This window comes from Astatotilapia calliptera, chromosome 7 (assembly GCF_900246225.1).
Source record: "Astatotilapia calliptera chromosome 7, fAstCal1.2, whole genome shotgun sequence".
NCBI lineage: Eukaryota > Metazoa > Chordata > Actinopteri > Cichliformes > Cichlidae > Astatotilapia > Astatotilapia calliptera.
The window spans coordinates 43,653,080-43,720,715 of record NC_039308.1 but is presented as its reverse complement, the minus strand read 5'-3'; the positions used below and the strand labels follow the sequence as shown (position 1 = coordinate 43,720,715).

Sequence of the window (67,636 nt, the reverse complement as noted above, 5' to 3'; positions counted from 1 at the left end):
TTTGAAGAACATAAAACAATATGAAACATACACTCCCACCTCATAATTATAGGAGTACCAGTGGGTGTACAAAAAGAAAAAAGAAAGGGTCCAATCTAATAATACGAGTAGCAAACCCTGGAGTACAAGATAACAGTTCCTGAGTGTACAAGAGAGATCTGGAGAGTTTCAAAGCCCACACCCCCGCACAGACACAGAAAAAACAAAACACACAAACCAAGAAAAAACAAAACAAAACAAAAAAACAAAAACAAAACACAAACATAATGAGTGGTCAGCTTAGTTGTAGAGATAAGTCAATTCTGTAAGAGAAAAGAAATATGTATAAAGTAGGTAAGTAAATGCCATCATAAGGCGCAGGCACAATAGAGTCCATATACTTAAACTTAAACATCTTACTTATACATAAGATAAAATAAAATATAATAAAGTCTGAGCTGGCTAATTGGGAGCGTTGCAAGACCGCAAAGTGTGAACATGGTCAAAAAAGGGTTGCCAGGTCTTAAAAAATCTGGCCATAGACCCACGCAGGGTGAATTTAATCTTTTCGAGTTTGCTAAAATGCCAAGTGTCTCTGATCCAGATTTCCCAGGATGGGGGAGAAGGGGACTTCCAAAATAACAATATTCTGCGTCTTGCCAATAAGGTGAGAAATGCTACCAGATTCGCTTGGGGCGTCGGCAAGGCAACTGTATCAGGAAGAACCCCAAACAAAGCAGTTAAGGGCACAGGTTGGAGGGTTAGCTGGATGATCTTTAATAAAGTCAGAAAAATATTAATCCAGTATTGTTTGAGGGATGGACATGACCAAAACATATGTATTAGAGAGGCAGGTGTTTGATGACAACGGTCGCAATCAGGGCTAAGGTTGGGGTATATTTGAGCTAGTCTGGCTTTAGTCCAGTGTACACGGTGCAAAATCTTACATTGAATCAGCCCGTGTTTGGCACATAATGAGGAGCCATGGACCCGGTAAAGAATTTTATCCCAAGAGTCATCCTGAATCACACACCCCAAATCCTGCTCCCATGCCATTTTAATAGCCGAGGTTGAGGAGTTGCCAAAGGAACATATTCTCCCATACAAACAAGAGATCAGGCCCTGTGATGAAGGGGGAGGCGATAGAAGGTTATCAAAGTCATGATAAGGAGGTCTAGATGGGAACTGAGAGGATTTCTCCTTAACAAAACTCCGGATTTGTAAGTAGCGAAAAAAGTGACTTTTTGGAAGGCCAAATTTCAATGAGAGCTGTTCAAAGGAGGCAAATGTATTCTGAATGTACAGATCAGAAAAAGACCTGATACCCAAAGACGCCCACAAATAAAAAGCACCATCAACTAATGAAGGCTGAAAAGAGGGATTTTTCAAAATGGGTGACTGAAGGGAAAAAAAGGTCAACTTAAAATAACGACGAAATTGATACCATATTTTCAAGGTAACTTTGACAATAGAGTTATTATAAGAACCTGCACTCGGAGGCTGCTTTTGGGCATAAATCAGGGCTGGTAAAGAGGATGAGGCACAAGAAGAAGTCTCCAAACTCAGCCAGGCCGGGGCATTATTCATGCCTTCCCCCTGTAGCCAGTACCTGAGAATACGAATATTACATGCCCAATAATAGAACATAAGGTTTGGTAAAGCCATCCCCCCCATCTTTTTCAGTCTTTGAAGATATGTCTTGCGTATTCTAGGGTTTTTTTTTGTTCCAAATGAACCCAGACAGAATCTTGTAGCTGTTTCTTTCTCCTCTCCTTACGAGGCATGTCTGGAATATTTTTTATATTGTTAGTAATAATTTTTAAAAATCTATACACATAAAACACACACACATGCACATGCAGTGCTTATTAAATGTTTAAACTGTAGAGATACAATAATTTTACTGCTGTAAAATCAGCATTTTATCTAATTTGAAATATAAACCTAATATCATCTGTTACCTAATATATTTTCTTTAAAAACAGTGGGGTTTTTTTTGAAAATCATAATTATAATAATCCATAATTATGTGGATATCCATATTAGATCGTTTTTAGTGAAATAAAAGTCCTCCAGAAAAGAAGGGAAAAGTCCTGTAACTTACTTTAAAACAAAACATGTTTCCTAAAACGGTGGACAGAGCTACAGACCCCCTTGTAACACCCCTACCCAGTTAGCTAGCAGTTAATGACCACCACTACTTGTGCAGTTCATAAAAGGACATGTATGTTTGTCACGCTGTTGCACAAACAGCACGTTCATTTATTTCAGTTCATTAGTTTTTATAGACTATAGTGTGCGCTGTACACCCTACTTACTGTTTTTGTTTCAGTCTGCACCTTCCAATTAATTTGCCTGCTTCTCCTCCACCACCTAGCCTGTAGAAAATGCGCATGTACTTTGCGAGCTCATTCCAGGTGTTGTGCCAAAAAGTGGTTGTCTGCCAAAAAGTGGTTTCCGGTATTTGCCAAAAACTGACTGCTTGTATTTAAACTGCTATAAATAACTTGTTGGTCTATAATATGTGAAACATATGTCAAATGTATCCCTCATGAATGATACCAAGTCATCTTGAGCAACAAACAACATTCCTGTAACAAGGTAGAAGCCGCAATCAGTTTTTGGCACTGACTTTTATGTATCCTTTATTCTTGTTGACTTTGAAAATGTCTCTTTTAAGAGTAATCTGGCCACGAGGACAGCTGAAATTGCAACAAATGCAAAAAAATAGTTCTGTAAACATATTTTAAGTACAATAACACAGTTACAGAAACAGGTAATTTTTTAAATTTTATATATAACCCCTTTGTAATACCTGTTCACCAAAGTCTATTTAGCAACATACGGAACGATATTACACATAAAAAAAACACACGGAAACTTTGGAAATCAGCTTTTGGCAGGCAATTAGTGATGGGTCGGTCGCGAACGAAACGGCTCTTAGAGCCCGATCTTTGACGTGAACGACGCGAGCCGGCTCCTTATCGCGAGCCGTGGGTTTTTTTCTTTTTCTTTCTCTCACCCTCTCTATCGCACTTTTTTCCGCTTCACTACGCACGCAAGCCTTGTGCTTTGCGCTGGGAGGAGGGGGAAGGGACGGTAGTTACACTCTCAGCACAGGAACAGAGCGGCAGGAAGAGAGAGAGAGAGAAAGAGAGCCAGGGACAACAACGTCACATTAGAAAGGTATAGTAATCATCCACAACTATAATCAGTTGCGGATGATAAAGGATTCAGAAAGTTTATTCATGCAGGTCCATATGACACAGAATATGCATGTTCTTTTTGTTTTCATATTATAATTTCTATTTAATTGTGTTGTGGTTTGCAGTGTTTTGTGTTGTTTCACTTTAAAATTGTTTAAAAGGAAAAAGCTGAAAATTTAAATAGTTAAAAGTTAAAATATAAATAGTTGGTTTTTGTATTATATGATTTATTTATTACATTTTATGTGGAGTGAATAAATAAAAGTATATTTACGGTACCCTAGAGACAAAGCATGTAAAAACTCCAAAACGCGTACAAAAGACAACAGAAGTGCTCCAGGATGCTAGGCGCAGTGTAGTGGCTACACAAGCCAGGAAGTACCAACGACCAGATTTGGTGTGTGGTAGTAACAGGTAAATGAACATTTTTTTTAAATTATTTGAATATATATGAGTGCTTGTGTATAAATACACAAACAATACACACATGCTTTTAGTTGTGTAATTTAAGTGATCTAGGTAGCTCTGTTTTGGAAGTTCAGTTAAAACTAGAAATGTGTTTTGGAGTTTGTACGTGTTTTGTCTCTAGGGGCCACCGCATATATTTATATATAAACATATATAAATAAAACCACTTTTTTTACATTAGTAATTCCTTTTGTGTATAATTTTATATTATTGTTAATAATAAATTAATTAAAACAACCTGAGGAGCTGGTTCGGAGCTGAAAGAGCCGGCTCTTTTTAGTGAGTCGAGCCGAAAGAGCCGGTTCTCTAAAAAGAGCCGGAAATCCCATCACTACAGGCAATCTGCTCGTAACGAACGCGCTCTGCCCTCAAGGGCGAGCATTGGTTAATGGTAGTCATGTGACTGATGCAAGCCAGAACCTTTTCTTTAGCAAAATTGAGATTAATAGTTACATTTTATTGTTGAGGGGCAAAGACAGGGCTCCATACACACATACACATAAAAAAAAACAAAAAAACCCTTCTCTCCTCCTGCCTGTGCAAACAAGCAGCATCGTCTCCATACATCTGCTGTTTCCTTGGTTACCTGTAATGGTGCACACACACACACACACACACACACACACACACACACACACACTGGTTGTATCCCAGTTCAGGGTCTGCAGCCTTCTTTTTTTTTTTTTTTTTTTTAAATACGCTTTATTGACAAAGCACAAAATACAGATATACAAATACAAAATAGCAAACACAATGTCAGGGGGTTCGTATAAAAAAGCAAAATAGACACAGTCTATTAAAGAATCACATGATATTGAACAGGGAACATAAGTTTATGGTTTTGACAGCTTTTACATTTTGAGAATGTTGTATGGTTTTAACATATTGTTTGGTTTCATTTAAAAAGCACTGAAAGGATGGTTTTGCGTTAGAAAATTTCAACTTATGTATATGAAATTTAGCCAATAATATCAATAAATTAATCAAATAAAATTTGTTTGCCCTGTGCATGTGGTACTTAAAGAAACCAAACAATATTTTCTCGTAACAAAAAGAGAACTCAGAAAAGATAAAGGAAACAACAAAAACACAAAATTCTTGCCAGAAAAGATTTGTGTATAAGCATGACCAAAATAAATGAGAAATATCTTCCTTCACACAATTACAAAATGTATAGTTAACATCAATGTCCTTTTTATAACGTACAAGAAAAGATCTGGTTGGGTAAAAACGATGAATTACTTTAAAAGATATTTCCTTTACTTTGTTATTTAATAGAAATTTTGACGGTAAGGTCCAAATCTTCTCCCATTCCAGGTCCTGGTATCAGTTATTCCAGTAGGCGACAGCCGTTGGGACACAAGTTCTGTCTTTTTGAAACGGAGTTCGTATTTCACGGTTGTTTTTCCTCTTTACAGAGGGGAAACACACCTGACCGACATAAGTAATAGCAGGATACAGTGGTATCAAATCATTAACAACAGGATTTCCAAACAACATTAAGACCCCAGCAGGGATAGCATCAAACACTATGGCATATTCCTTTGGTGGAACAGGAAGACCATATGTATTCAAAAATTCTGAGTAAGAGAGTAAACCTCCAACAGGATTTATAAGTTGTGCAACACGATGAATCCCATTATCAAACCAATTACTTAAAAACACAGACTTATGTTTGTATAAAATGTCTCTATTGTTCCAAATATAGTATCTATGTGGAGAAAAGTTGTGTTTATAAATCAATGACCAGGAAAGAAGCATTTGTTTATGAAAGTTGGATAGTTTTAAAGGGATTTTATTGATATTGTAATTACAAAGCAAAAGAAAGTGTCATGGTTCTGGGTCAGTTTCGACCCAGTATTTTGAATTTTGATTGATTAGTTTATTTTTGAGTGTTTGTTGTGGTTTTGGGCGCTATGAGTATTATTATTAAAATGATTATTATTATTAGAATTCTATGTTTCTGTTTATTCATGTTTAAGGATTTGTTCTCGGTTGTATCTCACGTTTAGTTTAGTTCAGGTTCCATGTGTCATTCTGTCTGTCTCAGTGTCAGGTCGGCGTCTTGGTGTAGTGTTCTCGTTTCCTGTTTTATTGTGAAGGTCTGCGTCTCATGTGAGTGTGTTCAGTTTTACCTCTGTCTCGTCTTGTTGATTATTCCCAGCTGTGTCCACCACCTGTGTGTAATTCCCCTGCGTTTCTCTGTGTGTATTTAAGTCGTGTCCTCTGTCATTGTAGTTGCTGGTCCGTCTGTGTATTCCACCCTGCTTCATCTGTGTGTTTCCCTGCTGTCAACCGCCAAGTGTTTCTGCTCGCTTTCATTCATGTTCGGGTTCGTGTTCTGTAGTCAGTTTGTCCCCAGTCTAGTTTAGTCCTTGTTCGGTTCGCCTTTTGTCCATTTTTATTTTGTGTTTAATAAACCACCATCACACCTTTACAAGTGCCTGCGTTTGGATCCTCCTTTATTTTCCACACGGCTCATCTCACTCGCCGTGACAGAAAGTTAAGACCACCAATTTTTGAGAAAATATAATTGGAAATTAAGTTCCAAATTGAGGTTGGGTTCCTGAAAAATTGTTTAATACAGTTTATTTTAAACACACTGCTTAATGAGGAGAAGTCAAGAAAGTTTACTCCACCATGTTGGTATGAGTTGGATAAAACTGATCTTTTAATATAATGAATTCTATTCTTCCATATGAAATTATAAATAAATCTGTCACTATCTTCCAGGGTTTCTTTATTTACATCAAGAGACAAAGCACAAGTTAGAGATAAACCCTCTGCTTTCATGAGTAAAACTCTCCCTTTAATGGATAAATCCTGCTGCAGCCAAGCATTAAGCTTTTGTTGTGTTTTGTCCAAAATTGGAGTGAAATTAAGGGAGCACCTGGTGGATTGATTTTTATTACAGTTTTTTACAGACGCTAGGACACATTTCTCAATACTTAGGTCACTTTTGCAAAACTCCTCACACAGTGAGCACAACAGAAGTCTATGTGGGCTAAACTGAGGATCAGTTATCATTGTTTTGGCACAAAATGCATTCAATGACTACATCTCTCAAATTTCATGAATTATCTTCTCACTCAGACACAACAACTGCCAAAAATCTTTGTACGTACAGGACATTTTGCATGTGCTTACATACTGTTTTCAAAACTGTTAAACTTATGGTCAAAACAATAACACAATGCAAAACTTAAAAAGACAGCAAAATGCAACAGCAATATTTTATTGAAACATATTTTAAATCTAAAAATGCAGTTTAACCAGCCACAGCTGATTCTCATTGTAGATGAACATCTACACAGGTGTTACTCCTTCAATTTTTCAACTCCTTCAATTCTGGCAGCCAGAAGATTCTTTCCTAGGTGTATTAGCCTAGATGACATAAGATGTGATGTGGATGAGAACCTGTGGCCAAATGGAGGAGACCGAGTAGATTAGCATTACTATTGTATGTGTATCAGTGGATGGTGTGTATACAAATTCTTGTATTTTGGGATTACTTAGTGCAAAAACAATAAAAATACATAAACAAATATTAACAAATTCTGCATGATGTCTGATTCATTCCAGTAACATATATTGAAATTATAAACAGAGATGTGTCCTTGGTTTACACAAGAAAACACTGTGTAATGCTACATGTTGTTGGTGTTTTTTAGGTCATTGTTTTGTGGGTGACAAAGTGTGTTTGTCGGCTGTCAACCTTTGCTAGTGTTCTGGAAGAATGAGTTTATTTGAGACCTGAATAAAGTGTTTTGGTAGTTGTAGTGCATTTTGAATGTGAAATGAACTGCTTTGCCAAGCTGACGGTCAGTTAGGAGAATTGTGTGAAGAGTTTTGCAAAAGTGACCTAAGTATTGTGACATGTGTCCTAGCGGCTGTAAAAAACTGTAATGACGATACCAAGGTAAGTGACAGACTCTTTCACTGGGATGCCAGCGATAGATAGACTGGTACAATTTCTAAGGGCAAGCAGTTCACATTCGCCAATGTTTAGGTGGAGTCCTGAAGCTAAAGAAAAGGCATTAATTGTGTTAATAGCCATCTGCACCTGTGAAGCATTTTTTAAAAAGAGAGTGGTATCATCAGCAAGTTGACTAATGAATATTTCTTCATCCGCAATTCTTATACCTTTCAGAGGACTGCGTTTAAGATAATCAGAGAGGAGTTGAGCAGATGAGAAATAAGTATGGGGAGATGGGGCAGCCTTGCCTGATACCATGGTTCAAGTTAAACCTAACTGATGTACCTGCTTGTAGTTTGATGGAGCAATTTACATTTTTGTACATTGTTTTAATTGCATTCTGAAAATAAGGGCCAAAGCCAAATTTGTCCAAAGCCTGAAAAATAAAACCATGTTCAATCGTATCAAACGCTTTGCAGAAATCTACAAATAAGATAAACCTATCAGCCCTACACAAATCTGCATAATCAATTAGGTCAAAAACAAGTCTAATGTTGTTGGATATCTGTTTGTTAGCCATAAAGCCAGACTGAGTTTCATCAATAATATCATTCAAAACAGCAATCTTTTGGCAAAGATCTGAGCTAGGATTTTATAATCATTATTAAGGAGGCAAATTGGCCTCCAATTGTCCATATAAGTGGGATCTTTCTTTGGCTTTGGGATTAGGGTTAACAGACCTTGTGATAAAGTGGGGGGAAGAGACTGATTTATAAGACTTTCAATGTATACATTAAGAAGAAATGGAGCCAGTTGATCTGCAAAAGTAATGTAAAATTCAGAGGTTAAGCCATCGGTTCCTGGGGATTTATTACGTTTAAGACGTGGAATAGCAGGTAGCACTTCACTAATAGATATCGGCCTATCACAGAAACTCATCTGATCTTCTTTAACTGTTTGCACATCAGGGATTTTTTCCATAAAGTTCAGAGCAGCACTCTCATCAAACTCTGACTTGTATAAATATATATAAAAATTGGAGCAACAGGTGGAGACTTTTCAGAGGTCATCAATTATAATACCGCCAATATTAAGTCTCCGAACAGAACTAAGTTTAGAACGAGGGTCTGCAGCCTTAAAGGCTGCATTTTAAGGCCGATTACGTCACAGCGACGCGACGAAGGCTGTCCCAATTCAAAGGCTGCTCGAAATGCGGCCTTCAAATGCGTCCTTCATTTCCCTGAATTTTAAGGATGTGGCGGTGTAGACTTCGTGGCCCAACATATCCCAGAATGTATAGCGCGGCAGTGGGAGTGGATAATTTTGCCGAAAAAAACGGCGGAAGAGGGGCGGACGAAGAGTAACTTAAGTACGGAATAATATGTCACTTATTTATATGCAAATGTTTAATAATGAAGAACATTAAAACATTACTGTTGGCCACATGTCGGCAAAGTTATGTGACATTAGTGAACTGGACATGTGTGTGCTTAATAAACTGGCAAATTACAGAAGGATTTTCCTATCCTCGGTCAGAAGGCACAGGTGACTTATATGATGAAAGAGAGGGTCCACAGCAATGAGAATTAGGGTTCCTTTAATCAGAGGTGGGACCAAGTCATTGTTTTGCAAGTCTCAATTAAGTCTCAAGTCTTTATCCTCAAGTCTCAAGTCAAGTCTCAAGTAATGTCAGGCAAGTCAGAGTCGAGTCTCAAGTCACTGGTGTAAAAGTCCAAGTCAAGTCACAAGTCTGAAATTTTGAATTTCAAGTCCTTTTGAGTCTTTAAAAAAAAACGAAAAAAAGCATGTTGCAGTTATGCTAAATGTAAATATTAGACCATGTAATTTTTAAACCTGTGTTTTTCTCAACACATGACAAAATAGTGAACTTAGAAAATATACACAAATTGTGAAATTGCACCTCTTTAAAATGCAGCTCAATTAAACCTAGCTCCAAGAATAATTTTCACCGACAGTTCTGAGATAAGCTGCATGTTGTTCTTGGATGCGGTTGTAGGACATACACATTAAAAAAAACTGCATCACCAACGTAGCCTGGACAACATTTGCTAGTTAGATGAAGTCAGCTATCTCATCGTAGCATATTTATATGCATATTTATAATTATACGCTTCTTGGAGTGAGTGCATACACTCATGAAGTTTAGTAACTTCCGGTCACTGCAACAAGCCCAGGTACAGTTTACCGACGGATGGGTACAGGACCTTGAAATGCACCGTGTAGAAAGTAAAGACCATCGTACGTATCACAAGTTTACCAGTCTCACAAATCGTCGTCATAAATACACATTCGTTAACAGTTTATTAATATAACCTTTGAGCTCAATGGTAATTAATTAGCAGTGGAAATAATTTCTGGCACGCGTTACAGAAATGTAGCAGTGACAATAATATTGTATGCTGTAATCGCATTGGACAATTAGTGATACAAAACAACTGTTTTACCCTGTGAATAAAAGTATATGTTTTTGTCAATGTACCATAATGACAGAAGCGAAACGCAATATTGTGTCAGGACAATTCACTATTTATGCACAATAAACAAAGGAGCATAGCGCGACAATTTCTGTTCAGCGCCAGACTTGCTTGTAACCTATATCACCAATTATGTTAAGAAAAATGACGCATTAACTACAACAGCAGACTGACCTTCGTGTAAATGCTTGGAGCAGACTAACCTGTGAGCTGGAGTGTTCTGGGACGTTATATTTGCTCTTTGAATGGCTGCAATCCAGGCCATCCGTCGCCTCTTTATTACTTCGGAAACATGGCTCGAACAATTTCTCTTTAACGACGTAATCCGATAACAACCGATCTCTTTACCCGTCGGCTTCCCGTGGCTGTCATGCGACCGGCTATTGCAGTTAATAATACAACGGCTTCTTGACATTTTTGTGTTTCTTTTTATCGCTGTATAACTGATTTTAATTGAAAGCCTGCGTGCGCTAGTACCGCTTGCCACGAGTTCCCAGAATCCTTTGCGGTTCTACCCGTGAATGACGTCACATTTTCAATCTCTATATAATATGCATGTTAAATTTTATATTTGGGGTAAAATATCAAGTCTTTTCAAGTAAACCGGTTCAAGTCCAATTCAAGTCCCAAGTCATTGGTGTAAAAGTCCAAGTCAAGTCACAAGTCTTAGAACATTTTTTCAAGTCAAGTCTAAAGTCATAAAATTAATGACTCGAGTCCAAGTCATGTGACTCGAGTCCACACCTCTGCCTTTAATCCAAAACATCTCCAGAAGTGAATTCGTGTGAGTATATGTATGTGTGTGTGTGGTTCTGTAAAATAACAGAAATTACAATTAGCAAACAATTAAAGTCAACTAAGTTGGTCTAAATAATACAGAAAGGGTTGAACAGAAATGACTAAACACCACCCCCTGGTGGACACAAATGTGCTGCTGCACAGGGATAGACTCCATCTTTACTTTGGGCAGCTCAGTTCACAAGGGTAGCGCCATTTTGGTCAAATCAGCGTGAATGTACAGTGTCTCGTGGCTACACAAACCGCTGGAAAACTCTATAAAGGCATCACACAATGTACATAGGCAAGTGTATGATAAGTTACAACCATAGAACAAACAAATACAAGGCACTTACTTATCATTCACGCACACACACGACACATGTTCAGTTCAACAGCCCAGCTCCACCAGCGCTATCACGGTGAACCAGCGCAAACACAAACAAAGGATGGGAGGAATGTACCATCTTAGCAGTGGTTAGAGGGGGTCCGTGGAACAGTCTATATGCACAAATCACAGGGGTTTTCTACAATTAGTGATGTTTGTACTTTCAGCGTTTACTTGGTTTTAAAGCCTCTACTTCAAAATATACGCCGTTCAATAGTTGGCCTTAATCTTACAGAGAATGTGACGATTTTATGGATAATTAAAGTCAGTTAACGTGTGTTTGAACGAGCTGACGGTTCACTCGTTAAGCTGAAAGAAAGATGCTTTAATCACAGCAGTCACACATGTGTCCACTGTACCATCTGGGAACTCTTCTTGTTTAGCACTCGTAATAAAACAAACACTAAATCCTCCTGTTTGTAGCAGTGTGTACACCTGAGACACCTGTCTGTCTGTCCTGCACTCTCTCTCTGTTTCTTTCTCTCTGATTGTGTAATAAAAGTATGAACATGTATTTATAAGTTACACTTGTGTTTGAATCCTGCAGCTTATCACACATTTGATTTCCACGTGTCCCAACTGCAAGTGTCCAGAGTGAGGACAGACTGAGGGATCCACTGCTGCACATCATCTGTGAGGCTTTGCACCCCTGATGATCCACCAGGACAAACTCAGCAGTGTGTGAGGAAGAGGAGGAGGAAGAGCCAGCAGCAGCTGACAGATGGAGAGAATAGACAGACTGTTCCCTGTTTGTGAAGGACTGCTAGGAAAGTTATAACTAATTGTCTGTCCTGAATCAGTCTTATTAGGTAATGTTAAAATAATTTGATCATTCCAGTGTTTTCAGTGTGGGAGAAAGTACTCAGGGCCTTCAAGTTACACACTATGAAAGGCAGCAACAAGTTTAATATTCAGAAACCTAAAGTATGTATCAGCAGCAGAATGGACCTAAAAATAAATGTTTGTTTCAGTTCTATGAAGCTTTGAGTATTTTGGATCAGTTGCACTGCTGTGTTTGTTGCATCATATTGCTGTAATTGTTTATATGCTTTATATATTCTGAGGTAAGTTGATCTATAGTGTTACATCATCACTCTTCCTGCTCAACAAATAACAAGGGCGGAGCCTTATACCACGTGATACAGAACCTGTGCCGTGTGATGCTAAAATTAGCAGGGAAAAAACAACGGAGAGCAAGTCAGGGATGACGAGAAAGTGACAGGAAAAAATCCGCCCCGGTCAACCACCCAAACATCAATAACGGAAACCTTATACAGCGCTTCCCTATACACGTCGAACTTCCGCAGGCACAAAGAAATTACGGAGGCTATCACTTATCACCTGACCAAAGATATGGCTCCCATCAACACTGTGCAAAACGAGGGATTTAGGAAAATGATCAACACCCTAGACAAACGCTACACAGTGCCGTCCCGCAACTATTTTTCTATTGTTGCACTACCTGCTCTATACACGCAGTGTCGAGCAACGGTGGAGACGGAATTTCAAGCAGTACAACATTTTGCGGCAACAACAAAACCTGAGACATTTGTTGTTTTTATGTTTATTTATTGTTTTTATGTTCAGTCTCAACTGTTACGAAGTTGATGTGCAGTTAATAAGTGCAATAAATATTTATACTGGAAATATACATGTTCTCACTTTCATTAGAATTTTGTTTATCAAAAGGTCTGACATGGTAAATGCAAATAACAGCATTCTCATCACTTATTTCTTCAATACAATATGCATGTCCTTCATTCATCACTTTGTGGAACTTCAACGCACTTCTGCTCTCCCCCATATTCCATCTTCACAAGCATATCCTGTGCGGAGATTGAATAAAAATTAGTTGACATTAATTAATGGCACAAATAATCCAGTAAACAATTGCAGCACAGTAAAAAAAAAAAAAAAAAGGAATCCTCTTTGAGCCATTACTTGTGTAAAGTATTTTCCCAAAAGACAAGGACACAGGCAACAGGTAATACTGAACTAAATGTAAAACCTCAACCTTTTTCATTTTTACCTAAACCGTGTGCACAAAACTCTGGAGGGATCTAAATGCTAACGTAGAACCCAGTCAGGACGTCAGCTACTGCTGTTTGCTCGTTTGTTTTTTTTTATGGGCGATCGTTTTCAGGCTTCAAGCAGCACCATTATACCAACATTTCACATTCTAGACATTGTTTTAGGTGTATTTGACCAAAAGTTTGACTGAAAATTCACATGCAAGCTTTTTTTCAAGGCTGTGGTATTTGCCCGCAAACAATACCTTTCAGCTAGCTAAAACAGAATATTATGCTATCAGCGAGCAACATGGCTAATGCCTTTCACACAGCTTTGTCTCAACTCCAAAGAGCCACAGAAGTAAAAGCTCATAATAATAATTGAAACAATCATTGAAAAAATGACTTACCAAGCATGGCAAACAACTCAAATATGTAGAGCAAAATGTTCTGAAACGGCTTCACTTCAGCTTCGATTGGAGCCTATGGTGCTGGGGGCGGAGTCTGTGAATTTACTCTATTGGTGTCATAGCCCCTGTGGGAGTTCAGAGTTAAGAGGTCAAGAGTTAATGTTTCCATTGTAACACCTCCAGATTTGACAGAGAAACACTCATTTTTAACACTCGATTTTAACTACTATCATTTTAGACCTCAGAGTTACATTAAAAGAATGTGACTCTGCTTAGAGTAAAATTAACTCTACTTTTGCAAGAAGACTATTAACACCAAAACATTTAACACTTTTGAATTTGCTGTGTACTGGAATTTATACTGTATACTGGAATTATTACACTGGAATTTATACTGTATACAATAAATATTTATACTGGAAAAGAAAATCGTGAGAGAATCGTGATCTCAATTCTAAGCCAAAAAATCGTGATTCTCATTTTATGCAAAATCGTGCAGCCCTACTATATGATACATCTATATATACACTGTCAAAGATACTTGAGTGTCTTTGAGTGAAGATTTAAGGTGACAGGAAATATAAATAAATGCAACTTGAATCTTTACTGAAGCTCAGTATTTGACACAGAGTTCAAACTCATTGCTGTAATAACTAATAATGATTAATATAATAACTATAATATTGACCATATTATAGTTACATTACCAAAGTGAGATGATTTTAGTCTCATGAACAACATTAGCTAATTGTTATTTACTAGCTAATCTTAAAATGACTGTTCAGCACAGAAATGAAGCCCAACAATTATGTTTACAGTCCTGTGGTCTCAGCCTCAGATACTTATCAAATCACACAAAGCGCTTGTAGAAACAAATGAACAAAATATATTCTCCTTCATTTCTGTCATACAAAGCTGTATGAAATGTTTCCAGCAGTTAGTATCATGGTTGCTAGGCAACCTGGGCAGCGCGACGGAGGCTAGACCGTCCCATTTCACAAGCCTACAAGCCTCGCACTTCCGGCCTTAGCGTTCTTTGAGTTCGCGGCCCTTGGGGACCGTTAAGGCTGCTTACTTTAAGGCTGCAGAACCTGAATTGGGATACAGCCGCTCTCTTCGCTCCGGTGCTGCTGTAATACCAACATGTGTGTGTATGTGTCTGTCTGTGTTTGTGAAAGTGTTTGTGTGTGTGCGCGCTCCCTTTCTTGTGGTGTTTGGGGTCTTCCTGCTGTCTGTGCTGTTCACTTAAAAAAAGGTTTAAGATGCAAATGTTAAAGAGTTCTGCACAGCTTCCAGGACATCACTGTTGTTACTGACACCGGTGGTCACTATGTGAACTTCAGGTGAGCTCACCTGTGCAGGTTTCCTTCAGTGTCTGATGGCAGCAGCCTGACTGCACAGCAGTGAGCTGTGTGGGGATAAACGAGAGAGCTCTCTAGCCTCCAATGCCACCTCCTCGGCCTCCTGAAGGGGCCCGCTCAGCAGGAGACCTGGCTCATTTCTTCTCTCTGAGATCCACCGAGCAGAGGTGTGAGCATTCTGAGGGAGCTGTGCGCTTTGATTTCACTGCAGGTTACAAGTTCAACTTAGATCAAAACATAAGAATGGTCACCAGTGTGGCCACAGTCTGGAACTTTACAGCTAATGACTTCATTATTTATCAGTCATCAGATTACACAGATATTTTTCTAACACTGTCTCTGGGGAAAAAAGTCAAGTTTTGAATTTAATTGTCTTGTGCACAGACTGCAGCTCAGCTTAAAAAAATAAGACATGAACATAAATATGACTTGTAATTAGAAAAATTCGCACAACTGGCAATGCCCCTAACAATAAACACATTAAACAAGTGAGTTATAAAAAGCTTCCAACCATACAGCTGTTATGAAGGAGGAAATTATCTATAACGTTTGTGTATCAGACTGTAAACCCTGCTGCCTCTGCTGGACAGCAGAAGAACTGCAGTGTTCTTCAGCCATAGAGACTGATGCCTGAGCAGTTAAAAGAGCAAATACTAATAACTCTAACCTGTAAAAAGCCTCTTCAATCAATCATTACCCCATCCAGTTCTGCCAGCCATCCACTCTCATTCCCTCTGGACCAATCCATCTGGGTGCAGATTGTGTTGTTACTGTTAGGTTAGTGTTAGTGTTGCTAGCGAGCAGCTCGCTTCCTCTTCCAAAATCCATTCTGTAAAAATCTGAAAACATCCACCTGGATTGTTATGTTGAGGAAAACCGCAGTTTTGAGAAATTCAGCATTTTCTTGAACTAATCCTGGAACAGGAAGAAGGTATGTGAGCTAGAATGAAACCTTTCCTGTTTTTAATTTGGGCAGTCAAGACCTTCAAGACTCTTCTCATGCTCTTCTGGTAGTAATATTGGGATTTATATGAAGCCCTTTAAGAAGAAGAAGCATATTGACAGCCATTCAGAGGTGCAGAAGGTCTTGAAGGGAGATTGGCAAAAAGTGTTCTATGTTTTCTATGGGCAGGATCCCACAAAAGTTTCTTGCCTGAGAAGGAAAGAACAACAAAGACACTTTTCAACTTTAAACTTAGTGTTTTTAATGAAAACATTCTGCACTACATTACCCAACAGCCCCACACAGACTACACCTTTCTCACTTAAATGGCATGAAGAAGCTGACAGAGGAAACTCATCCCCAGTTATATGAGAAAGAAGAGTTTGGTCCCACGTTTGGTCATTTGAACCAAAAACGAAATGAGTTTAAAACAGAAATGACTCCACAGAGAGAACAAACATGCACAGCCAGATAGGTTTTATTTTTTAAGAAGGAGATTAGAAACTGGGTCTTTTAACATTTGTTATCATTCGGATGTATGGAAAATTTATAGCTTCTAAAATTGCTCAAATGTTGATCAAATTGAAAACCCGTACTGGAAAGAATCCCAAAAACTGCATTATTTTCCACCTGCAAAAGACAGGAGGAGATTTTAGAGATATAAGAAATAAAAATTATGCTTTAACAAAAAGGAAGAAAGACAGGGATGGATAACTGTAAGTGTAATAGTAACTGTAACTATAACAGTACATCTGACATGAACAGTAGAATATTGTAAGAGTGTGTGAAGCTGCTACAAACTGAGTGTGAAACATTTCTTTTCATTCAGCACAGAATAAGGCTAAACAACATCTTTAAAAATGTTATTTAAGATGCAGTCACTGAAATTAGGACAAAATCGGCTCAAGTATATAAACGTTAACATTAGCACAGAGTCACTCACTCAGTGGATTTTATTAACAACTTCTGCAATTGTTAACCATATGACCATATAACCTGCAACCATATTGTTTTCCACTGCATGTAAGTTACTAATCTTCTCCTGTGAGCTGGAAAGCTGCAGTGTGAGTATTGTTATGAACAGTAATCGCAATAAAGAAAAGTGTACGCAGAAAAGCGCTGAGATGTGGTCGGGTCTGTTGCACATCGTTTACACTAACCTAACCCAACTCAACCAAACTCACTTCAACCCAACTCATCAATTCAACCTCGCCCAACCACACCCCACCTCACTGAACTCATCAACTGAACTCAACTGAACCTAACCTAACGTAACTCAACTAAACCCCAAACCATTAATACAAGGCATGTCTATACTAAGAGATTAAAATGACTTCTGTGTTGAAAGGGTCCTCTTATCCTAATTCTGAGTTATGTATTATTAATCTTGAGCCAGAGTAGCTCAAATGAACCACTATTAATTAAACATTAGGCCTTCACTTCATTCCCTGTAATGTAAACCAACATTCATTTAATTTCTGCCCCCCCTTTAGCAGAAGTGGGTGAAATGAGATGACTATTCAAGGACATCATCTCTGTCTGTGGCATCAAATACAGTTCTAAGAATAGAGAAAAAAGATTAAATTAATTTAGAGCTGTGCACAGCCTCAGTGATTATTTCTACATACTCTGAGCACAATATTTGAAATTTTGGTGATGTTTAAAATGAAAAGGATATATGTGACAGACAATAAGAGAGAACGGGACAGATCTACTTTAACTGCTTTAAAACAGCCTGCAACACTGGCATGCTGTGACAGAGCTCTGGTTTTATTTCTATGCTGTTCAAGATAGAAAAAGTCACATACCACATACCTATTTTGTTGCTATGATGCCAGGTCTCTCTTGGAAATGAGATTTTTAATCTCAATGAGATTTTTTACCTGGATAAATAAAGGATTAATAAAAATGCTGACACTTTACCTGGGACCTACTACTAACTTTTACAGCTTTTACTCAGCTACTTAAAATGGTCTCAAATGTTAACCCGATTGCTAGGTGATTTTATACAACTGTCAGTCACAGTCGTCATTTCATCTCATCAAATCAACACCTGTGTGCAACACTAAATAATTTGTGTCTGAAAGTAAACTGAAGAACTGCAAAAGAATTTTGGCAGTAAATGTTGGCAGAGATAGCCAGAGATCTCACATTGGCTTCGGTAATAGAACCATTTTTTAAACTTGATTTTGTTAGTTTCCTTCAGTTTTTAGTACATTTTTCAGCAGCAGTAACAGTCTGTGCTCCTGCTGAGCTCTTTGCACAAAAAAAAACTTCAAAGCAGTGTAACCTGGTTCCACCAACATCCCCTGCTTCATTGCAGAGTGGGAGGGGCCACTGGTTCTGTCTGTAGAAAAATTTGAAGAAAATATGGCGCTGCAGCTGCTGACACTCTGTTAGGTGAGCTGATTTCACTTCTTTCAACACCAAAGTCTTTGGTTGGACGATCTTTTGAACAGCTGGTCGGTCTATTGGTCAGTCCATCTGTTGGTTAGACCGTCTGTGGGTCAGCTTTTTGGTCTGTTGTTCGGTCTGTTGGGTGGATGGTCTGTCGGTCAGCTGGTCAGTGTGTTGGTCTGTTGGGTGGACAGTCTGTAGGTCAGCTTGTCGGTCTGTCGGGTGGACGGTCTGTGGATCAGCTGCTCCGTCCATTGGTTGGTCTGTTGGTTGTATGGTCTTTTGGTCAGCTGGTTTGTTAGTCTGTTGGTTGTATGGTCTTTTGGTCAGCTGGTTTGTTAGTCTGTTGGTTGTATGGTCTTTTGGTTAGCTGCTTGTTCTGTCAGTCAGTCTGTTGGTGGACAGACTGTCCAACCAACAGACTGACCAACAGAACCCACCACTGTGTCTATGACACTAGAATGTCGTTAGAATGTTGCCATTTTGACATGCTGTAGAATGGCTGGTTGCAGCACTCAAACAACATTCGAGAAAAGCTAAAACTAATAGCCCTAGTTATAGTAACTAAGGGGCGTGTCTTACTGAAAAGTCCCTGCTACCAGCTCTCCTGCCTCCTCTCTCTTCTGTCACTCAGTAGAGTTACTCTAAACAAGGATTCCTGCTCGTGTTCGGGACTCAAAGCAGCATCGTTCAGCCTCTTCATTCATTCCTGTCACCAAATGTTTGGTGACAGGTCAAATCAGCTGTTTATCTCTGGCAGTGAAGTGATGGAACCCAAGCCAAGATGAAGCAGCATTTGATTACACAGCCATCCCAGCCAGCTGTTAGCACACTGCCTCCAGCTGTGAACCGCTGATGAACCACCTGTCAGAAGACAGTTCTCATAATCCTTGATTTTAGGTGGCAGCTGGTAATGTCTTGGCAAGTATTGCTGAACCAATCTCAGGTCTTGGTGAGGGGATGCACATCGAGCCCATCCTGTTGAGTGACGTTGCTTTGGTCATGCCCTCACTGCCCACGGTGGATAGGGGGAAGCTCTCGTAGCTCTCTGTAGCCCGGTTGCCGCACTGGCAGCGTTGCAGTGTCAACTTCAGCTCCCTCTGGAAGTTGCTGTTGAGGAAGCCGTAAACGATGGGGTTAATGCAGGTAGAGGCCATCGCCGTCAGGTGACAGGCAGAGAAGACTGTGTCGTGCTGACAGTCTGGGAGGGCCTGGTGGTGCCAATCAAACAGAGTGTTGAAGACATTCAGTGGCAGCCAGCACAGAGCAAAGGCTATGACGATGGCTAGCAGCATTACGTTTATCCTCTGGGCTCCTCGAGTCCTCCTGCTGCGCTCCAGCATGTCCCTGCACAACACAGCATGACATCCATCATCAGACAATCCACCAGGAAATGTCACAGCAAACCTCAAGAAGCATTAACTCACAGCGTAACCACACACAGTGTCCACACAGAGCTCTAATCTGACACAATAACACGAACAGTTAAAGATGATGTGGATGAACCGAGTTATCACAGAGTGAGTGAACGGAAAGCTGTGTGACCTGCGACGTCTCAGGCGTAGAAAGATCCGGAGGTAGCAGAGGAGCACCAGCAGAAGGGGCAGGCAGTACTGGAAGATAAGCAGCGAAGTCGTGTAGGCTAGGCGATGCTTGTCTGACGGCCACAGCTCCATACAGATCAAATGATCCCTTAAACAAGACAGACATGGATAATGAAAACGGAAACACTTATTTAACTTTTAGAAGCACTGATTTAGGAAGTTGAAGATTTCATGTAACTTCTGCACTAAGCAATATCCCAAAACATCTGTGCCTCGATGTAATATCCCACTGAGCACAACTTTACTGAGGCTGGTGTCCAACCTCTGGTGACAGTTCTGAACATTACTTCACTCCTGACCCAGAAGTTTACCCAATTTCGCTGTGCAAGAAACTGCACAATGACAATAAAAAGCTCTAAGTCTAAGTCTATGTCTGACCCATTTGATGGCATTTTCACCTGCTTGGCATCCAGCGCTAATCTCAGAGGTATAAATATGTAACAGAATTTTCACTTAGAGATCAGAAACTAACAGATGAAACTGCCCAGAGGTTCATGAGAGGAAGGCTCTGAAAAAGAGGCTTTTTCAGTTTGTTGACTGAACCTCGTATGAACCGCTTGCTTCTCTGGAACATACATGTTTGGGAACGTACTGAGGATGTACAGGGGTTTACTGGTACTACATTAGTGGCTTTTTTTGAATTTTTACCTGCTTGCACACCAGAATCAATAAAACCAGGTCCCTTCATATCTAAATCATACTCTCTCTGACCTTAGAGCAAAGCTGTCTTTGTCTCAGTCCTGTTATCAGAGTCTGAAATCGGCAGGTCCACTCACCTTCTTGCATTAACGTTTTCAGGTTTTAGATGTGCTGATAAGCAGATACAGTGCTGTTCCCTGACTGTCTGAGCCAACAGAAATGCATCTTCAGTTTTCTTGTTAAATGAAGTAAATACAAACTCTTCAGTATCCAGATATGAACCCTGAAGTCTCAGACAGCGTCAGGCTCTGTGGATGAAACACTCTCTGCGTCTCTATCACCAGGCACCAGAGCGGAATTTAAAGAAACTCCAACAAATGCTGACATTCTTCTTCCACAAAATCAGAACTGTAAATAAACACCTCCTTCAGTGACTCTGATGGCCCTGAACCGGTTCTAAAGACTTCAGTTGGTACAGGAACCTCCGAGGATAAAAGGTCTTTCTTAAAGTGTTCATTAAGTATTTCTGACAGGCTAATGTCCAGACGGTCGGATTGAGACACATTCAGGTTCATTTATTGTGCTGCAGCAGACTTTATTCCCCTGATGAGTTCTGCTGCTGAACATCTTAGGGCTACGCTGCTTTTAGCTAAATGCAAAACAAGCCCAAGGCGTTTTGGGCTGTGTGACAAATACCGAACATTTCCAAAGAATAAAAATAAACTCTGGGCTTTGAGAAAATCAGTTATGTGTCCTCATAGCTCAGCTCAGCTTCAGTTTAAAATGAAACAGCATCTCTGGACTGAAGCTAAGAAACACCTGTATCCCAGATCTCACCTGAAGGGGTTGGCAGGGAGGCTGATGTTCTGGAATGGGTCATTGGTGAGGATGTTGAAGGAGAGGAAAGGCAGTGAAATGAAGCAGGCAACCAGCCATGTCAGCCCCACAGCCAGATAGGAGTGTCCCGCGGCGGGGGACCAGCCAGTGGGATGGAGGATCAGCTGATGGCGCTCCAAAGCGATCAACACCAGGGAGAAGACCGACACTGTCACCGACATGCACTGAACAAAGGGCGTCACCTGGACGGGCACGAAACACAGCAGAGGACAAACTGAAGGTGTGGTTATCGAGCTCGCGGTACACTGTGAGAGCGCGGCCCCATGGTCATGACCAGCTCCACCTTCACGCTGTGACATCACACTTTTATCCATTCATCCAAATGTATTCAGTTTCCCCTGTTACATCAGCTGACAGCTTCATGATGACCTCACAGTGAGCAAATGAAGGCAAGTTTTTTTTTCTCTTTTAAAATGTGAATGAACACACCTACAGGTGAGCAGGGCAGGCGGTACCTGGTCTGCAGGTAAAGTGCTGCTCGGCCTGCTGGGCACATGAAACACTGCCATGGATGGCTCTCACTTCCGTGTCAGCATTGTTCTTCATCTCTGCTCCATCAGATCTGGTGCTACTGAACTTCTAGATCTGTAACGTCAGCAGCTCTGAGTTGCTGCTGTTTGCTGTCTAATTTCAGATTTTTATTAAATGAGGTGACACAAACTTGTAATTAAAACCGATCTGTTATCTGTGAAGCCAGAGGCTGCTCAGGCTTTCAGGTGGTCGGTCACTCAGACTGAGAAGCATTACGTTCCTGTGTGGAGCAGACCACCACTTATCCCTCTGCTCCCATAGACATGCTTCCAGAGGAAGCACAAACACAGGCTTGTATCATCCTCTGGTCTCACCTGCGTACCTGACTCATCTGCATCACTAAGCAGTGGAAAGCTAACGGTCTTCATTTATCAACACAACTTTGGAGGATAAAAGGAGTATGCAATCCATGTTCAGGGTGGGCAGAGTCAGCACCTGGATTGCCCCACACTTGAGATTTAAAATCTCTTTTAAAAGCACGTCCTGTGTTCTGAACACTCATTAATTCAGTGTTCAGCAGTGCAGTCATAAGCTAGCAGCACTTACAGTAGTTAAAATAAAAGAAACAATCATAACTTAGAAACTCCATGTCAACAAAGAATGATTATCTTAGTAAAAGTAAGCATCTAGTGCCAGAAATGAAGCGGATAATATTCAGGTATTCAAGTCCTTTACAGCTGCCTGAAGAAGAGCAGCTCCTTCAGATACTCCTGCAGCTGACTCCAGGAGGAAGGAGCTGCAGGCTCGGTGTGAAACTGTGCTCAGGCTGACAACACAGCCCTGCAGACAGCTTCTCACTGTCGTCTCTTTATTGTTTTTGAAGGAAAAGGTGATGATTGCACACTGGTGAGTGCTGTTGTCCCAGCAGCGGTGAGCGTGCACGGCACACTGACCTTGCACAGGGCCTCCCCCAGCACCCAACGATCCATCAGCGTGTAGATGACGGTGACGGGCAGACAAACGATGCACATAAGGATGTCGGAGCACGACAGGTTGGCGATCAGGATGTTGGTGACGTTGCGCAACTCCTGTTGCCGGGCAATGATGAACACCAGACCTGCGTTGCCTAGCAACCCAATGGCAATGACAGCGCTGTATGCCACGATGAGGAATGTTGCCCCGCCTACTGAGGGAGGGCACTGAGAGGTGTCTGCCCAATCGGAGGCCTCCCAGACGTGGAGGACGCCGCTGTCGTTGGACATGGCAGGAAGGGAGAGGAGGAGGAAGTAGGGAGCGGGCAACCCAGCGGTGGCGACTCAACTTCCAACAATAAAGAGGATCAGAACACAATGAGGGGCGAGGAGGAAGAGGAGGAGGAGGAGGAGAACAGCACCCAGCTACGTGCTGTGAGGAGTTGGATGATGGAATCAAATATGGCGTCCTGTGTTTCTTTCCCCGGGGATCAGCTCTGCAGCAGCGTTTTCTGCAAAGAACACAAAACAGCAGCGAGTAATAAGATGGAGATGAGGAGCTCTCAGCGCACAGGCAGAGGAGGAGAAAGGTGAAGAGGAGGAGTGAATGAATACATCAGCACATGCTGCTATCTCATGCTGAGCTGCACTCCATCGTCCAGAGACACTCGTTAGCGTACACTGCCAGCGTGGGTGTAATGGCACATTATGCAGCCCAGCTCACTGGGACACACTCGGCAGAAAAACCACTCTCCAACTATCTGACTGTCGGCGTTTGCTAAAACGTTGCAGCGTGAGGGCTGCACTTCAAACAGGAAGCCTAAAAACACTCCTCACAGCCCGACAGTCGCTCCATGTGCACAAGTAGCAGAAAAAAAACAAATCCTAGCTCAGCTCTCCAACAGTCAGACCTTCCAAATCATCAGACTGTAGTTTGCTCTCACCATAACTCATGCAACGATTTAATTTAATTCAGTTTTATTTGTATGGCATCGAATCACAAGAAGAACCCTCCGGCAAAACCAGTCTCAGGGACGGGCAGCCATGTGCACTGACCGACCAATAACAGCATAACTAAGGAAAGGACTCAGGGTCACCTGATACAGCCCTAACTATATGCTTTAGTAAAAAAGAAACTTTAAAGCCTAATTTTAAAAGTAGAGATAGTGTCTGTCTCCTGAATCCAAACTAGAAGCTGGTTCTACAGTAGAGGGGATGGAAAGCTGAAGGCTCTGCCTCCCATTCTACTTTTAAATACTCTAGAAACAACAACTAACAGTCTGCGAGTGAAGTGCTCTAATGGGGTGATACAGTACTATAAGGTCTTTAAGATAAGATGGGGCCTAATTATTTATTGATTATTCTTGTATGAAAAGAGCAGGATTTTAAATTCAATTCTGGATTTAACAGGGAGCCAATGAAGGGAAGTCAGTATAGGAGAAATCTGCTCTCTCTTTCTAGTCCCTGTCAGTACTCTTGCTGCAGCATTTTGGATTAACTGAAGGATTTCCAGGGAGTTGTTTGGACATCCTGATAATAACGAATCATAGTAGTCTAGCCTAGAAGTACTAAATGCATGAACTACTTTTTCAGTGTCAATCTGAGACAGGATATTTCTAATTTCAGAGATACTGATCAGATGACAGAAAACAATGATGATCCGCTCTGTTCTGCAGCTCCACAAAGCCCCTCTCATTCCGGAGCAGCTCGAGAGCACCCCCTGTGGAGCAGGGAGTCTAGAAAGGTTCTGATGCTAACAACTATAAGCTGAGATCAGCTGCTGATACACTGTAGCCCTCTGTGGTTTTAAAGAATATCAGAGTTTGAACTGTCATGTATGATATATGTAATGTTCTTACACATGTGCACAAACTATACACACACCCACACTCAGTATCATTTTAACGACCCGTGTTCTCACTTATCTGCGACGTGCTGACTTAACGGTTTAATTAAGATACAGCTTTTAGACCATCAGCTGCTGCAGGCAGCGCGCATCCTCTGATCACATGCACATCGACACCATCAGCTGTCTGCCTCGCCCACTCTTTCATTTCGCCCTCCACTGACAGCCTTCATCAGCCCTGAGGGACTGAACTGCCACCAAATGAGACACACTCACAGGTGTTTGTGCACAGCCACGCTCTGACTCACTCGCAGCAGCCACCCGCTTGTCATGGCAGCCATCACACAGCTCCATATCTGCTGCTCCCTCGCTCCTGCACAAGAACACTCAGAGATCCACACTGTTTTTAAAATATGCACACGTAAAGCTCCAACACAGGACAGCAGCTTGACAGATGTTGACGAGACAACACCAGTAACATCTGGAAACAATGTGTTTCCTCTGCGGTGCAGAAAAACATCACAAAACATGGCATGTTTACTACATCATCGCCTGACAACAAATCTTCTGTCTCCAGGCAGGTGTTCGGTCATTCTGTCTAATGGCCAGCAGGGGGCGACTCGTCTGGCTGCAAAATGTAGTTGGTCATATAGAAAAAGCCCAACAGAGACCCAAGAGCTGAAAACATCCAAAAGGTGCAACCCAGATCAATCAGTTCCTCTGACATCTGCTGGATGTCAGTTCGGCAAAGACAGTGCCCACAGGTCTCTGCGGATTTCATGCAGGAGGTTATCAGAAAACCCGACAAGGTTACTGTTAATGTTCCAACAATGAATTTTGCAATGTCTCAACTTGACTCCGCCCACTGTCTGCTCAGCTGGTATGCTACTACATGTGTCCAAAACCAGCTACAGCTGTGGTTTGACAGAAATAGAGAAAATCTTTATTTTATGTCATTTTTTTTACTTTTACTGAAGAAAATTGTGTTGTTTCATCTCCGTGTGATGTATCTGGGTGAACATTACAGCCATGTGCTGAGCCAATTATGCTAAGTTTAGCTAGTAAAATAGTTTGCTAGTGTAGCTCTTGAAATGTCTCATTTCATTTTGATGGTATAAATGTAAAATGATTTCCATTATTGATATTTTACTATATATACTTCATTTTTTGAAAAAAAAAAAAATCCTCAGAGGTGAAATTTAACTCAGTTGTCTCAAATATTATATTTCAGTTAAAATTCAAGGTATATATATATATATATATTTCTATTTCATATCATTTATAACTTGTGACTGTCTAACAGACAAATATTAATATACAGTGACCACTGGCTGAAATCTTTAGTTATATTAAAGGGCAATATCCCAAAAAAATCCCAAAAATTAACTACAAAGATTTGATCCTTGTACATTTCACATAAAATGGAAATCAGACTGATGCAGTAAATATTCTTTTATTGATGAGAAAACTGGGCAATATAATTTATTTAAGATGTTGAAGATATCAGAGCATTAAAGAGGCCGATATTTGGGTAAAAAGAGTCTCAAGGAATAGAGATGACACAGAAACAACATCGTTATAAAATATTGTATTTTACATACATACTTTATGAATGTACAGCTTTTCACAGCTCTTTGAACCTCTTACTTGCATACTTTTCCCACTGAAACCAGTACAATCCCATTGTGATGAAAACAATATTTTGACTAAATACATTCTGGATAAATCAGATCATTATCAAAGTTGTCTATGGTTACTTTTATTTTCTCTTCTTTCCCTGTCAGATCCTGTCCTGCAGGATAAACATCAGTCAGTGGTTCCCTATATGCAGCTGTTATAGTTTGTGTTGCAAATACACGAAGCAAATATCTGAAAACTGTTTTAAATATTTTCAGCCATCCTTCATGTACAGAGAACAGCTGCCTGTTCTCCCCCTGTTCTCCTCTTCATCTCTCAGCTTCTGCTGGCTCCTTTTTCTCCTCCTCTTCCTCACACACTGCTGAACCTGTGCTGGTGTTTCATCAGGGATGAAGAGCCTCTGTCCCTTCTCAGTCTCTCCTTACTCTGGACGCTTGCAGAAGAAAATCAGCCATGGCAGTTAACAACAAAAGCAGGAGAAGTTTATCAAATATCTGTTAACTTGCAAGATGAAAACAAAGTTTTCTAATAGAATCACATGGACATATTTTATGTATTTAAATCACACAATCATTTAAAATCCTTCATGCATTGGTGCATGAAGGAGTGTTTCCGCAGGTCCTTCCTCCCTGCAGCTGTCAGACTGTACAATCAAAACTGCTCCCAACAATCATAGATGTTTACATCTGCGCTGTAACTGCAATAATTTAATCAACCGATTCGCACCACAACCTGGGTTTGCTTCTTATCTGTAGTTAATTTTATTTAATTTAATAACTGTACACTACTCCGTTTATAGTAACCATTGTCCTTGATGTAAATATGTAAGAAAGAAAATTGTGTATGTTTCTGTTCTGTGTCCTGTTTGTTTGTATATGTGTCTTTCTGGCTGCTGTTACAATCAAATTTCCCGGTGTGGGACAATTAAAGAGAAATTTAAGAGGGAAAAAAAAGAGAAAGGAGAAACAGGACATATGATCCTGCAGAAATGTTGGGCTTTATAACAAAAGTGACATGCTCAAATTGTATGATATAAGCATGACAAACAGCACAGACACAGGAGGAGGACTTCTCCATTTATTGCCTGTCTTATTTATTAGTGGTTTATACAGGATGAGAGCTCATTTAACCATAAACTTCAGCACAGCATGGTTGAGTCTGCTTCCTTACCACAGCTCACGGGCCAGACTTTTGGTTGGTTTGTCCTAAAACAACCGAATGTTAGCTACATTGAATTTTTTAAGACTTTTCATTATGCTAAATTTGTTCCGCTGGATATTTTTAATGAGATAAAAAATTTTTTTAAAAAAACAGTACTTACTTTTAAAAGTTTATTTCTGGATTGCTTCACTTCAACCACCTGCCGTTTTTCTCAAAAGATTTTCTTCAACCCTTATTCGCAATGAATCCTGGGATATGGTGGGCCACGAACGATACACCCGGCCCATGCTTCAAATCTGGGGAAAAGGAGGACGCATTTCTGGGCCACATTTGGAGCAACCTTCGAATTTGGACAGCCTTTGTCACCATGTAATTGGCCTACAAATGTGACCTCCGAAGGATGTGGCCCCTGAATTTCGACACAGCCTAAGACTGGGGTGGCCAACTCCAGGCCTCGAGAGCCGGTGTCCTGCAGGTTTTAGATATCACCCTGGGTCAATACACCTGAATCAAATGATTAGTTCATTACCAGGCCTCTGGAGAACTTCAAGACATGTTGAGGAGGTAATTTAGCCATTTAAATCAGCTGTGTTGGATCAAGGACCCATCTAAAACCTGCAGGACACCAGCTCTTGAGGCCCGGAGTTGGCCACCCCGGGCCTAAGGCTTCAGGTCACAGAGTCCAGAATCCAGTGGCATTGTGGTGGCTGCATCCATGTTTCCCACACAGTCTGTCATGGATGTGAAAAAATGGCCACCTCTCTCTGAGCCTGGTTCTGTCTGACTTTTCTTCCTGTTAAAAGGGAGGGTTTTTTAGATGTGGGTGGGGAGAATCATGTGACTGCTGGAGTTTCTCTGTATTATTGTAGTATCTTTACCTCACAGTATTAATATTGTGATTTATATAAATATATATAAATGTAAATGAACTAAGTATAAATGAAACTGAATTGAAGTTAATTGCAGAACAGCTTGCTGGACTCTGTTTTCACAGTAAGAGTCCAGCAGTTTTTCAGTGCAAAAGCAGAGCTTAATGGCTCCAACTCTGAAAGGAAAAAGGGATTCAAAATAAAAGACTGCATCTTTCAGCTCTGGTTCAAATTTCCTACAGCAACTGAAATTAGATTTTTCAGGCTTTATGATAAATTTCTGCCTCATTTCTACCCATAAATGAAAGCGTGTTGATTTGAGTGCCAACTTAAAACAAGTCCTCCAACACACTCGTCAGATGGCTGAACAATGTCTGAACTTCCTTCCTCCCACATCTTCCCATCTGTGACTGACAGCTCACTTTCTGCAGCCGACAGGCTGACGTTCACCCACTGCTTTGAACTCCTCTATGAAACACTGTTAATGGGAACAGTGTGAGAGGCGGCTCTGTCGTATCCCACAGCACAGATTCAGAGCAGATTCTGCAGTAAAATTTCAACCTGATCACCATCTCCATCACACATGCCTTCATGTGACTATGAAGAGCTGGTCCATGGAGATAAAAGAAGCCTGGTGGCTCTGGTTCTTCTGTCCACACACAGGATCAAACATGTTGGGTAACTCAGTCCAGAAAAAGGCACAAGTGGGTTCATCTGGCTGCTGTTAGTACTTCAGCTACTTCAGCTGGACTCCTGCAGGCGTGAAGCTGATGGGGCTCAAGTTTAGGACAGCCTGAGACGCTCATAGTGTGCACTTTTTAAAGCATGATGGAAGATCGGGGTGACATCATCGTGGTGAATTTAAGAAGGAGAACCAGAATTCCACTCGGGCCATGCATGTGCTGTTTCTGAGCGCATGCCTGAACCTTCGGTGAAGTTATGAAGTGCATGACCAGAATCTGTGAAGACGTGGAGGTGCTGCTACTCCGCCTGCAGTTGCCCATTTACCCCCGATGACCTTGCTGATCTTTGATATTTCATTTCTTCTTCCTTTTCTCTTTCCTCAGAACACATTACCTAAGCCGACCTGACCGAGCGGCAGCTGCGCAGAGAATCAGAGCACTCAGACTCTGAGTTTACTGAATGTGCACAGTGTAATCTGTGGGCTGCAGAGGAAAGCTGTGCAACAGGGTTGTTCCATCAGACACTAATCACAGTCAGCTGCTCTTTGTTTAATCAATGATGCATTATGTCCCCTTCACACTGTGAACATGTTCAGCCTCACAGACCCTTCAGGTACACTTGCATAGGTCCACATTTTGGGCTTTTTGCTGCATGTTTGAGCTTCATCAGTCCAGCAGATCTCCACATGAAACTCTGGGTTAAAAAACACATTAAAGCTTTGTGAGAAACTGAACCCAGATCAGTTTTACTACCACTGCAGGCGTCACAGTCTGAAGACTTAATCTGTTTGTTATAGGAGTGATGATCTCCATAAAAACAGCTGAAATTTGTTCATCAATTCCAAACGTTTCACGAACTAAAGAAGTGGTGAGAATCAAAAACGCTGGAAAAAATATCAACGTTTTTTTAGGGCTGACATTCTGTAAAATATTCAAAATGTGCATGACAGGTTTGGGTGACTGAGATTATTTATCTTCATGTTCTATGTCACTGGTTAGTACAGCTTACAGCCACGCCATGACCATAGTTCAACCAGAAGGTGCTGAGTTATCAGTTAATGCTTAGCTATCAGATAGACACCAGCTAATCAGTAACATCCAATGAGGATCCTAGAATTTCTTTGAGATGGTCTGTTAGTACAGTAACCTCACAGCAGCGATATTATTAGTCACATGATGTCTAAAAGCACAATCATGGTCCAAAGGTCCAGTTCAGGTGAAGCTAGCAGACAGCTTGCAGCTACAGCACCTGTGTCATCATCCACCTGTCAGTCAGAGAGGCCACACTCCTCGTAATGCAAACAGGTGAGTTACAAAAATATCTTCCTTAAACGAATATAATGAAGGTTTAAATTATCTACAGAGACCAAACAGGTTTGTTTTAACATGGAAGTCTATGAGGACGGTCTCACTGCTGCCTCTGCTGGACGTCAGAGGAACTGCAGGTTCTGTTTGGTTTGTTGCTCTCATCATGGGAAAAAAATACCGGAACAGTTGCAGAAGCTGCAGCTCACTGTGTGTCGATGTGAGAGGGAACGTCTTGCAGGAAGGAGGTCACCTGCAGCACAGCGTCGAGCCCGTCATGTTTGTGGTCTGTGCAGCAGAGGGGGAGCACGCACACATTAAACCAACAACTTGAATGTGTTTGAGCTTCGAATGTTCAGCACTGAGACGTTCGTGTTGGCTGGGAGCTCTCGGCGCTCTGCGGCTGCTTTCTGCTGGAAGAGTGTGTTCTGGCTGCACGGATATAAATAACTTGTGTTTCTCTGAGTGTGGAAGTGGAACAGCCACGCAGCAGAGCCATGAAATCTGAGCTGGATTAAGCTATGAAGGTTTCCTTTGTGCGGAGGCGGGTGAGGACAGCCATCACAGAGGTCACATCCTGATGTTTGATATCAGTTCGATGTGGCAGATGATTCCAGAGGGCTGACGCTTTCGTCTTAGCGCCAGCTTCGTGCCATCGAGTTTGCATGTATGCAGACGGTGGTGCCTGCGGGCCGGCGAGCTGTCTGTCTCCGCCACGTCGCAGAGCTCAGATTGTTGGCATGACCGGGCGGTCAGTGGGGGTGAAATGATCCTTCAGGTTTAATGTCTGTTAGGATTGAAAGTGTCTTTAAAGCTAAGGGGAAAAACTTCTCATAATGAATATGAAGCTGGGAAGGGAAGGGCGGGATGCAATTCAAGGACACACAAAGAGGAGGAAATCTCTGCTCATGTGCTCACCACACTATTACAGATGGCGTACTCACACTTACTGGTTATTCTTACATGTTTGATGAAGTCACAGATGGAAGTACAGTGAGGGCTAAAAGTATTGGAACAGTAAACCGATTACACGGAGACCCGCAGACTTTCTTATTTGAAAAGTGTCAGTCAGGTTTCAGAGCTCATCACAGCACAGAAACACCTTTAGTGAAGGTTACAAATGATCTTCTTATGGCCTCTGACAGTGGACTCATCCCTGTGCTTGTCCTGCTAGACCTCAGTGCAGTGTTCAATACTGTTGACCATAATATTCTATTAGAATGATTAGAGCACGCTGTAGGTGCTAGGACCAATTCTGTTTACATTATACATGCTTCCCTTAGGCAGTATCATCAGAAGGTCTAGCACACATACATACACTGCTATGCTTATGACACCCAACTTTATCTATCCATGAAGCCAGATAACACACACCAATTAGTTAAACTGCAGGAAAGTTTTAAAGACCTGGATGACCTCTAATTTTCTGCTTCTAAATTGAGATAAAACTGAGGTTATTGGACTCGGCCCTGAAAATCTTAGAAATATGGTATCTAAACAAACTCTTACTTTAGATGGCATTACCTTGGCCTCCAATAACACCATGAGAAACCCTGGAGTCATTTTTGACCAGTTCATGCATTTATTACTTCTACTGTAATTCCCTGCTACTAGGATGTCCTAAAAACTCTCTGAAAAGCCTTCAGTTGATACAGACCTTCCCAAAGTGTGGGGCCCGCCCCCTAGGGGGGTGCAGAGCCATTGCAGGGGGGGGGGGGGGGGGGGGGGGGGGCAGCATGAAAAGGGAAAAAAAAAACAAACAAAAGAAACCCAACAACTCTTGGACACTGCTAGAGCGGGGCGCCTACACAAATGCAAAGCAGGAGATGAAGCATCGCTGAATATGTTTCCAAACCAACTTCATTCTAAGCCAAAGACTAGAAAATATGGTGAAGCAAATCTTACCTTTGCTTTCACCTGCACAAGTGCCGAGGTAGGTCTCCCCTGCAGAATTGGTTTTCCCTTCATCGGGAGCAGCGCTGGGCTCTTCAAATCACGGACAAACAGTATCCCACAGTTGTTTATGTTTTTAAACCCATTTTGCACAGAGAGGCATTTTTTTGAAAAATGTATTGATAGCAATGTTGAATATTATTACACAGGAAAAAAAACAACTACATGTAAAATAATCACACCGTGATGCCTCTGCCTTTCTAAATAGAGGGACAGTAACTGCGTGTTTATATGCAAGTGTGTAAAACCTGAAGATAGAGACAAAATACTGTTAATCTGACTATCTGCCATTCTGCAATTCCTCTCATGTAAGCAATGACGTGGCGCACAGCTGACGTGAAAAAAGGCACATACCTTTGACGTTGCATGACGAACTTTGTATTCCTCGTCCACACGTAAACGCAAAAAATGAGTTTTAAAAAAAATCTTAGTTTTCGGTGATTCGAAACGCCGTTTACATGTGGACGAAACAGCTGCGTTTTCAAAAATACCCATGTAGGTGTGGACGTAGCGCGAAAGAGTTAGTTTTAGATTACGCTTAAAAGGCAGGTGACCCTGAATCCTTCCTTTAGTTATGCTGCAGTAGGTTTAGGTTGCTGGGGGATTCCCATAATGCATTGAGTATTTCTTCTTAGGTCACCTTTCTCACTCACTATGCATTAATAGACCTCTCTGCATTGAATCATTAGTTGTTATTAATCTCTGTCTCTCTTCCACAGAATGTATTTATCTTGTCTTCCTTCTTTCACCCCAACCGGTCGCAGCAGTTGGCTGCCCCTTCCTGAGCCTGGTTCTACCGGAGGTTTCTTCTTTTTGAAGGGGAGTTTTTCCTTCCCACTGTAGCCAAAGTGCTTGCTCATAGGGCGTCATGATTGTTGGGTTTTTCTCTGTATGTATTATTGTAGGGTCTACCTTACAATATAAAGTACCTTGAGGCAGCTGTTGCTGTGATTTGGTGCTATATAAATAAAACTGAATTGAGCTGAATTGAGAGCTCTGCAGCACCAAATGGATGAATGGATGGACAGACAAGTGGAGGTTCCACATACCGGTGATGAGTAGGTGAACATGTCCTGCAGCCCGCGGGTCGTGCTCATGGCTGAGAATCAGCACGGCACTCTGTTGGTAATCCCCCCCAACAGAAGATTTCTAGTCAAGCCCAATTCCATCAGAGCCAACACCCGTTGGTCCAGCCCCTCTAATGCTTTTATAACAGAACAATTCAGGAACAGGGATGCTAAAAGACACAAAGACAGCCCACTGCTTTCTCATTCACTGCTGTAATTACGTCTTGGTTTAGGCTGAGGGGTGGCGAGGGTGACCATTACACCCCTAAAGGCAGCAGGAAGGAGCTAATCTGCTCACTTCCTCCAGCAGCTGTGAGATAAATACAATTAGCATGATGATGAAAATGATTCCAGAGATGTTCTCATCCCGAACGAACGATCCTACTCTCAACAGCTCAGCGTGCACACAGTAAGAGTGATCACTGAACAGAATCAACTTTTAGGGATTTACTTACCTGGATAATGCATCAAGACGTGATGATTCATCTTAATCACTTAGAAATTAAAAATAAATCAAAGCAGGCGCCCCCTGTTGGATAGCAGACACACCTCTATCATGCTGAAATCCACGCAGGTGTTCAGACTTTGAAGACCGTTTTTATTTTCTTCAGCTTCTCATTTTGGGACGACGGCGTGATTAACAAGCCCGATGGCATCCTGGTTACCGAGGGACGAGGGGCAGGATGATTAATGGTGTTTCCATCAAGTGCCATGTTCCACTGACTCACAGCATGTGGCTCAGCTCTCACAGACACCTCACGGTGAGGTGATCTACATCAGGTGTTATCCCGGAGGCATAAATCCTCAGAAACCAAAGACAGATCCTCCAGAGCCGGACAGAACACCCATGGGGGATCTCATCACTAAAACCATTAGTGAGTGAATCAGGAGTGCGAGGCATGTTTCACGTGTTTTTCACTGAAGATGTCTGTAAACACAATTGTGTTTTATTGAGGCGATGTTGATGCCACCACATCATCGTTCAGCGACATTTCACTGATGTAAAGATGGCCGGCTGAGAAACGATCAGTTTTACTTACAAGAGAACGAGAAGATCCCCCAGCTGTGACAGCACCCCAACAGACCGACCATGACAACGAAGTCATGGAAGCTCACCTGTCACCAGTCACATGGCAGGATAACAGGAAGTCTGCTTTTCTGAAAATGTAACTAGAAGACATTTTCACTTCCTGGATTTCACTTCCTGGTTGATACTTCCTGGTTTTTTGGTGAGTTTGGTTTCTTTAGTGTTTTGAGCTTCTCGTTAGAGTTGTTTTTTTCTGTGATATTTCCTCTGAATCATGTTTCACAGCTGTCTTTTGTTGAGGACATGCAGTTGTAGTTTGGACTTTATCCTCTGGACTTTCAAATAAGCCAATGATAAGCCTCCAGTGTTCAGGTCCTCTCTACACCACATTTGAACCTGACCTCCAAAATAAAAGCAGAACAGACAAATCACCACAGCACATTCAGCTGAGAACCACAAATTTCCGTAGACCTCAGACAGCTGCAGGTCTGAGGAGCTCGGGGGGCTCAGATGTTCCTGAGCAGCCCTGAGTGACTCAGCAGTGAGCAGACTGTGGCTTCTAACAGATTTCATGCCTGTTTTCTTTGTGTCATCGGTGAGTGGCCGTGGGCCGGCGTAAAACACCAGTCCAGCGGGCCAAGCTGACGCTGATGTCAGCTGACAGGAGGATGTAACGCTCAGAGCACTCGCTGACGCTCAGGCTGCCCTGACTCTATCGCTGTGTGCAGAACAGATTCTTTCAATTTATTTCTGGAGAATTCACTTCTGTGATAAACTCACTGCATCACTGTAATGTCACATCCTTCCCTGTAGGAAAACTGTTAAAATCATTTACATAGTCTGTCTTTCGTTTTGCTTTTCGATCCAAATCAAATCATTTGGTCAGCTCCAAACTCTTCATAGGGACAGGAGCTCCGAGACAGGAACAGGAAGTCGTGGAGATCAAGTGCAAACGCTCATTGCTGAGCTTCATGAGCTCAGGTGAAGCCAGGCGTCACACCGCGTCCTGGATGTTTGTTTCCGCTTTGTCAGTCTGATGCCATGTTTAAGGTCTTCCTTCATTCATAATCACTGCTGTGCTGCAGTTCAAAGGTCAAATAGAGTCTGTTGCAGCGACCGAGCAGCTGAAGTTCCTAACATGGTGAATGCTCGCCAAGAAGACGGATGCAGCTCAATGGGACAAACAGGCGATCCACAGCTGTAAGGATAATGCTGCAAAAACTGCAACGCAACACACACACACACCTTACTGTTCATGTTTTGCAGGACCAGGACTGAAATTCAAACATGAACCTTTTTACTTAAACAGTCCAAAGAAGAGAAATCTGAAAACACAGAAACTGAACTCAAAGAGCACATGCGGATGATCGACAGGAGGACAGGACTATTCATACACACCAAGGGCCGATCGGTGGACGGGCAAACAGGAAATGAATGAGCCACTGCTGAACAATAAGTAAAAGTTCAACCTAGACATAGCAGACAAAAACTACCAAAGTAAAATGTGAAAAACCAAGGAAACTAAAGTACTCACAGACTCTGAACAGATGATCAGAAACTGAAATCATAAAACCCAAAGACCATCACTACTGAGTGCTCAGTAACATCCACATAAAACCCTAGAATTTAAATCTGACATGGAGCTCCACCTTCTTGAACGCTCTGTTAGTACAGTAACCTCACAGCAGTCATATTATTGGTCCCATGATGTCATTAATATTACTCTAAAATTCTCCAACAACAGAAACACAGTCCAGAGATCCTGTTAGCAGACAGCTAGCAGCTACAGCCGCCTGTGTCACCATCCACCTGTCAGTGAAAGAGGCCACGCCCCTAATGTTGTAGACTTGAATACAGTGTACAATACTGTGGTAGAGTGGATTACAAGTCCTCATTCACAGCAAGGAGTTTAACGGCAGTCAGTCCGTTGTTCTCCACCCGTCCATCCGCTCGGCAGCCTCCCTCTGTCTGAGCCTCGCAGCTTCATCAGTCCAGCAGATCTCCACATCAAACTTTCAGGCCTGAAACACTCGGTTCAGCTCTGATAGAAACTGAACCCAGATCAGTTAACCCTTTAAGACCTACCATAGAACCAAGTCTGCCAGAGCTTATATTATATTTTTACATGCTGTGGAGCCATTTTTGGGAGCATTTCGAGTTGCTATACATCAATACAACCATTATAGCCCAAATTTTAATAATATGCATGCATTAAGTGCATAGAAATTACCTAAATTGCAAGAAAGTGCAATAAACTACAAAAAAATTGAAAATCGTTTTTGTTTTTTTAACATATATTTCTAGTTAGAGAAATATAAGAGGCTTATCCCTCAAAACTGTAAATACAAAAAAGTTGCACAAAATAGTTTCCCACCACAGGAAATTTATTTTGAGTGTCTTCATATTTTTATTTTTGAAATACACCAATTTTTATACACTGCAGGAAAAACGAAAATAAATATTATAATGCAAATTTGCAAAAAAGCAGCATATGCATCAAAATAAACTATTTCCAGCAGTGCAATATGAGTCCTGAGCATCCCAGAAAAGACACAGAAAGTCATAAAGTCAAACATAACTTTTTAAAAAACACCAGTATAGGCTCATAAGGCCCTGATGGTAAAAAACTACATTTCCGCGAAAATGATGTCACTTCGGGTTTTGGGCAGGTAATGGAGCACATGCGATAGCTCACGCTGACGTCTATTCTAATGTAGGAAGTGTTACGAACAGCTGATTGGATCGGCAAAGCGCGTTTCTGGAATATTATGTTTTTGTTGCTGCAAGTGCTTTTTATGCAGTTTTTGCAAAGCTATATGTGGAAGGAAACTGTGACCTAGATGTAAGTACAACTCCTCCGGTTTCATATGCAAAAAAAAAAAATTATTGCGCTAGCTCACGTGGTTGCAGTGCTACAAGGATTTAAAAGTAGTTGCGCAAAACGGAGCGTGTCCGCGCTGACCGGTTTTAAAGGGTTAAATACTCAGTTTGAGGACTGAACCTGGTCTCTGAACAAATGTGTTATCATCTGTCCGAGTCGGAACGACCTGCAGCACTTTGACCCGTTTCTGATCACTCACAGCGTGCATTCTGGGTAAACCTTCAGGGTCAGATCAGCAGGTGGGACAGGTGTCAGCTCTGGTGGGAGCAGGTCAAAAGTCATTTAAAGTCCAGGATCACCTTCCAGCTGTGATTATTATGGACTCTACAGTGGTGCTGTTCTGCTACTGATGCTACAAACTTAGAAAAGTGCAGAAAGACGTCAACGAGTCCAAGCCAGCCGGAGCTTCACGCTCCCCGTCCCTCTTGGAGTCTGCTGCCCTGACAGGCAGGACTTTACCAATCGCTTCCAGCCTGAAGACAGAAGCCTGACACCACCCTCCAGCTTCACCCACCTGAACCAAGGGTGTTTCGAACCTCGGCTTCATGTAAATAAGAAGTGTGACTGTTTTTAAACTGAAGAGTGTGGAAGAAAAGCAGAGTGAGGTAGGCGGTCATAGGCTCATAGGAGGTCACATGACTGTCAGGGTTTTCTCTGTGTTCTCTGTATGATTGCAGTCTTTACAGTGCAAAGTGCCCTGTGGGGAGCGCTGTTGTAATTTGGCGTTGTATAAATAAAACTGAATGAAGTGTGCAGAACAAACGTGTGGATCAGTCTGGTCGCTGTTTCATTTCCTCACACAGGTCCAGCGTTCTCTCGAAATCAAACCGTGACATTGAACTGATGATTAAAATGATGCTGATTATGTTAACAAGATGTGGGAAGCACTCCACAGACCTCAATGCCTTTAATGTGGAAGCACAAATGCGTTCGGCACACAAACACATAAAATTAAATGTCATCATTAAGAGACAAAAAAGAGAAAGAAGCCTATCAACGTGTCGCATATTTACAAGTATAATAAATAAATAATTATTGTTTGAGCCATTTAATATCCTCTCCAACTGACTATTATGACAAGGATGCTGATGCCAGTAAATATTAAATACATTTTTAAATCTTATAAAATACACACCAAAGAACAAAGGCAGAAATGAAGTGCAGGCACTGAATGTATGAAATGGGACTGAAGCGATGTTGTTTTACCTTCCCTTTAACCTTCTATTTTAATAATTTATTCATTATGAAAAATGTCTGTTTTGTACTGTAGTCACTGTTTGCTCACTATTAATTAATTAATTAGTTTGTTTGTCTGTTTCCTCCTTCAGTGAGTGAACTACAGGGATGTCACTACATAAACTTTATTCTTCATTTGTGTCACATTTTACAGTGGATGTTATGGTTATTTTCAGTGTGGTTTCTGGTGCCTGTAAAAGCATTTTAACCATTTTAATCAGTAATTTGTTGACGTCATGATTTTTGGGGGCACTTTCGGTCTTCCATATTTTAACTTTTGAGATGAATTTCTGTCCGTGCACGTGAGCCTTTATGTCTCACGCTTTGATCGGAAGGTGAACACACAGCACATCTCTGAGATCACTTCTCTGGGTGCACGCGCGAAATGCTAACACGTTCACATGACTCACATTTAAATGGACGCAGCTGCAGTCCTGCACAGAGACACAAAGCGTCAAAGATCCTCACCTGAGCTGAGCTTACACCTGGAGCGCGGTTCCCGTCAGTCCTGCCTCTGTGCTCGGCGCAGGGGCTGCTGCTGCCTGCGGTACACAGCTGAAAGAAGCTGCCGCCGTGTTTGGGAGGAGAAGAGCGGGAGAAGTGGAGCAGTCACCCATCTGCGGAGAGGCGCCTGTGAGCTCCGCACGGAGAGGCGGCCGCTCGGAGAGTGAGCAGGAGGAGCTCCAACCAGTGCGGAGTCAGAGGGAGGGAGGGAGCAGTGACAACAGAGCAGCTTTACCCAGGGTCGTAAACACGTTTAAGGAGGCCTGAGTCTGAGGGGGCCCTCAGCATCCAAACACCAGGACCAGATGCTGAGGGGGAAGCCGAACATTCACGGCATCCATGCAGTCATTTCATGGATTAATCCCACATTTTACTACCCTGACAAATACACAAACTTTATTCTGAAAAACTGGAACACATGATCTGAAGGCGTGTTTCCTTTACCCACCCCGTCAGTAAAACACTCACTCCACACACCGCAGTCAGTTTCAACCCATCTACAGTGCTGGGGATGTTAAGTAATCCATCACCTTTCCTAAAGTAATGCACCATATTACTTAATTACTTGGCAGGGAAGTAATTAGTTACACTTCTGCAATAGCTTACTTTCTCATTACCGTTGGGATTAAATAATTTGCAGTGCCTCCCTTTTTATTAATAAGTGTTATAAAGTTATATAGTGTAGTATTAAGTGGACACAGCCCTGAAAAATAAAGGCATGAGACCATGTGTCCTTGGGGAGTAGAAAGCTGTAGACTCTCACTCACGCTTGCCTGGGAAAAGTAGATACGAGGGGACCATCTCTAGTGGAAAGTTACGGAGACACTGTTGTTTAGACTAGAATGAGAGAGCGTCTGTAATAAAACTGTTAGGGGTACACCACCATTTTGAGATCCGCGGCAACGTGTCATGCAGGACGCATCTCCCGTCTAGAAGTAATATAAAAGAGAAATAAAGGGTTAAATGGTCTACTGAGCAATGTTTTGTCTTCCATCAGATGCCTCTGAGGAATCAAAAGAACTCAGTGAAGTGTTGATATTTACATTACTCCATAAAATGACCTGAAACACTGTCTCATAATTACAATATAAACTTGAGGCACACAAAGCTTAGCATTGGCATGCTAGCACACGGGGTGGCTGTAGGTCAGGAGGTAGAGAAGGCTATCTATTAATTGGAGGGTCGGTAGTTTGAGCCCTGGCAGGGGCGGATCTAGTGAAAATTTCCTAGGGTAGCATGGAAATCAAATGGTGTGGCAAAATCAAAGCCATGTTTTTACTCATGCTAGTGTTACATCCTGTAATATGCATATAAAATATTATAGTCTATAACTTTATTTTCTTTAGCCCAGATAATTAAACATTTTAGTTACATAAAACATGTGAATTTTGATTTTATGTAGCCAGTAAAATAAATAAGTATAAAATCCAGAAAGCAACGTGGGGTTGAAACTTAAGTTTAAACTTAAGCTAATTTAACTTAAGTGTAAATCTCCAAAAGTTGATTCTGTTCATCTGGATGTAGCGTTTTGTGGGAGAAACGTTTCCTCACTCATCCAAGTGACTTCTTCAGTCTCAGCTGACTGCAGGTTTGCCCAATCTTATAAACCGCACATTTGCATAATGACTGAAACCAGCACCACTGAAGGAACAATGGGCTGGGAGGTCAGTTTCTTCATCATGATTATGCAAATTCTCATGACCATTGATCACCAACCACTGATCAATGGGCATGAGTACCATTCACAGAGAGTTGGGGAATGGCTGTGAGATGGCGAAAGATGTATCCTTAGGCCCCCTCCTCGATTCAGAAATGGTCTTTCCCCTTCCACGTACATAGCTTCCTTGACTCTGCGCTCAAACCAGCATTCCTCCCTGTCCAGGATGTGCACATCCTCATCATTGACAGAGTATCCACTGGCCTGTAGGTGTGAATAGACTGCAGAGCCCTGGCCTGACGGGGTAGCTCTTCTGAAACTTAAGTGTAAACTTAAGTTAACGCAGTTAGCTCGTTAACGCATTAGCGCCATGCAGCCAGTCACACGGGGCGATCTGTGTTAACTCGCTAACGGAGATTTGCCACATTAATGTGGTTAACGTCATTTTAATGAGATTAACTCTGACAGCACTAGTTTATAAGTAACATAGCCAACCCCAAAATGTTTCTTATGATTCAACTGTGTAATTCAACTTATTTGTTTAGACGGACAAGCTAAATTATTTTATTTTCAACTATAAAGCCAACCTAAGCTTTAACAGTTTAACAGGCCACTATTCTGGTTTATGGTTTTGGACTTTCACAATAAAACCCGTCTAAACACAACAAAACAAAAACTATTATTATAATAATAATAATAATAATAATAAAATTAACCAGAAATGTTCATTAAATCAAAGAAAGGCTAGATTTGACATTAATAGATGTCACAGATGTTTAAAAGCAACCACAAAGCATTAAAATAAATACAGAGGTTAAGAATATACAGTTCATATGTTATAGGAGTTCATATGGATTGAAAACAAGCCCCCACCTTTAACGACTGCACCTTCCGAAAAAGTCACGTCTGGGCTCATTTTTCTATTTCAAATAATCAACAGAAAATTTCACGGAGAGATTTTTGTATTAGACTTTTAAAACTGTGGTGTTAATTTTTAAGTAACATGAGCTAAGAGGCAGCAGCATGCACCCATTGGTAGTGATGTGTCCTGTGTGTCGAAGCTTCGAATCGCGCGTCGGGTAATCGCGGGGGCGTTTTTCTGAAGCGCGTATCGAGGCTTGCGTTGATTACGTATGCAGTGACGTTCGAGGCCTCGCGGGCAGTCCGTATCACGTGACTGATTCGGGAACTGGTTCACCGGTTCGCGCCAGATTCGAAATAAAATGGGCAGCAAAACACAGCTGATTCCCTCATCACATCGTGTTGTGGAATTGGATTACGTACATTACGTACAGCTGTCAGGTAATTGGTCAGTTGAAGTTTTAAGGTTCACAGGCTCAACATTTCCTGTATCTATTTCATATTAAAGGTCCTGTCAATTATTGGCAAGGCTTTTATTGTGAAACATTTGCAGGAAGTGGTGGTCAGATTATCTTTGGCTGGGTCTGCAACGGTTTCACTTGCAGAAGAAGCTCAGATACGGAAATGAGGCTCAAGTCATAAATTATCATTGATTCTTGTTGCTGTGGTTACATCGCTGTGGAAACAACAACACAGGAAGCCTGAGTGAAGATTAAGCATCTTTTTTTTTTTTAAACAGTCAGTCTTTAAAACCCGTCAGACAACCATGGCTGTTTTAAGCACAGTGCATTCTGGGTAACTCCTGGTGGTCCTGGTCCCATCCTCTGGACCTCTGATATACCTGTTATATCTGACATACCTGTTGTACCTGTCTGCTAAACTATAAAGTATCTGTACTTTGTTACTTCCCACCTTTTAATGGCTTCTCATGGTGGGTTCATCATATTTTACAGCGTCTGTGATCAAATATGAATCAAAGAATCAAAGATTTTTCAAACAATGATTTCATTTCTGTAAATAAGTCAGTTAAAAAGGAAACAATGAAGATGTGAAACAAACTAAATGTTTTATTTCTTTATTCAGATTACTCCGTGCACTGAGGCAGCTTTGGTGTTTTCCTCATGCTTTGCACGGATGGTGGAGTCAGGAGCATCTCTGAGCTCTGCAGTCTGTGAGTGCTCCCACTGAGAGCTGCAGATTAATGAAAGAGAAGAAGAATAGGACCTCCCACTGATGTCTGTGTGAAGATCAGGAGGAATTTCTCTGTGAAAATAAAAAGGATGTTTTTCTGCAGAGAGCATAGAGAGAAAACCAGGCTCCACCTCCACGAGGGGAGAAAGACTCTAAACTGATGGAGCATTGCACAGAGAGTGTCAGAGAGCAGGAGAAATGCAGGACAGGTAAGGGTTAGGGTTAGACACACAGATCGTCCAGCACGCTAACAGGTGCAGAGACTGAGCAACTGTATGAGAACCCTGCTTCACAGGCTAAATATCCAGTCATTTGTGTTGCTACTCATCTCTCTGATATGGTTTTGCATAATCCCCCCACCCCCATTGTTTCCTGTCTTTGTTTCCCTCGCCTGCCCTCAATGGATTGCAGGTGTTAAACGAAGTGGCGGTGGATTTCCCACCTGAGTCCTGGCCTAGAGGCAGCAGCTGTCCAGTACATTCATTAAATACAAAGAATAAGAAGCACAGTGGCTAACGCATGTGGGCATTTCCGGCGACTGCAGGTACACCATCAGTGTTTTCATAAAAAGCCTGTTATTCTTGGCTCATGTAAACCCAAATCAGGTACCAGCGTGAGAAACTCGACTCACAGCGACACCAGACAGGACTGCTGCTTGGCTTCGCTCTGACTGGCTCAGAGGCCTTTACTGTTATAAAGAGTTTGAAAGTCTCTGGAAAAAAACGAGCAGGGGTCAGAGTGTTCCTCCGCTTCTCCAGGGCACTAATGAGTCGTTGTTTGACTTCTGACCTTCAGCATCAATCAGCATCCAAATCTTGAACCAAAAACAAGGACAGAGTCCAAACTGTGCACCACAATTACTTTCACATTGCTCAGCCTGCCCTTCTTCTTGTTCCTCCACCCTAAATCTTTCCTCTGCTGAGAGGAACGATTCATTTTTCTTCTGTCCACACCATTTTGACTGGATATCATCCATCAGCTCCATGAAAGCTGCCCTTTTTTCTGTGGTGTTGCTCAGTAATCCAAACTGAAGTTCAGTCAAACTCAGACTTCTGTGCTTGAGGGTCCTTAAACTTCCCTGTGGTCACATCCACCCTACTTCACCTCCTCCCCCTCTGTTTTGCACCTGAAAGCTCTTCAGACATGTGATCGGGGCCCGGAGCAGTGGTTCTGTGGTCCATTCTGTGATATTCTTCATGCCAGAACACACACGTTCTGGTGAATTGTTTAAAGGACAGCACTTCATTTTAAAGGAGTGGTAGGAAAATCAAACTGAGTCATCAAAGATTCATCACAGCTATGACAAACAAAGCAGTAAGTAATGTGAGGTGTGTGATAATTAAACTGGAGCCAAGCGGCCAGGGGTCTGCAGTGAGCTGGGATCTGTGTGGCTGTTGGAATGATGTCAGCTGGGCGGACGATCTGATTTCCTCGTGTCAGCATTGTTCCCACATCATCATAATTAATGTTGTTCCAGGTTCAACATTGCAAGTGACCAATCACCTTCTTGTGACGTCATTCCTTTGCGACTTCGAAATACCCGCCTTCGATTATTTCGAAATACAAGTGAAGAAGCGAAAAACCGCCGCCTGTCCGCCGAATTTGAAGTCAATTCGCCTGTCCGCCGAATTTGAAGTCAATTTAGGATACTTTCCTTTAATAAACGGTAAGCATTATACATATGTTCCTCACTTGGCTTGCTGTTTGTTTGCTAGCGATAGGCTACTTGACAACAGCATTAGCTAACCAGTGTTCTCTAGACCAGCGTTCCCCAACTTTTTGGGTGTTTCGTGGCCCGGGGGTTGGGTCAGGCAAAATTGCAGTAGCTTCCCTGATCATTTTACAAACATAAGTGAAGAGAATCTGGACTAAAAGGCCTAGACTTATGGTTGTGTGCTAAATCTATGAATCAAACTATCACCTGGAAACATAATTAACTGGTCCATAGCTGTGAAACTGGACATGAGTTCTTGATTCTATGGAGATTAACAGTAATCCAGAAATTTACAAATTTGTCCTGGTACATCGCGTAAATGTTGTCCCAGGGACATCGCGTAGATGTTGTCCCTGGGACATCATGTAGAATTTGCCCTGGGACATTGTGTAATTGTTGTCCCTGGGACATCGTGTAATTGTTGTCCCTGGGACATCGTGTAAATGTTGTCCCAGGGACATCGCGTAAATGTTGTCCCTGGGACATCATGTAGAATTTGCCCTGGGACATTGTGTAATTGTTGTCCCTGGGACATCGTGTAATTGTTGTCCCTGGGACATCGTGTAAATGTTGTCCCAGGGACATCGTGTAGATGTTGTCCCTGGGACATCGTGTAGATGTTGTCCCTGGGACATCGTGTGATAGCTTGTATGGAATGAAAATTATTGATTGTTATTAACTTGTGAAAAAGAAGTGTAACAAATCCACATGTTATGTTCTTACACCCTTACAGAAACTGTGACTCCTTCACAATGTCAGGTAAATGTCAACTCATGTTGAATAATCAACCAATCAAGCCTTTTATTATCACATGCAATGTTACACGTACAACTGCAATGAAAATTTCACCCCCTTCTGACCATACATATATTGCTTAAACATCACATTGGGAAGACAGGTCGGAAACAGTTAGGAAGGTCAGAAAACAATTTAATTAATAGATGAGGAGGAGAAAAAAGAACTACAACCAGACAAAGCTCCTAGAAGACTGAAATGGATGATGGTTGCAGCATGCAAAAAGAAAATGATATCTGTTGACTACAGCATATGCTTTCTCACAGATTACCTTGTGGGAGTAGCTGGACCAAACTCTATTGGTATTTCAAGTTTGAAATCCCTGTTTGACCAGACTAACATTTCAGATGAGGTACCTCTTGACATAAAAATCCTTTTATGTTGTCATAAAACTAATGTTAAATTCTGCTTTAAATACACTTTATTGTACAATTTACTTAATGAATCGTATTCCTTAGTTCTGTTTTTATTTATATGTATTTATTTATTTGTTTTATAAGGTAATAGATGGCCTAATCTATTTGCAGTGTGAGGTATGTTGAAAAGCTTGTTTGATCATAATGACATAGCATGTTTACGTTTTTTGTAATGTATTTGAAAACATAGGTGTATTTATGTTATTTTTATAGAATTTCCCTCACATTTATCCAATACCAAGCCAAATCACTGGAAAAATTTTGGATGGGTCCACAAGAGCACAAAGTGCATACTTTTTGAAGGTATGACTTGGACTGTGGTAACTATGTTCTTATCACAAAGGGTTTATAAGTTGCCACTATAAACAAACAGCATTTTCCAAAATTGAAGCCTTGTCAGAAGAACCTGAAAAATACCTTTCTGAAACCTTTTCTGTGTAAAGACTTGTTCAAAAGCAATGCACACAGATTAAAACATTTCTGTCTTGGCCAACTGATAAAGAACACCAAAAATTGAGTGGTGCGTGTTGAGTCTGTGGTCTTGATTTGTTTTGTACACACTATAGAAATTAATTAATGTAAACCAAAAATGACACTTTCTATATGTTTGTGTATCTGCAGAATTAATTACAAGTCTCACCTGACAAGCTTTTGCAGTTTTGCAGTGTCATTCTTGACAGAAAAACATACTTGTCACATTATTTTTATTTCCAGAAAAACATCTTTCAGATGTATGAGAAATTGATTGGAGCCTGTCTGGAAAACGGCAGCCACTGGACCTTGTTTGTAAGTTGCACAGATTTTGCACTCTCTCTAGTGCATGATACTTTTCAGTGTCCCTCATTAGGAAAGCTCAAGGCCCAAGCCTACCATATCCATCTTTTTACAAAACAGTTTTGTGACATACCCAAGAGGACCATAGTCTATATGAATTCATTTGGCGAGTCGGAGGTCAGAAAAAGTGCGGTGTTGAAAAACTGGAGGTAATTAATTAACATATTTAACATAACATATTTAATTTAATTGAAATCATTACCGAACGTGGTTATTGATTTCTCTATATGCTTTTTATTTGTAATAACTGCGATCTCTCAGCTCATTTGCTTCAGCAAGAGGCTGCGCTGGAGAGTGGACCTTGTCACATGTGAGCCACCCACATCAACAGGATGGGAACTCATGTGGAGTGCATGTCATAATGGTACTGAAAACTATAGCTTTAACCTATATAAGTAATGTTTACATTTTTGCCTATTCAGTTTTTAAAGCCTTAGAGGCAGGATGGTAAAATCTCAATTTTTTTTGTAGATTGAACCATTTCAGCAGTAATGCTTTGCTTTGGTTGCTCTGTTTTTTTTTTTTCTCGGGGGGGGGGGGGGGGGGGGTTAAAAACAAACAAACATTTCTTTGTTAATCTAATTCTTTTTGTTCTTTTTTTTTTTTTTTTCTTCTTCGTCAATTATTAGTTTGCCCAATCTCTCATTGACGGTAAAACACAAGTGGAGGAGTACAACACTGAAATCACAAAGCTCAGGTCCCGACTTTGCCACTACTTATTTTCCTCAATAGGTAAAGATAAAATTAGCTGCCTTCTTTTTCTCTAACATTGGAAAATGTAACTTGTACTTAAACAAATTATATTTTGCAGATCGAACTAGGAAGTGCAGTCAGTGCTGGTGTGTGATTGCAGCCAAAGACCGGGTACACTATGACATGTCCTTAGCCATATAGATTGTTTATTTAATGGACTTTGTTCATTTGTTTTTTGTTTGTTTATTTCTTCTTCTTTTTTTTTTTTTAATTCACAGGTGCAGTGCCAGAAATGTGGTGCATACAAGCACATGCGTTGTTCAAAGTCTGTTTGTGGCATCTGTATCTTCTGTGAGAGTAAGTCACAATATAACTAAACAATGTCCAAAAATGTTTAAAGTGAAATTTTTTTTCGTAATTTTGCCTTTGCACACCAGGACTGTGTAATTAAAGTGGACGTTTCAAGATCCAGTTTTTACACAAAACTATTTTAGACATAACTGTGTCGTATTGTGGGGATTTCTCTTCACAATAAAATTGATATAGTGCTGTTCATATCATTCTTCTTTATGTAACAGCACAGTGCAGCACAGCAGAGGGAAAGGAGTTGTGCAGCATAGTGGGTGGCTATACAGGAGGAGCAATAGAAGTAGCCAGTGAAGAATGTCATCAGGGAAAGCATCAGGCAGCGAATGACAAAGGAAAAGTTCCTAAGGGAGAGAACATCTGCAGCAAATCGACAAGTAACAGTGAGATAGGAAGACTGACAGTCAGAGATGAAGGTACACAGACTGAAGACAACGAAAAAGAAGCAGAAGTATACGGCACAAGTCTGAGTACAGATAATGCTGCTGCTGATGATGTTGACAGGATCGATGCAGATGCAGAATTCCAAACTGATTCAGAAGGAACTAGTACAGTTTACAGAGTGCATGGTCGCTTATCTGTACCAAGCTCAAAAAAGAAAACCTACACAATAACAGAAGACGAGATCAAGCGCAGAATCAATGCAGAGAACATGTCAGTTCATGTTTTCAGAGGTTTGATTGGGGTAGGTATACATTTCGTGATTTTGATGTCACCTGAAATAAATCCGGGTTACTCGTATCAATGAAGTGACAATGTGGCTGGAAATTGTGCATTTGCTGCAACATATACACAATTACACCATGTAAACAAAAGCATTTAACTTTGTGCGCGTGTGTGTGTCTCTCTCTGCTCTTTTGGTGTTTGCACTTTTTCTTTTTTAGGGCCGTAAAGCCAAACTGACCGCAATGATTCTTGACAGGCCTAAGAAGGCCAAAACTAAAGTAACAGTGTTTAGTGTTCTGAGTGAAGAGGAGGCTGGGGAGCTAGCCCTCGGGTTTGCCGGAAGATTGGCCTGCGATGTCACAACAGACATGGTCTGTAAAGGCATCGACCATTCAAGTGCTGATAGGACAAAGTAAGTTAGTAAAACAATATGAAAGTTGTATCTTTTTTGGTATTATTTGTCATTTCCCCGTATTTGGGTTATTGGTGTAACATTGTTAATCTTACTTTCTAATAACAGACAGACTCTTCTCAAAATCCAACACAACCTTAAACATGAGCTGACTGATTCCTCAACCTTCAGTTTGCTGACACACACCTTTGGCCCCGCTGCACTGGATTCTGTCATTTCATTCCTGTGTGAAAAACTTGATCTTGTCTCTTAAATAATGAAACCTTTTGTGACTTTTGTTTGTTCTGTAAATCAGAATCTTGAAAATTGTTCATTGTTGTTCTAAGTTTGTGTTAACTATTTGGCAAAAATGATTGGTTCCTAATCCAAACAGCATAATGACTGTTCTAACACATATCTTAAAAATGCTACAAAGAAAGAAAATTATCACATATGTTTCAATATGAATGTAATTGTGTCACACTCGGTTTGTAGTAGCTTTCCTGTTTTATTTTGAGTTTTGGTATGTTTACACTGTTATTTTTATTTCCCGTGTGTTCGTCTTCCCTTATTAGTTTTACTGTATTTAATTAGTCTGATTTAATAACTTATAATTATTTACTTTCCAGTGTGTATATATGCTCCTCGTTTGGATTATTGTATTATTGTTTGTTTGAGTTCTGCCTGTCTTTTCTATTAAAGATTTGGACTTTTGGACTATTAGTGGACCTCGTAGGTTTTTATTCTGTTCAATTGGTAATTGACTGGGTTTAATTTAGTGGCCTGGAAAACAGGCCGGAGGGGTCTGGTCATTTTAACCCCCTAAGACCCGAAATCTTCCATGGCATGCATTTTTAATTTCTCTTTGATATTTGGGCCGATTGGAACCCGATGAATGTAAAAAAGAAAGAATTACCAGGTTTTGTTTTTTTTACCTAATTTTTGTTTCTGAGAAAAATGAGAGCCACATATGAGGACATTAATTTGAAATTTCGATAGAACAGTTGCAGTATAATGTCCTCATAACTGTATATCAGGCACTTGTTGATCAAGATTTAGTATTTTGGTCTAAAATGTGATGTCCACATGTGTGGACGCCAGGCTGGAGTAAAGTGTTAGAGCTATTTATACCTATGTAAACTTTTATACACTGGTTTTTACCTGTCTTGTTTCAGAAAGGTTTAAAAGGGTAATGTCCACAGTTTATTTGTTTATTTATTTGTTTGAATTCAACATATTTTATTAAAGTAATTGAGCTTGAACACAGAAAAAACTGAATCAAATAATCATAAAATCAAATCACTTGCACTATACTGAAGTCTAATCTACTCTGAGCTAATGCCGGTTTCCAACACTAATGATCGGGTGAAGGAGAGAGATGAGGGTGTGCACGGCCACTGGTGCTCTTATCCCTGTTCTTTGTGATACAATCCAACAGGAAAGCAGTCAAACCCTTGGACATTAGCCAAGTTAACGTTCACAAATATATACACACAGAGGAACTCTGAGCCCCAATGTCAGCATTAGCACAAACATGCCACTTCATACCAAATCTCAGTGTGAGGTCAGGTGTTAGTCTCATTCCATTATTCTGGCTATATTTTCTTACTCATTACTATTAAACTTATACTTAAGACTAACTATTAACAAAATCACACCCCAATAACTCTGTTATTACACTTTGTATTTAATCATAAAAAGGCTGGATGTTGAAACCTTTTACTTCTATTTTGTATGAGCCAGGATTCTCAACAACTGATACTCTATGTCCAAAAAGTGACAGGTATCGTTTTATGGAGCAAAAAACTTAAGAGCGCATATTTTATAAATAATACCAACAATTACAAATGCAGACCTTTAATAGTAATAAGTAATCCTTTATTTATAATGCATAGCAATATAAAAATAGTAACATATGAAAATATTACAATGGGCACAGATGAATTTGTATCAAAAACAGCAACCAAGCCAAAGTAATGAATAACACACATAAATAACAACTGCTTGAGAGAGCAAACAATTTCTTTTCATCTGTTCCTTGGCAGAAAGTTAAGACAGCTATTCAGCTTTAGGTTTCAATAAACAGAAGTAATGGATGCAGTCCCTTTGAAATGTCACACAAAAGTCTACTTGTGCATATACTTAGCTTTAACTCTTCTCTTTTTTGTTTTGTATTCCAAAAGGTTTTCATTTTCTCCAGAGGATGTCTCTCTTTCAGTGGTTATCGACTGTTCACATTCATTTTAAGACTGTTGGAATGTCGATGCTGGCCGAACGTTTCTTGCTAGAATACAATGGCCTAATTTTGCGTGCATTATCTGTCGTCTTTATTTCGTACTGGCATATACTTTTGCCTACTTGTTTTGTTTTTAAGACATTTGTATGCAGTTCATCTATCATTGCAGTAATACCCTCTGGAATGAATGCCCACTGTTTAACTGTGTCTAAAACAGCATTTAGTTTTCCAACTGCATCTTCTGTGCATTTTTTGTCTGTGCTTTCAACTACAGGAGTGTCATTCAAAGTTGATAGAGGACTTTTCAGAGAGTTTTTCATTTGTTTAAAATGGCTACAAGCCACCTTCAGGCAAGCACATGTGTTATAGTGAGAGAACGTACAACAAGTGCACTGAAGTGTTTCAGCCGATGCAAAAAAACACAGATTTCCAAACAAACTTGGCATTTTTATCACTTTCAAGTCCTCACAGTGTACAAAGTAATGCCTTTCTTTCACTGCAATTCTTGCCAAGGTAGAAATGTCTGTTTCCATGTTTGGATAGATGTCATTGTCAGCCTCTGCTAATTTTGCAAGTAACACTAGATGCTTGCAAAGAAGTCCTCGTAAGCCATATGTACAGTTTCAGTAGGACTCAACAGGGCAGACATCATACACCATGTCTTCTCTTGACTCAGATGGGACTTGATATGCATTAACTCCATGGCTGTTCTGGACTGTAATTTTAAGAGCCCAACCACTTTCCATCAGTCTTGAAGCAGAGTCTGAAACTTGAGACAAGGTGTCAGCAAACCTGTTTTTCATGCGGCCCACATCTTGCAGGGTTTTTATGACTGAGAAGTAATCGTCGGCCTTCCCTAGGAGCACTTCAATCAGATCATCCAGACGCCTATTCTTGTAGCCAGATAAAAACTGGTATTTCAGGCGGTGGAAAAATCTGAAAAACAGTTATTTGAAATGATTAGTAACTGTAATTGAAGGAATTTAAAGTTTTAATCAAGACTGTATTATTTTTTTAAAAATTGGAATACCTATTGCACACGTCTTTTATAAAGGAATGCTCTGTGCCGGTTTAGCTGATTTAGGCAAATCCACCTACTCTGTTTTTTGTTGTGATAACATAAAAAACGCTGCTAGAATTTAAAGGATTTGCCTAAAACCTGTTCTGGCAATGACATGACGAACCTACTCAGTTTAGCCTCTTGGATTAAAGCATAATATCTTTTTTTCAGCAATACAATTGAATGAGGTCAAAATAATAAATCATACCTTTCAATCACATTGTTTGTTTCAGAACGAGCGTGACTGAAGCGACGGCCGTAGTCACACCACATGTGGCCAATGCCTTCCCAGTGCTTCTGAAAATACTGGCACACCAAAGGGTATTGCTTAAATGTCTGGCAGAACTCTGCTGATGTGGCTTTAAAGTCGTCCTCCTAAGAGAATTGGATGCAACAGAATATATTTCAATCCATTTAACAGACCTATTGAAATCTTTAATATTATGTATTGAAGCCCTTTTCCTTTTATTGAATAACATTAAAAATTTTAAGTTATTAATAATATGTCGTGTTTTTGTATTAAGAAGCAATTATTTCTTCCCTTACAATGGCTAAGAAGGAACACTAAACCTATAAGCATATTTGGTTTCAGCATCTGTCTGTGAAAGAATCCCACTCACAAGTTCTACTGCACAGTGGGTGACACAATGATGTTCTGCACAGCTTAAGTACTTGTTTTGATAAGCAAGATAAGAAGCCAGTTTTAGAAATTGTTTCAAAAATCTATTTTGTATCTCTCTGTAACTTTTTTTAGCAACTGAAAGTTATTATGCTCTTAGTGTAATCAAGAAATCAAAATGTGAAATAGACAAATTACACTTACAGATGTGCAAGCTTTCAGCTTACAAAAGAAAGAAATGATTTCATTTCTCTTTTGGGTGTTAGAAAGCCCATGGACCCCGGACTCTGATTTTGAAAGCCATCGATTAACAGCCTGTGAATGTAAGAGAAAAAAAGTTAATCTGGAGAGAGAGACAGAGGAGCAGCTGTACAAAAAGCATAAAAGAAAGCTGACGTCCAAAAATAACTTTGTCACTCACTGGACAAGAGGACCTGTGCATTACAGAAATCAACCAGGCAAACATATTTTTAAATGTCAAAAAGAGCTTTGGGAAGCAGCCACCAGAAGATGAGTGCACTGTGGTCTTAAATGGATGGACATAGTCACTCAACATTTTATCCCTTTATATTCATTAACCTGAGTAGGTGAATATCACAATGAAGCAAATCATAACAACAGGACCCTGTTGTAAAAATGTGTTTCAGGTGCATCTTAGACAACGTGAAAAGAAAACAATGTGGTTTACCTGCAAGACATGGTACCAGCATAGAAGGATAGCTGACTCTGGAAAAACCTTCTGCAAAGCATTTATTTCCGCAAAGTCTTTGTCAACCATAAATGCTCTACAGAAAAAAAGAAAACACTAAATGAGATTAAACAGTATGAAAATGTTTTTGCTATCTCAAAGCACCACTTCAATGCCAAATTAAACATTTCAACTCACAAGTAGATATATAAAATACTGCATACAGCCTATAGGAATAACTTTAACAACTGGAAAGGAACGTTTTTTGCAGCCCATGCTGCAGCTATAGCATTAGATTCTGGCATGTTATAACTTTTTTGAAAAGGAATTATTTCAAAATTAATAGCTGTCAATGTATTATTTACCTCGGGGAAGTTGGGAAATGCTCACAAACTATTCCAAGAACAGTTTCCAGGGTTTTCTGACTTTCGTTGCTGACAATAGCATAGGCCACAGGGACTCCATGCCCATGATCATCTCTTACAACAAGTGTGAATAAGGGAAATGAATACTGGTTAACGCAGTGCGTGGTGTCAACAAATACTAACTGTTTTGCATAGTTCTCCATGTTTGATTTCATTACAGGTGTCTGCAAAACAATCATTAGTTCTTGGTCAGATGTGTATGGTTGATAGAAGAGAACATGTTCTTGATGTTTTCCATTAAGTAAGGTATGTACACATTGACTGTCTCCACAGTTAAAGTGCTTCTTCCTCATCATGCAGGTTCTAACACTGTCAATGTCACGTGGTGTGACAAAATGCTCTCTGTTGTGAAGATCTCTGTGTCCATGTTCTTTGGCCCATTTATGACATTCGGTTAGTATGATGGCTGGCTTAATTCCAAGGGAAAGCAGTTCCTCAATCTTCCTCCTCAAATCACTGGAAATATTGTTGAAATGTGCGTCTTTTGGGTCCGAAGGATCATGCCCATCATGCTTATCATATGTACGCTGCACGATGACTGTGTGGTCTTTCCAACATTTGAGTACTTTAAATGAAACATAGGCCTTACAGCCCACTGCTCTGTAGCTGTTTCGACTTTTTTCCCAGCTCTGATGCAGTTGAATTTGTAATAGTCTCTTTTCCTGTCTTTACCTGAGGCAACATTTAAACATTTATAATGTCCATGAAGGGTTAATGAGTTCAATTTTTCTAACACAACACTGAATGGGTCCTCCTGGCATTGTGACACATGCACACAAAGTTGTGTCTTTTCCAGTTCTTTTTTTTTCGTCATTCAGAACACTTCTTCTAATTATGTCGTCCATTTCTGGTGGAAAAATAACGAAGGTTTAATTAGTCAATATTCATTAATTCATTTTAACTTGTTGTGGGGTTTTTTGCAATACAATGTAAATATTAAATATAATATTAAAAAAAAATAATATATAAAATAATATAAAACAAACAGGGGCTAAAAGAAGCTAAACTTTCATATGGTATGTCTCTGGCAACTTTAACATGATGTCCCAGGGACAACATCTACACGATGTCCCAGGGCAACTTCTACATGATGTCCCAGGGACAACATTTACGCGATGTCCCAGGGACAACATTTACGCGATGTCCCAGGGACAACATTTACGCGATGTCCCTGGGACAACATTTACGCGATGTCCCAGGGACAAATTTGTAAATTTCTGGATTACTGTTAATCTCCATAGAATCAAGAACTCATGTCCAGTTTCACAGCTATGGACCAGTTAATTATGTTTCCAGGTGATAGTTTGATTCATAGATTCAGCACACAACCATAAGTCTAGGCCTTTTAGTCCAGATTCTCTTCACTTATGTTTGTAAAATGATCAGGGAAGCTACTGCAATTTTGCCTGACCCAACCCCCGGGCCACGAAACACCCAAAAAGTTGGGGAACGCTGGTCTAGAGAACACTGGTTAGCTAATGCTGTTGTCAAGTAGCCTATCGCTAGCAAACAAACAGCAAGCCAAGTGAGGAACATATGTATAATGCTTACCGTTTATTAAAGGAAAGTATCCTAAATTGACTTCAAATTCGGCGGACAGGCGAATTGACTTCAAATTCGGCGGACAGGCGGCGGTTTTTCACTTCTTCACTTGTATTTCGAAATAATCGAAGGCGGGTATTTCGAAGTCGCAAAGGAATGACGTCACAAGAAGGTGATTGGTCACTTGCAATGTTGAACCTGGAACAACATTAATTATGATGATGTGGGAACAATGCTGACACGAGGAAATCAGATCGTCCCAGCTGGGTAGTGAGTTCAGGACACTTACGCTGAACTGGGGGAGGAACAAGGGTTAAAAACACTCTGATGTGCATCAGAAAGCAGAGTGATTGCACCAGGTCGGTGGGCCGGCTCACAGTTGTTAAAGTCCCGCTGCCCTCACAAGTTTGTTAAAGCTGCTGATTGTGATGCACAGGAGGGAAATCAGCCTACCGCCCTCTGACATGAGGAGGAAATAGCATTTACTTTCTCTGAAGGGGCAGGACTTATGTCTGTATGTTGCACCCTCAGAGAGACATGACTCCATTCTCCTTTTTCTTGCAACTTTATTCTCCTCAGTTCAGGTTTGGAGTTTACAGGCAGAATAGCGTATCATCAGCAAAACATCGCTCCCTCACGTCTCAGACACTGTTTGTTTGTTTTCTCTGCGCTTACTGATGACATCACACATCTGAACTCTGACCTCCTGGAGCCAATAAACTACAAAAATTAACTAGAAATGTGTCCAAAAACAAAACACAATTAAATAAGAATAGTCTTTAAAGATTTTCCCCACAATTCAGAAAAATTTAAGTTTTATAACTACTTTTAGAGCGCAACACCCTCCCCCACAAAAGAAAAATGTTGCCACACATTTTCTTTCTAATCTTTGACAATTTACCAAAAATAGAACATTTAACCAAAGATGAGTGAGCAAACAAGTATTTTCACACATATTACACATTACTGGGTGAGAGGCTATACCATCTCTTAGTATCTCAGGACAAGACTCTCATGGTCACGATACAAAACTAAATGTTCATAGTCCTTTTGTACTGAAGGGTGGGTTATCCCTCGAAGTATTGGTGGGCCCGCCGAATCTTCGCAGTGGGACAAGGAAAATACCATTTACACCCCAACATCATGTGATTACACACTTCAAAACCATGAGTTCAGTAAACCCATATTGTACTCACTACTGTCTTAACTCTTTGACGCAAGAATGATAAACCTTCCCTCTATTTATTATAGTAATAATGCTCAGAGTACCTGTTTCTCTTTTAACTGTAACATGTGTCAATACTACATCAACATGAACTGCAACTGTAATGTTACGCTTAGATTAAACTCTCTTGTGAAGTTGACTCTGTGTTTTTTTTTGTTATATCTATTCATACTGTGAAGGATACATGAATGATGGTGGGACAGAGGAATGATGGATGCCACTTGAAGGGCTGTTCACACTGACAGGGCATGTGCTCCATTGCTGGACGGTTGGCTGGCCTAGTTTTTCATATGTGTAGACACGCCGGGGCTGTCTCATTCTCTTTGGCTTGTGCCTCCATGTCTCAGCATCACTCTGGTCACTCTCGGGTCCAACAGCTGGAGCTTCAACCTCCTCCTCCAAACTGCGTCTCTCCTCCACCTGTTCCTCTTCAGGATGCCCCTCTGCTCTGAAAGCAGGCTCAGACTTCTCTCCGAGTGCGTCACTCCGGGGGCAGAAATCCTCTGTTTCTGGATTGAGGGGTGGATCAGCATATCTGAGTGCTGTCCACATGTGACAGTCGTCTTCACTAGAACTGCCTGTGTCTGTTTGGTCAGTATCGGGCTTGGTCTGATGTCTTCTTGCTGACTGTCTCCGTTTGTTTCCACGGCTTTTCTCTTTCAGGCTGCTTTCACACCACACCCCAGACTCTTCAACCAGGTAAGGACACGGCAACAGTAGGTTACGGTGTAACACTCGTCTTCTTCCTGTTCCCTGCAATGGCTCAACCACATACACTGGACTATCAGGACCTTTCCTCTCGGTGATGACATGAATCATATCCTCCCAATAGCTGCGCAGTTTCCCAGGACCTCCTCTGGGTGTGAGATTTCTCACCAAGACATGGTCACCTGGCTGAAGCACAGAGCTCCATGCACGTCGATTGTAGTTTTTCTGTCCCCTTCTTGCACTCTTTCTCATGTTCTGCCTCGCAATTGTATATGCCTCTTGCATAACTCCTCTCCATTTCTCTGCATAGCCACTGTGTGACTGACTCTTCTCTTCTTCTCTTTTTGGGAAGAGCAGGTCGACAGGCAAGGTTGGTTCACGGCCAAAGAGAAGGAAGAATGGAGAAAATCCTGTTGCTTCGTGCACAGTCGAGTTGTAGGCATGAACTACTTTGTTCAAATGGTCTTTCCATCTTGACTTCTGAGATTCATCAAGTGTCCGGAGCATACCTAGGAGGGTCCTATTGAAGCGCTCTGCGGGATTGGCCTGTGGGTGGTACGGGGAGGTACGAGAATGGCTGATACCGCAGTAGCCTTGAAGCTTGCGGAAAAGATTGTTCTCAAATTCTTTCCCCTGGTCATGGTGTATTTTGGATGGGAAACCGAAGCGCATGATAAAGTCATCAAAGAGCTTTCTTGCCGCAGTCTTCCCAGACTTGTCCCTTGTCGCATATGCCTGGGCATATTTGGTGAAATGATCCACAACTACGAGTATGTATTCTTCACCTCCTGTGCACTTGTCCAAATGCAGATAGTCAATGGATATCATCTCAAACGGCGCAGAGGTTTCAATGCTCTGAATTGGTGTTCTGGTTATTCTGTTAGGCTTCTTCTTCTTTATACAGCGACACACCTGAGTGACATAGTGCTCCATTTCCTGCCTCATTTTAGGCCAGAAGAAGCGCTCCCTGGCGAGAGCAACCATCCTGTCTGCTCCTAAATGTCCCATCTCCTCATGTAGATGTTTATAGACCATGGGCTTTAATGAGTCAGGAACAACAAACTGTTTTCTCCTGGTGGTCTCACGCCTCAGAATGCCATCTCCATCAATCTGCAAATGGGGCCACTGCCGAAGAAGGTACCTAACTGCCTCACTCTCCGCCATCTTTTCTTTATGCTTCAGGTAGGTGTGTGTTCTTTTCAGGGACAAAACTCGGTTTATGGCTATGTCTGCATCCTGGGCGTCTCTGATGTCGTCAACTGCAAACGGCTGAATTGGTTCTGAGACGATGCATCCCTCTGGCAGCGCGTTGACATTACAGGTGACAGCTGAGATCCAGTTCATTTCTCCTGTTTTCTCTCTCCCTAGGGCTTTCCCAATACATTCAATGTCATCTTGCTGATATTCCTCTGTGCATTCCTGCATGATGTCTTCAATGGGCTTTCCTCTTCTTGATAAGAAATCTGCATCTCGATTCGCTGCCCCTGGCCTGTACTTAAGAGTGAACCGATAATCTGCCAACTCCGCCACCCAGCGGTGTCCAGCTGCATTAAGTTTCGCTGACTTCATGACGTATGTCAGCGGGTTATTGTCACTGTACACAGTAAAATGAGGCGCATGAAACAGATAATCACGAAAGCGTTCTGTTATGGCCCATTTCAGTGCCAGGAATTCCAGCTTGCCTGAATGTAGCTTGTAGTTTTTTTCTGCAGCTGTCAGTGTCCGTGATCCATAGCCTATGACTCTCAGGGCAGTCCCTTGACGCTGGTACAAGACTGCACCCAAACCATCCTCAGAGGCATCTACATGAAGAACAAATGGCTTCTCTAGATCTGGATATGCCATGATTGGTGGGTTTGTCAGCTGGTTTACTATTTTGTCCAATGTCTCTTTGTGAACTGTCATCCACTGGATTGGGTGGGATGGTGGCAGCTGGGCAGATTTGCGGTGGCACTCCTTACCCTTTCCACGCTGCTTGTGTTCAGACTTAGGCTTTGCTAAGAGTTCATAGAGGGGTTTGGCTGCCCTTGAGAAGTCCTGTATGTAGGGTCTGTAGTAGCTAAGGAAACCCATCAACTTTCTCACCTCTCTCACGGTCGATGGTTTCTCCTGTTTCAGTGCTTGCACTGCTTCAACTTCTTTGGGGTTCATCTTGTATCCCTCTGCTGAAACCACTCGCCCCACATAGCAGACTTCACGTTTGAAAAAGTCACACTTCTGTGGCCTTAATTTGATACCACATTCTCTTTGTCGCTGTAGCACTCTCCTCACATTTTGGATGTGTTGTTCGAAGCTTGAGCTAAAGACGAGTACATCATCCAAATATGGGACACACATTTCATCCCTGAGGTCTCCCAGGCATCCCTCCATGTAGCGCTGGAATGCTGCTGGGGCATTAGTAAGGCCGAATGGGACCCTCACCCACTCATAGAGTCCCCATGGTGTTATAAATGCAGTACAGGGTCTGCTGTTCTCACTCATGAAACCCTGGTGATAAGCCTTTCCCTGGTCCAATACTGTGAACCAGGAGTTGCCCCCAAGGTTTTCCAGGATCTCCTGTATTCTTGGGATGGGATGTCTGTCGGACAGTGTCTTTGCATTCAGGAGCCTATAGTCTACACACAAGCGAAGGCCACCATCTTTCTTCCTGACGCATACCACAGGCGAAGAATATGAAGAACAAGATTTTTGGATCCAGCCCTGATTCAGTAAGTCTTGTATGTGTGCTTTTACCTCCTGATAAAGGTGTCTGGGGATTGCATTATATGTCTTTTGCACAGGCACTTTGTCTTTTAGCTGTATCTCCAGCTCTAGATCTTTAATGCATCCTGTGTCCCAGTCATCTTTTGCAAAAACATTGCATTCCTCCCTCAGCATCTGTTTTACCTGCTGCTGTTGGTCACTTGTCAGATGGCTCAAATCCACTGGTGGGTCCCAGGGCTCAGTTTTTGTTGTCTGACTGGACTGCACTGTGGGTAAGGAAGTACTTGCGTCTGATGTCTTAGAAAGCTCACCCTCCATACATTTTACATGTGGCATGTAGATAGCATCAACATTGTGCAGCCACCCCAGTGTAGTGCGACCATAGAGGGTGATATCATGGTCAGTCATGTTTTCCACAGTCACTGCAACTTTAGCATCACCTTCTGAGGGGAGCTGAATTAGCTGTTCTCTAACAACTAGGCCTGCTGGCCATGGTGTCTCACAGTTCGGCTCCAACACTGCATGTGACCCACTCAACACACTCTTATTTAGCCAACCACATTGCACTGTCATCATTTTACGCTTCGGGATGGTCACAGGTCGCCTTCCTACTCGGGCTATGTGGGGATGGCTGTCAGGCGTTTGTTTCTTTAGGACAGACAGGACAGCTCTTGCAGTTTTGCGCCCCACCTCGAATGCTGAGCACAATCTGTCCAGCATATGCCCTGGGGGGATACAGTCTTTGCTGGTGTCATTTCTCAAAGCTAATTCTTCTATCACATTAAAGCCGATGATGGGACATTCAATGTCACCGCTGGCGACTAGGATTGGAACTTGGACGGGCCTGTTGGTCATCCCAGCAACAGCATTTTTGGACAGGCTGAACTCAGTCTCTATCCATCCTTCATATGGAATACTGGTCCCATTAGCAGCTGAGAGCTCTAAAGCTCCCTCTTCGAGCAGCTCTTCCACTGACCTCATTTCAGCATCAGGCAGGTGTTTCTTTCTCCAGTTCGTCCCCACTATCGATACTTGTGAGCCGGTGTCCCACAATATTGTGGTGTCCACACCTCCTAAGAAGCCACGGACCTGGCATCTTTTGCCTACCAGCTTCGCCATTTGTTGTTGTTTACCAGTGAGGGGTGCTTTGAGGCTGAATGGGTCGGTTTGGTGCTTCTCCCCTTCAGGGTTAAGTATGATTTCGATCTTACTTGAATTAGCTGAGCACTTTTTCCTACGACAACCTGCTGCCCAATGTTCCGTACTGCCACATTTGTAACAGTGGTCACATTTGTTTCCTGTATTGGATGATTGACACTGCTGGCACTGTCTAACGTTTGTGCTCCTAGGTTGTGATTGGTATTTCCGGTCAGGTGGTTCGGCCATTCTCATGTGCTGAGGCTTAACGGTCTGCTGGAGGCTAGCAATGTGAGTGGTGAGGTTCTGCAGAGCCTCACATATAGCCTTGTTGCCTTGATCAACTTTATCCATTAATGTGTCTCGTTTGACCGCTCCACCTTGCTTGATCTTACTTTCTGATGTGTGCATACTGCTTTCTTTCTCCACCTCTTGATCTTCCCCACTTACTGCTGCAACTTTGATAATCTTTGCTCTTGATGCAGCTGACAGCTTATTCTTTCTTTCCATTTCCAGACTGTATGCCGCAGTCATTTTTTCCAGAAGAACCTCATCTGTGATTTTAGGATTTTGCAGGTATAGCTTCACATCAGCTCGGATGGTGTCATCATGGAGGCCAGTGAGTACTGTCTGAAGAAACTGATTTTGGATCAGCTCCGAACTGTACTTTAAACCAGACTTAACTCTCTCTGAAGCAAGAACAAGTTGTTGTCTCAAATCCATTGCTCGCATCAAAAACTGGATTGGAGTTTCTTTTGGCTCCTGTACAGCACGTGTGAGCGAGTGATACAACTCTGTGGCATCTTTCTCAATGTAATGAGTCCGTAATATTTGCCTGAGAGCTTGCAAAGTCAAATCTACTCTACTCTCAAGGTAGCTTTTCAGTTTTGTTCCTGGGGTTATAGCTTGAATGATGGCTTCAACAATGTCTCCTTCATCATATCCCCTCTTCAATGCCCTCTGGATTTGTCTTTCCAAGCTAGTGTATGTTAATTTGTCCTTTTGGTTTGGTTCTCCAATTTGTCCCATTATTTTCAGATCCCGTCGGTACAGTGGGTGTACAAAAGGGACACTTTGAGTAGCGACAGGGGTGACTCGTGTAGCATTCAGATGAGAAACAGTTTCTCTCTGCTCGTCTGAATTACTGGGTGCTATCACATTTTCAGCCACAAGGTGGTGCTCTTGTACCACTTGTTGAGACAACGGGGCATTACTTTCGCATCTCTTTTGCTTCACTTCATTAATTTTGTCATCTAATCCCAACAACAGAGACATTCCTTCATCTTCTCGTGCAGTAACATCCTCTCCCTCTAAGTACTGCAGAATACGCCGCCTCAGTTTACGAGGTAAGTCTTTTTCACTTTCATCCACGGCTAAACTGAGGGCAGCACAAATCTCATTCAAATCCGGTGCTAGCAGTGTAAGTAACTTTTCCTCTATCTCCTCAAGAAGTTGCTCCCAATCAGGAGACATCTGCTGTACTTTAGACATGACGAAAAACTTTTACCTTCACTGCCTTTTCTTGGAGGGATGGCACTGCGGTATGAGTTCAGGTGGGGGGTAATGAGCGAGGCTAGTCACATGTAGCTCGTCCTTCTTTGCGGTATAAACTCCAAACCGGGCGGAAACACCAAGATTATGTTGCACCCTCAGAGAGACATGACTCCATTCTCCTTTTTCTTGCAACTTTATTCTCCTCAGTTCAGGTTTGGAGTTTACAGGCAGAATAGCGTATCATCAGCAAAACATCGCTCCCTCACGTCTCAGACACTGTTTGTTTGTTTTCTCTGCGCTTACTGATGACATCACACATCTGAACTCTGACCTCCTGGAGCCAATAAACTACAAAAATTAACTAGAAATGTGTCCAAAAACAAAACACAATTAAATAAGAATAGTCTTTAAAGATTTTCCCCACAATTCAGAAAAATTTAAGTTTTATAACTACTTTTAGAGCGCAACATGTACATGGAGGGGAGCTGATGAAACAGCCTCGTCTGGACTCCACATTGTTAATTATTTACCTCCTGCTGTGGTAATACAGCTGAACTCCCTCCTCCTGTAGTTTCTACTCTACCCTGATGCTTTTCAGAGAATATCTGAGTTCATTCAGCTTGAACCAACCAACCAACAAATCAATCACCCAACCAAACATCCCATCAATCAACCGACCAACGGATCAACTGACCAACCGATTGATCGATCAATCAATCAATCACATTTGGTTGGTTTTGGTTTTTACACACATACAGCTCTGGTGACATCAGGGCCCACGAGTCATGTGTGGAGTAATATCACCTCCACAAACATGTATGTAGAGTCCGGGAGCTGCTGTGACATCACCACAACCTCACCTCAGAGAAGGATGAGCAGAACATGAAGAGGTGGAACTGCTGTGTGAGCTCAGCTTGAAGAAACATGTATATGTGTCCCTGAGATCTCCTGAAGATGAATCCTTCAGTGTTTCACACCAAGCATAGAGTAATTGAGGTTTCAGGTTTGTGAGAGCTCCTCACCCAAAAACTCCCAGCATGAAGAAGCTGTGTGATGACTGCAGGGTGCACACACACCCACACACACACACACACACACACACACACACACACACACACACACACACACACACACACTTCCACAGAGTGTATCTCACTGACTATATCTCGCCGAAAACCTACCAACTCAGACCTCAGCAGGACCACTGCTGCCTCACACCTCGTGAATGGTTGAAGGTGATAAAAATCCTCTGATCATGGAGGCTCGTCACAGAAACACCTGCTGCAGGTGAAAGAAATCTGCTGCTAACATGAACTTATGAAAGATTTGAATTTAAACAAAACTACAGTCTCATCTGCTACTGTGGTAACGCAGGAAATATGGGAGCGAGCTGCTGGTCATTCTCTGGAAGGAAAGGATTACCTGCACATTCATGCCATTTGTTGTATATCTTATTTGAAAAAACAGCTGTTCTTAAGCACAGGGTCCTGCTGACCCACACGCTGCCACAACATCTGCATAACATCCTCGTCTAGCTGTGCAGACACTTCCAGCTGCTCACGACTGCCATTCAGGCAGCTTTCCTCTGCACTCAGGCAAGCTAACAGTGCAAAATGTTTTGGATGGAGAAGCAGTGACGAAGGTCTGAGGGAGAAGCAGGAGGAGTTTGGACTTTAGAAAACATCCAGGCAGCATCTGCAGGACAGACAGCTGAAATTTCAACTGCCTGATCATGTGACCTCTACTGAATACACCCATATCTTTGACCACCAGCAGTCTCTCAGGGGTCACATGGTGGTGCTGGAGGTGCTGTGATTGGTCAGTGAGACTGGACAGGTGCGACACAGTCCAGATAAAACGAGAAGTGGTGTTAAAGGTCTGAGAGTCAAGGACAAAAATACCTCAAAGCAGTGAGTGAGCGTCACGTTTAATGTAAGAGCCACAAGTGCAAAATTTATGATGTTATATTCAGTGTTGGGAAGGTTACTTTTAAAATGTATTCCTCTACAGATTACAGAATACATGGCCCAAAATGTATTTTGCAATGTATTCCATTAAGTTACTCAATGAGAGTAACGTATTCTGAATACTTTGGATTACTAGATATATATTTTCATGCTTTTTACAACTGTAATAACAAATGTACTATTGTTGTGTGATTTATTACTATTACTGAAGGTTACTCGCTATACCAATACCAACTAGATTTTTAAATCTTAATGTAAAATGAGTAACAGTAGTATCATGGTCCTGAGTCTGTGGACTCAGTGGTTTTGGTATTATGTCACTAGCAGGGACCACTTCCTTAGTGATGATGGGCAATGAGGGATGAGGAAGTGTGAATAGTGCTGCGGTTTGGGGAAAGCCTTGAAGGGGACTGGCGATGGTGAGTTTATTTTGAAATAGTATATAGGCGTGGGGCTGCCCGATTGACTGGTTTTGCTTCGTTTGAGGATGAAAATGAGGCAGTCTTTGGAGACTGGGTGGATGTCACTAAAGCACAGGTGAAGAGTCGAATGGGACTTCAAAGATGAGGAGGTGAATTCGGAACAGCGTAAGAAGCCAAAGAAGGCGAGTAGGAACATGGGTTTGAGTGTGCGTGCCAGGAAGTAGTTGTTATACTTCAGCCGGAGGGTAGAAATGCAGCGATGTAGAAGATCTGAAGTTAGGGGTAAGCGGTGTAGGGTCGTGGCAGGTGACTAACGCTGGAAACCTTTGGTGAGTGGTGATATCTGGGATGACGTAATGGTTAAGCATGGTGAACCTGTGAGCAGTTTGATAAAGAAGTTGATGCCACTGAGGGATGGAATGAACGGAACATGTTCCAAACTGTCCAATATGAGGACAATGTGCTTGCTGCAAGGCTATTTATAATCGCTTCTTGGGAGATGCTGATAAGTTCTGCGATGCTGGGGTTTAGGTCTCGAACGTTGTAGCTGAAAATGGAGGAACTGGAGTCGGAGCTGCCTCTGCGTAGGGCGCCAAGGCTATGAATGTCTTCGGCCATAATAGCCCCCAAAGCCGACAGAAGGGGCGGCATCTATGAAGAGCTGAACGCCGTCGGGGTGGGACAGCTGATCGTTGTAGAAGAAGGTGATGCCATTCCAGTTAGTGAGCAGAAGTTGGCAGAAACGCAGTTCGGCCCTGGAAGAGCTATCCAGCATGGCGGAGTTAAGGAGTGACGGTTTGGGTGCAGCGAGTGAAAGCAAGTGAGAGATAAGTTTAAGTGTCCCAACAGGGAGAGCAGCTGTCGTTTGGCGCAAGTGGTGCAAAATGTTTTGGATGGAGAATTGAGCTTTTCGATGGGCAGGGAGGCCTGGAAACATTCAGTGTCAAGGGTTATCCCGAGGAACTCCAGGGATGTTGAAGGTCCCTCCGTTTTCTCTTCCGACAAAGGGACGCCGAGTTCGGAGAAGACTGCCCTCGGGGTTGATAATCTGTGAGCTGGTGGTGACGTGGGAGGGGGGGATTACTAGGAAGTCATCAAGGAGGTGAACCATCTATTTTTTTCTCTCTTTCTTCTTTTCTCTCTCTTTTATCTCACTCTCTCTTTTCTTTTTCTTTTTTTTGTTCTTCTTCTTTCTTTCTCTTGTTTTGTTTTGGTTCTTTGACTGCAGGTTTTTGCGAGTGCAAGAAACCGATGGCTGGGCGACGATCCCTCGGTGGAAGCTTTGTGAGAAACCTTTTACTAAGAAGTTGATAAAGTCTGAGTTAGGGTGATTTTTTTTTTTCATATAAGGCATCTTCTAGTGCCGGAATGTGGATGGGTGTGGAGGCTGACAGAGCTCGTCATGGCTTGGTGGGGTTGTGGGGGCATGCGGGGCGGGAATGGCCGCCGCCGCAAAAGGAGCAGCAGTGAAGATAGCGGCATTGAGACAAGGAACAGCCGGAGTCGTTGAAGTTATTGCAAATGGTACAAATGTATTATTGCTGTGTGATTTATTACTATTACTGAAGGTTACTCGCTATAGCAATACCAACTAGATTTTTAAATCTTAATATAAAATGAGTAACAGTAGTTTCATGGTCCTGAGTCTGTGGACTCAGTGGTTTTGGTTTTCATTATTATTTCACTAGCAGGGACCACTTCCTTAGTGATGATGGGCAATGAGGGATGAGGAAGTGTGAATAGTGCTGCGGTTTGGGGAAGGCCTTGAAGGGGACTGGCGACGGCTCTCGGGCCGGGCAGAACCCCATGTACTAACGGGTTAGGGTGATTTTTTTTTTTTCATTTAAGGCGTCTTCTAGTGCCGGAATTTGGATGGGTGTGGAGGCTGACAGAGCTCGTCATAGCTTGGTGGGGTTGTGGAGGCAGGCAGGGTGGGAATGGCCACCGCCGCAAAAGGAGCAGCAGTGGTAGATGATACGTAAAAGCTAATTTTGCCAAAGTGCTTAAGATACTTTTTTTAAATGAGCTTTTTTTTTCTTCTTCTTAAAGAAATCTACTACCTCATGTGTAATTTTTTATGTCATGTGTCATTTTCATTGCAAATATTAATCACAGTTAAATTAAGAGGGGATGGTAAAAACAGTGAACTTCAGAGCTGTGATGTCATCAAGTACACTGCCATTCCAATTGTAGAACAATCGCGGTGGATTCTCCGGACTCTCGTCTGAACTTACGAAGTCGGGACCTGCGAGAATGGGCTCGCGTACTTGAGCATTGAGAAATGGCCTAACAGTCTGCAGTCTAACATCAGCTAACATCAGCTAACAAAGTTAGTTCTGTGGTGAGTAGCCTTCATTAATAGTAATAAAAATCACACAGCAATAGTACATCAAAGATACTGAAGTTTCATCCATCTCATTCTTCTTATGAAGTGGTGTCGGAATTTGGTGTCGGAAGACATGCATTCTTGACTAAGACTGCATTTAATCATCAAAACTGGAAAAGGCATAGAGAGGGAGAGAGCCTAACATATGAAACATGAAATGACCACCGAGTATTCTATTTATTTCATCAAAGTAACTGTATTCTGATTACCACCCATTTAAAAAGTAACTGTAACAGATTACAGTTACTCAGATTTTGTATGTTAAATACTTAACGCCGGTACATGTTTCTCGTTCCTCCCCAACACTGTTTATATTAAAGGTTATGAAAGAACGCAGAG

The 67,636-nt window shown here is 41.6% G+C and overlaps 3 protein-coding genes across 6 annotated transcripts; 1 reads left to right on the top strand and 2 right to left on the bottom strand.

Annotated features, from left to right (window-relative positions):
- Window positions 1-17,808: 17,808 nt before the first annotated feature.
- LOC113026322 (neuropeptide Y receptor type 1-like) lies at window positions 17,809-40,417 on the bottom strand. The gene is made up of 5 exons (XM_026174979.1): window positions 39,066-40,417; window positions 22,914-23,443; window positions 21,430-21,671; window positions 19,895-20,041; window positions 17,809-19,696 (listed from the first exon to the last, which is right to left on the bottom strand). The coding sequence occupies exons 2-5, from the start codon at window positions 23,220-23,222 to the stop codon at window positions 19,246-19,248; spliced, it is 1,149 nt and encodes a 382-aa protein (XP_026030764.1). The 5' UTR covers window positions 23,223-23,443; window positions 39,066-40,417; the 3' UTR covers window positions 17,809-19,245.
- Window positions 40,418-44,209: 3,792 nt separating this feature from the next.
- On the top strand, window positions 44,210-48,710 carry LOC113024937 (uncharacterized). Its single transcript, XM_026172239.1, has 12 exons — window positions 44,210-44,476; window positions 45,258-45,283; window positions 45,586-45,671; window positions 45,820-45,852; window positions 45,949-46,038; window positions 46,450-46,718; window positions 46,831-46,933; window positions 47,199-47,301; window positions 47,381-47,433; window positions 47,541-47,619; window positions 47,841-48,313; window positions 48,513-48,710. The coding sequence occupies exons 2-12, from the start codon at window positions 45,277-45,279 to the stop codon at window positions 48,708-48,710; spliced, it is 1,494 nt and encodes a 497-aa protein (XP_026028024.1). The 5' UTR covers window positions 44,210-44,476; window positions 45,258-45,276.
- Window positions 48,711-49,940: 1,230 nt separating this feature from the next.
- On the bottom strand, window positions 49,941-55,949 carry LOC113026321 (uncharacterized). Of its 4 annotated transcripts, XM_026174975.1 has the most exons (6): window positions 55,265-55,949; window positions 53,654-54,560; window positions 53,289-53,385; window positions 52,805-52,915; window positions 52,190-52,356; window positions 49,941-51,857 (listed from the first exon to the last, which is right to left on the bottom strand). In XM_026174975.1, the coding sequence occupies exons 2-6, from the start codon at window positions 54,007-54,009 to the stop codon at window positions 51,545-51,547; spliced, it is 1,044 nt and encodes a 347-aa protein (XP_026030760.1). In that variant the 5' UTR covers window positions 54,010-54,560; window positions 55,265-55,949; the 3' UTR covers window positions 49,941-51,544. The 4 variants fall into 4 exon arrangements, with proteins under 4 accessions (XP_026030760.1, XP_026030762.1, XP_026030763.1 ...); XM_026174977.1 differs by having other exon boundaries at window positions 53,289-54,560; XM_026174978.1 differs by lacking the exon at window positions 53,654-54,560.
- Between the last annotated feature and the right edge of the window lie 11,687 nt (window positions 55,950-67,636).

Bases quoted from the DNA above. Each gene is read 5' to 3' on its own strand.
- LOC113024937 (XM_026172239.1), top strand. The intron at 47,302-47,380 runs GTAAAGATAAAA...TATATTTTGCAG, and splicing joins CTACTTATTTTCCTCAATAG to ATCGAACTAGGAAGTGCAGT. The intron at 47,620-47,840 runs GTAAGTCACAAT...TTTATGTAACAG, and splicing joins CATCTGTATCTTCTGTGAGA to CACAGTGCAGCACAGCAGAG.
- LOC113026321 (XM_026174975.1), bottom strand. From the start codon at position 54,009: ATGATGAGGAAGAAGCACTTTAACTGTGGAGACAGTCAATGTGTACAT. The intron at 52,916-53,288 runs GTAAACCACATT...TTACATTCACAG, and splicing joins GCTGGTACCATGTCTTGCAG to GCTGTTAATCGATGGCTTTC. The intron at 52,357-52,804 runs GTAAGTGTAATT...CAATTCTCTTAG, and splicing joins AGCTGAAAGCTTGCACATCT to GAGGACGACTTTAAAGCCAC.
- LOC113026322 (XM_026174979.1), bottom strand. From the start codon at position 23,222: ATGTCCAACGACAGCGGCGTCCTCCACGTCTGGGAGGCCTCCGATTGG. The intron at 21,672-22,913 runs GTCAGTGTGCCG...GTGCCCGTCCAG, and splicing joins TGGGGGAGGCCCTGTGCAAG to GTGACGCCCTTTGTTCAGTG. The intron at 20,042-21,429 runs GTGAGATCTGGG...GTCTTGTTTAAG, and splicing joins CTCCCTGCCAACCCCTTCAG to GGATCATTTGATCTGTATGG.